Below are 69,666 nucleotides of genomic sequence, written 5' to 3' on the forward strand. Positions count from 1 at the left end.
GTAGGCCTGTTGAGGTGAACATTTAGGTAAAAGCAAAGTTTTTCAAAATGAAAAGGCAAGTACTTCGTGTAAATATGTTCCACCAAATAAACGATCATTTTCTCAAACAACCAATCAATTTAGAAATCCTCAGCCATCCAACTTCTATGATAGCAACTACTATGGTCATTATCAACAAAATTTTGTTGATCCATATTACACAAATGTGTTTTATAATCATGTTCCTTTCCAAGCATCACCTTTCCCACCACACCAACCACATTATTGTTCAGACGAGTTCTATGGCACTCCTAGGAGAAAGTGCTGTTTTGTGTGTGGTTACTCTTCTCACCTTGCAAGACATGCAAGCACTGGTTCAAGCAACAGCTTGATATTCAAAGGCGGCTTAGTCGGTCTCCAAAAGGAGCTTTTAGTAGCCCTAATTCAAGGACTGATCAAGCTGATAGTGAACCTAGTGAAACGGATGTAACATCCAAAGTAAATAAAGTAAAACACAAAAAGAAACCTTTTTGGAAATCCAAGAAGGATAAAATCAAAAAGGATCCTAAGACTGTAAAGTCTGAGGATTCACCAAAAACAAGAAAAGAAAAGTCCGAAATTCTTCATTAAGTGAGGATGCACCAAGAAATAAATGGTTTTCAGGAAATAAAATCAAGTTTGGTCGATTTTCGGCTGATCTTCCCGGGACAACAGTATCCCGGGAACCAATGTCTATTTAAATGCTTAGTGCATGCAGGGTCAATCAAGGAGGACTATCAATAGTATTAGGTTCTTAGATAGTGATTGCACCCAACATATGATGGGAGATGAACCCTTGTTATTTGATGCTAAACCATTCGATGGCGGATTTGAGTCTTTCATAAGCGACATGGGAGGACAAACGTCAAAGAAGGGAAGCCTTGTTCAAATGGCTCAACAACAACTTTTCGAGCGTTTCTCAAACTAACCTCGTTCAATTGCTTTTTTCAAGTGATGGATCCAGCATCAGCTGTTGGATCTCAGTTTGAATCTCTTCAACTTTGTTATACAATGTGATAATGCATGCTTAAGATAGTCCACCTGACAACAACTTTGCTGACCTTTTCACTAAAACCATCTATCATGCTCGTTTTGAATTTATGGTCGAATCGTTCGGCATGATCAATTTTGATTAAAACAACCTATCTATCTTTTTGTATATAAAATTGTAAATATTTTTAAAATATGTCACAATTTTAGAGGGAGAAAATGGAATTATTTATAACTCACCAAAAAGATTTTCAATTCATCTTAAGAAAAGCAAAAACAAATCATTTGATTTACCAAAAAAAAGTATATATATTACTTTTAAGAAAATCTAAAAGGAATTGTGTGACAACTGCCCAATCCGACCCGACCCAGGTACCCGTTTTCGAATCCGATTCTTTTTATGATTTAAAATTTGATTATTAATCTTTGTAAATTTAACATTTAATAAATCATATATATATATATTTTTATATTACTTACTAATAATAAATTCTTCCTTCTCTCCGCCGTCCCGCCCCTTTTCCTCTCTTGTCGCCGTCCCACCCTTTTTCTCTCTTGTCGCCGTCCCGCCCCCTTTGCTTAACCCTTAAGCCTCGAACCCTTTTTCTCTTAACTCTTTGCTTGTCCTTTGGTTCTTCCCGCCTAAGGATGTCTGCGTAGCTCCACGCGCCAGACTCCTTACAAGGAAGCCTGCGCGAAGACCATCTGTTCCTGCGATACGCGAGGCGAACTGTTCCCGCAGCGCGCTAAGAATGGCAGTTCTTCCCGCGGCGCGCGAAGGATTTTAGTTCTTCCCGCGGCGCGCTAAGAATTGTAGTTCTTCCCGCGACGCGCTAAGGATAGTAGTTCTTCCCGCGGCGCGCTAAGGATTATAGTTCTTCCCGCTGCGCGCAAAGAATTGTAGTTCTTCCCGCGACGCGCTAAGGATTGTAGTTCTTCCCGCGGCGCGCTAAGGATTGTTCTCTGTCTGCCTCCGCCCTCGCGCGCGCTCGAGTCTTCTCGCGCTAGACCTTAAGTCTTTTCTTCTGTTTATGTCAGCCTGTATGCTCTTGAAATATCTTATCTTTTGTGTGAGCACTGTAGGTCAGTTCCAACATCTGTCCGAAAAGCCACTTTCGGCGCAGCATGCGCACCAATCCTATTGGTTGACAGAAAAAGTGACTGACATAATCTTTTGAAATCTCCTTTTGCATGTCTTGAACAGTGCTTTATCTGACACCTCCCATGCTTTGACCTGTAATCTGTCAGCTTTTCCCCATCCCCTGCAGCTGCCGGCATATCTTTTGATATCTTTTGCTTTTGGTTCCTTGTGCTTTTTAATATCTTTTGCTTGATTTGATAAGATCTTTTCCCCTTTTCAAGGGATTGTGTTCCCTTGGGTTTTCCCTATAAATTAAGCTATTTCTTGTTTATTAACACTACACACACTACACTCCCCAAATATCTCTCCTTTGCTCTCTGCCCTAGTTCCTCAGCCGCCACTCCTCTCTTTGCCTTCGTCTTCTCTTCTGTTCTGCCCAGAATCTCGGTAATTATAAATATATATATTTTGTTTTAATTTGTTTGACTAACAAGAATCGATACTTACTGCATATATTCAAGACACAAAAACCAATCGTTAAACCAATAACCTCTTATTTATAGGTTAACTTGTGCTTGTTTAAAAGTTGGTTCTTGCATTATCTTTCATCGCACCGTTTACAAGTGAGTAATCTCGTACTTAATCCCCTTTTATTTTTAACGTTTTGGGATGTTCATGTGTTCGTACAACTTGAGTCTTAAACTTGTTTATGAAATTTATGTGCGCAAAACCCCATGTGTTATGGACGTTTACTTGGCTGTTTATTTGTATGTGTGAATCATTAACCGCTTTGTTCGGCCTATTCCGAAGTTTTCATGGATCCATTAGATGAACACGGGAGACCTATCGTTTACGGTTTTCTTGTTTTATTTACACATGCACGTATGATTATCGTTTTTGTGCTCGATTGGGAGCACGGATTGAACTATGAGCTATGATCTATTTAGGCTTGATCACAATCTGATTACACCCTATGTTAAACCCCAGTTATGCACATGTTGCGCGCAGTGTTTGTTATTATCTATTTATATCTATTAAACTTGATTTCTCACCGACACGCAAGTGTTGACGTTTTATTTTAACACATGTTCAGGTTTGCTGTAGCTGCTTTTGGGAATCTCAATGACACGTAGGATGTTTTCTTTTTCTTTGGACCTAGATTAAAATGTAACAAGACAAATTATGTTATTTGAATATTTTGAGTTATGATATGATTTATGTTACTTTACGATTTGTGTTCTGCGCGTGCGCAATGAAAATGTATTTATTAAATATTGACACCCAAATAGTGTCACGAGTAATGAAACAAATACGTGGCGCCCCGATGTATAATCCGCCATCGGTCAGGGTGTTACAAATTGTCCCGTTTAGAGGGAGCTCTTGCTTAGAGGGAGTCGGATAATTAATTTTTTTTTTCAAATTTTGAGAAATTGATCCGACCCTTGGAAAATGATAAGAAATTATCTCTAAAGATTCTAGCACATGAAAAGAGTAGATCAAAAGCCAACAAGATCATTGCTTGATGTGTAGATAGGCTTGACAAATGAGTAAGTGTCATAGTGATATAAACTTAAATATATACCTATGCTAGTGGTTACACGTTATGATGCGGTTGCATGATTCCGTTAAAGTCATATCCATGAAGGCCGAAATATAATTAAACATGTCATACCCAAGCCTCTCTTTACCCGATCACAGTTGTCTTATAAAATCCAGTGTCAATTTTTAATTTTTATTGAGTCAAGAAAAGCGTCAAGAAAAGAAAAGAAAAGGAAAACAAAATGCGTCAGAAAAGAAAAAGAAAAATCAAGAAAAAGAGTCAAGGAAAGTCAGTTATAGGAATTTTAACTTCTTCTTTATTTCTTCATTTATTTTGATTCAAGCCTTGGACTTTCTCCTGCGCGATAATATGGTATTATCCGACCTGAATGTTAAGGCCCTGAATCTTCTGCTTTGTTTTATTTATTTTCTTTTGTTCAAGCCTTGGACTTTCTCTGCGCGATAATATGGTATTACCCGACCTGATTGTTATGGCCTGAACTTCTGCTTTATTTTAATCTTTCTAGATCGAGTCAATTGTACAAAAAGTCAAGTGTATAAAGAAAAAGTGTCCAAAGTGTAATAATTGTACTGTGATCAAATAAGAAAGGTTTAAGTCAAGTTGAGGTGACATGTGAAAGCAAATTAAGCCCGAGGTATGGAGTCTGTAACATGTCAGATTAAATGGGGACCACACAAGCATTGTGCCTAACACATACCTTAACATATCAAATTGACACCCAAATACTTGTTAAGTTTAAAGTGGACAAATTATATCTACAATTGACTTTGGGTTCTTGGCATAATAATGTCAAAATAGAAGTGTGATCTAGAACGTTAACAGATAATGTGATTCCATGTTGTGATCTTTCTCACAAAAATATTAATATCGCTAGAAAATTTTGTAAATATTATTGATATATAATATTAATTTTATCTTTACTCCTATCTTTTATTTTTATTTTCTTCTGTTTTATTTTAGTTTCAACTTCAAAATATTATGTATATATATTTTAAGTACGAAAATGCCAAAAAGATTTTAAGTTTTTATTATGTTCGTACATATTTTATTAAACTTTGTTTTAGTCAAAATCATGTGTTTTGTTGTTAAGGTCGTTCATGCAAAATTTGTTGGAAACCTAGGACTTAAATAAACCACTTACAAGTTGAGGGACTGAAATTGGGAGGGCCTGTGAACGAATTCTTCCTTGACCCTTGAGGGGGTCTATGAACGAATCTTATTCGTTCTAAGTTTTGTGCAGTTATACATGGACAGGTGGATCAAGATCAAGTATGCTTGGAGTTGCATATGCTGAAATGCTTAAAAGAAAACGAGAACGTGAAAGTTGGTGGTTGAATCTAAAAATGAACTGATTGTATCTTAAGACAAGGAAAGAAACCAGTCGGCTCAAGAAAGTCAACAAGACAAAAATTTAAAAAAACTACAATGTTTCCGCCGTTATCCTCGTTAAAAAATGATTTCAATTTTTTTGTGGTAATAAATTATAATTCATTTGTCAAACAAACACATCAAGAATGGAATTGGATTTCAATTTCTTCCAATTCCTATATTCAATTGAAATGTTTAGATTCAAAATTCAATTTAAAATCCTATGCAAATTTTAATTTCACTTCCATTATGTAAAACGAACGCGCCCTTAAATAAAATTAGGGGGCATACAATTTCCTTTCCTTTCTCTTCATAAAAAAACTAAACTCATTTCTTTTTCTTTCCCTTAGTTCATTTTCTTCCTCTTCATAAGTGAAACTCAGGAACACATTAAACCTCTCACATTAGAGTCTACGTTTACTTCTCCACAAATTATAGAGATTTCAACGTTTTTTCTTTTCTTATATCTAAAATAGAAAGATTTTGCAATAGTAAGTCTATATATATAGAAATTCACTATTTACGTCTTCAAAATTTAAATATTGCACGTAAAGCATGAGAAAAAGAAATTAATTACAAAAGAAAATATAGAGTTAGAGAGTGAGACCTCGATAATTAAAACGTACAAAATTTAAGGAAAATATATATTTAAAAAAAGAAAATAAAGATGGAGATTCTAACATGAGAATGCTTTTAATAAGTTTTTTAGCAGCGAATTTCTTTTAAATCCATGTTTTTTTTGTAAGACTTGAACTTAAATCCTTGCTTTTTTTAAACCCAGATGTTATAAGCTGACTTTATCTTTTCCAATGGACCACCACTCTAAATGTGTTTAGCAAGTGATACATTTGTAAAAATGTTTTAAGAAACATACCCGGAAGTCAATAATATATTTTGAAAATACTTATTTCAAAAACAATTCTTAAACACTTATCTACAGTAGTTTTATCTAAAGCAAGAAACGTGGTACTCAAGTTATCATATGATAATTCTAGGGTACGATTATACTTTTACTTCAAACTTTGACTAGTTTGACGTTTAATACTTACATCTTTCAAAAGCTTTCGTGTTGCTCTTTCCAACTATAGTTGACTTGGTGTTAAGCTTCTTTCTTAAAAAATTCAATCCAATAAGGCAAAAAATATTGTTTATCATTTTGTTTTTATTCTTTTAACATGATAACTTCATTTTTGACTTACCGTTTTGTTAGTTTTTGGAACCTCTACAACCCAAAATGACTATGTGATACGAGTGCTTGAGAGTTGAGAGTAAGCAATCCGGTCATTGATTCATTGAGCTTCGGAGTGAGGCTCCCATATCACCATGATCGACATTCATCTCAATTAGACTAATGGAAGCTGATGTTTTAAACGAAAACGAAGTGGAGGAGTTTATGGTTATATCATTAAGAAAATAAATTAAATTTAAACTTACAACTTATATATGTGTTGGAAATGCAATATTATACTTTCTAAACTAACAAATAATTTTAAAATATTATACGCAGTTTTTCATGGTTTGTTCAAAGTTAGACCAGTCTTCATGACCAAGATTCCAGACAGGAGTAGATATTGCAAATGGCTAACCATGAACTCAATTATTGCAAAAAAATTGATACTCACTTAGTCATTGGTTTGTTTTAACCTAATACACATATTTCCCTGCGACCACTAGTTGCCAGTTGCAAACCAACATGAATAAGGAATCCAAAAGTCCATAGTATAGTAATCCGTCATCCAATATATTATGTTCAAAACATGATTAAAGCAAGTAAACCATTGAAAGTTAAAAACATAGATATATAAGAAATAACAGGATCAAACTAACAAAAATACACGACTAGACAACTACAATTCCATGGGCATCATCACATCTCCATATGAATCTACTCAATATGCATGATACTATCAGCATATTGAACTTCCAAAGATTATAGAACGTCTATGTTCTGATATCAATTGTTGGATAAAAAAAACAAAGAATGTCAAAGAACTAGGTGCCGTGATGGTTTTAATATTTGAACTCGAAAAGAACAAAATGTATTAAACTTCAACTTCAAACTTAATATTTCAAACTCAAATAAAACAAAAGTATTTGTAAGTAGCTCAAAACAAACCTAACTTGACTTGAACTAGGAGGCTAATAAAAATAAAAGATAAAGATAAAATAAACTTAAATTAAATGGATGAATCCGTTGAAGACTATTCCGGGAAAATAACTGAACATGCCGCCTCAGAATTTGATAGTCTTGGCTGCCCGCTCAATGGATGAAGATGAACTAGTAAAAAAGTTGCTCGATGGCGTTCCTGAACTATAGAATATATTTTATGAATATCTTCACCTATTATTTTGTTCCTGATTTTATCCCTTTCCTTGTTTAGTCGTCTAAGTTTTCTACATATTTGATTGTATTGTTTGGTAAATTATTATAAAAATAATATCAAGATCTACAATTCTCTCTACCCCATCGTTTTCTTGATGGCATCAGAGCAGTTTTCCTAAACCCTAGATCCAGCCTATGTTTGATCATAAAAAAAGAAAAATGGCAAAAGATGATGAAGTAAACCAAACAAAAACCCAAGAACTTTCCAACCCTATACCAGGCCTAACCAACATACAATACAAGTTATTCATGGAACACTTCTATGAAGCAGGGAACAAGGGAGCGGAACACATTGCTAACAGGGCAGGCAAAGGAGTGATGGAAGGTGAGTAGATCATTGACTCGGGTTGCACCGAACATATAACTCACCTACCCGATCTCCTCGAAAATAAGAAAACAACTCTTTTTGAATCCCCAGTTGTTATACGTAACGGTGAAGCCATATCAGTAAAGGGAAGACCTTCCAGGGGGAGTTAGAGTGAACGGGGTTCTTTGTGTTCCAAACTTTAAATGCAATCTCCTTTCTGTTAGCCGTATATGTCAAGATCTTCAATGTGCGGTAACCTTTTTTCCTGATTTTTGTGTCATGCGGGGGTTACGAACGAGGAACTTGATTGGGACGGGTAGATGCCAAAGGTGGGTTGTATCGAATGGGGATGATCAAAGAGAGAAAAGCTATGGTGACTATGGTTGACACCTGGCACAAAAGATTGGGTCACGCATTAAAAGGAAAGCTTTCTAGAGTTGATTTCTTTAAAAATAATATTGTTGAACTTAGTAATAAAGTTTGCGATTCTTGTGCAAAGGCAAAACATACTCGAACACCTTTTCCTATAAGTATGACTAAACCAATGCTACTTTTGAGTTAATTCACTGTGATATTTAGGGCGGTTATCGTATACCATCCTACACACGGGCAAACTTCTTCCTTACTATTGTTGATGACTTTAGTAGATCGGTATGGGTCTTTCTTATTAAACACAAGAGCGATGTAAGCAAATGCCTCATATATTTTCACAAAATGGTAGAAGTTCAATTTGGAAAATTAATCAAGAAAATTAGATGTGATAATGGTGGGGAGTTCACATCTAATACTATGCTCAAACTCTACAATAAAAATGGAATGTTACTAGAGACAACTTGCCCACATACCCCCCAACAAAATGGGGTTGTGGAAAGGAAACATCGACACTTGCTTGAAACGGCCCGTGCACTAAGATTTGAGGCCAATCTTCCAAAGAGATTTTAGGGAGAATGCATTCTTACCGCTACGTACATAATTAATCGTCTCCCTTCGAAAGTAATTAAAAATAAAACCCTTTATGAAATGGTGTGGAACCAAAAACCCGAGTACGATCATATGAAAGTTTTTGGTTGTCTCGCCTACTTCAAAAACACCAACACGAAGGGAGACAAATTTGAAGAAAGGGGGAAACCGGGTATATTTTTAGGCTACCCTCAAGGTAACAAAGGGTACAAAATCTATGACATTGAAAGTAAAAAAATTGTCGTTAATAGAAACGTTTTATTTTGTGAGCGAACTTTTCCTTTCAGGGATGTCAAAATCACTGACATTTGTAATGTAACACCCCAACCCGGAACGGGCTGACGTGTCACCTTTACAGATATTAAAACATAACTCATAAAAGCCTATGTCAAATTAAATTTAATCAAATAACCAAAAATGAATAGTCTTTTAAAATGTTGAACTTCATTAGTTTCTCTCATCACTAATTCCCCCGAATCCCGGATTACATGTGAACAAATAAGAAAAACACAACAAAGAAAACACGGCTGAGCCAAAAATTGCCCAGTAACGGAAAGAACAATAGTATAGGTAAGGACTGACGAAGGAAAAGTAAGTCTAAGAACTTTGATTCAAACTCGAAACCAACTTTTTACTTACCAAAATACTAAACATAAACTGACGCATAATCCGATGCTTGGTCGTAGCAAAATCAAACGCATACAGAAACATATCAGAATATATACACATATCAAACCACGTGACTACACATATCAAAAACTCAAAGTCACGTGAAACAGAAGCACCAACAAGCCTAAACAGAACAGACTGGTACACATCTAGCTAGTCCATGCACCTATGAGACGGTGAGCATGGCGTACACCCATTATTCCATCTCCACATAACAAACGCAAACTCAGAGCTAAGATCGATCTATACGCCTCTAGGGGCCAAGCTAGAGACGCCGTGAACTTTTATTACGCACTGTCACGATAAGTGCATGCCGTTGACGCCCATACGACATTTCAGACATGCTCGGCTGACAGAGTACAAAAGCTAATTTCATATAAATATGCAACAAAAATGCTACTAACGGAACATGCAATAACGAGTACAAAATATATAATCTATTGCATGCTACAAAAATAAATATAAAACATACCAAATAAGTAAACCGAACTCAAACTGAAAAATCCGCATTACAAAGTGACGAACACCGAATATAAAATGGAATATAATTTATACTACGAGTAAACGAAAACAGAAACCATACTACAATGTAACGATAAGAGTCAATACTAAAAGTGAACGAAAACAAAAACAGTACCACAAAGTAACGGAGTTTAAATAATACTAAAAGGAAACAAAAACAGAAACCGTACCTTAGATAAGTATGCAAAGAAAACCGTAAACAAAGTCCTGTAGGTTGTCTTAGCACCTCAGTAGCCGAATAAACAAAACAGTTGTCACGCCGGTAGTGTGGAACTGGAAACGAGTGACGTAGTGCGCAGCGATGGCAGTAAGCCGAGACGAAGCGGTGGCGGTCTTAGCAACCGGTGGTGGCTAGCTCCGAAAAAAAAACAACCGATAGCGGGCTAGCGGTGGCGGTGTGTGTTCGATAGTTGAACAGAATTGAACCAGAGGTGAGATAGCAACAGTTGTGATTAATTACAGTGGCGACAACAAACGGTGAGGAGGGTGGCGGAGGTCGCTGGTTTCCGGCGACGAGTTGCAGGGCGGCGGTGATGGTGAATATCATATGGATGCACGTTTGTGACAAAGATTATATAATTAAACGAATCTTGCACCTCAAGTTTCATTACAAGCGTTTGGGATTAGAATTAGATCATGAATTTCAAATCAAAGTTTATTTATTTATTTATTTATTTATTTCTTTTCCACAAAAATCGTGTAGAAGATGAAGATACAGGCTTTTCAAATTAAGTTTCATCATATGGCAATATTGACCTCTAAACTTTTAAATAAATTTCAGATTTTGCACTTTAAACCTCCATGTTTAGTATTTAATTTAGCATCCCTTCACTAATAATAACTATTATTATTATTATTATTATTATCATTATCATGGTGTTCAGCTAGTAGGCTAGTAATCATATCTAAAACGCTCGATTTCTTCCTCATTAATGTCCTATCGGTTTAACGAGATAACACTTCTACTAACCGACTCAATAATTCGACGTTTATTACTTTTATTATTTTAGTGTTTCAAAATTTTCATATGTTACATGTGAAGACGGAGGAGAACCTGTTAAATTCCAAGAGTGCTCTTGTCATGAAAAACATCATCCTATTCATACCATTGATACCACTCACAATGAAGAACAGACCGATATGGACCCAGCCAGACAACAAGCTCACAATGAAGTTAATGAAATTCATGTTGAATCTGAGTTCAATAAATCTGGTCCACATATTGAACCCAGTAATTTGGTGAGTCCAGAATCTTCAAATGAAGATGACATACAATCTGTTGGGCATAACAATGATGAAATTGGCTCACCTGTTGTACCAACTAATTCTATGGGTGAAAATGTTCAAAATGTTGAGCTTCAAGTCTAAACCGATATCAGAAGCAAGCGACACAAATCTCAACCAAAGTTCCTTAATGATTATATTGTGAAGCTCCCTCCTTCGGTCGATCACACACAACCCGTCTCTGATGAAGAAGCTTCGACGATACACCCTATCTCTAATTTTATTTCATATGAAAAATTTTCTGACAATCACAAAGCTTTTTTAACGGCCATTAATTTGAACAATGAGCCGAAATATTTCAAACAAGCTGCATAGGATGATCGTTGGAAGGAAGCCATGCAACAAGAAATAAGCGCACTTGAAAGAAACGGGACTTGGGTCCTAACCGATTTACCGAAAGGGAAACAGGCCATAGACTCCAAATGGGTCTATAAGATAAAATATAAACCCAATGGTGAAGTTGAACGTTACAAGGCCAGACTTGTTGCTAAGGGATTCCCACAATTGGAAGGGGTAGACTACCACGATACATTTGCACCCGTTGCAAAACTTGTCACCGTTCGAACTCTCCTAGCCATAGCAGTAAAGAAAAATTGGGTTATTCACCAACTCGATGTAAATAATGCATTCCTACATGGTGATTTGGATGAGGAAGTATGCATGAAAATTCCTCAAGGTTTCTCCAAAGAAAACGAATCTCGTGTGTGTCGTTTAAAAAGGTCGCTCTACGGTTTGAAACAAGCCTCGCGTAATTGGTACCAAAAGTTCACCACCTTCCTTTTAAACCTACAATTTCGACAATCCAAAACCGATCATTCTTTATTCATACATGTGAAAGGGGATTCGTATGTTGCCATTTTAATCTATGTGGATGATGTAATCATTGTTGGCAATAATTCTGCAAAGATCCAACAAACTAAAGCGCAACTTGATAAAGCTTTCAGCATCAAAGACCTTGGCTCATTGAAGTATTTTCTTGGTATTAAAGTAGCCAAGACTTCCGATGGCTTGGTTCTAAGTCAAAGGAAGTATATCTTGGATATTTTGACAGATAGTGGCATGCTAGGATGTTGACCGAGCTCGTTTCCCATTGAACATAATCTAAAATTGGACAAAGGAGAAGGTGAGGCTCAGGTTGATGCTAGCAAATATCATCGTTTGGTTGGTTAGCTCCTTTATCTTCAAGCTACTCGCCCTGATATTACATATGCTGTTAACGTGTTAAGCCAGTTTGTTGCTGACCCACGACATAATCACATGGAAGCCACGAATCGGGTGTTATGTTACCTGAAAGGGACACCGGGACAAGGTATTCTTCTCCCTCGTATCGGCGAACCGGTCTTAACCGCCTTTTGTGATTCCGATTGGCTCGGTTGCCCTTTCACTAGACGCTCCGGAACAAGATACTTGCTTATGTTAGGAGGTGCTCGTATTTCATGGAAAACAAAGAAGCAATCGGTTGTTTCCCGTTCTTCAGCAGAAGCCGAATACAGGGCCATGGCTTCTACGATTAGTGAAGTCTTATGGGTCATATGGTTGCTAACTGATTTGAGAGTCATCATCACCTCTCCAACGGCTTTGTTTTGTGATAATCAGGCAGCCCGCCACATCGCTAAAAATCCAATTTTCCATGAGAGAACATAGCATGTAGAGATGGACTGTTTTTTTGTTCAAGAGAGAGTAGAATCCAAAGATATCGTGCCTATGCACATTGATAGCAAAATGCAAGTTGCAGATTTGTTAACGAAGGGCCTCGGGGCGCATCAACTTCAATTCTTACTTGGCAAAATGGGCATTACGGATCTCCATGCTCCATCTTGAGGGGGAATATAGAATATATTTTATGAATATCTTCACCTATTATTTTATTCCTAATTTTATCCCTTTCCTTGTTTAGTCGTCTAAGTTTTCTACATATTTGATTGTATTGTTTGGTAAATTATTATAAAAATAATATCATGATCTACAATTCTCTCTACCCCATCGTTTTCTTGACCTACAATTCTCTCTACCCCATCGTTTTCTTGATGAACGGGTTATTGCTATACTAGAAACCATTGAACAATGGGTTGATCTTGATACGATAGTTTTTGAAGATTTTATAGCAAGGTTAAAGGCTTTTGAAGAGAGAATCAAAGCCAAGGAATCATCAGCCGAGATGGGAAAATTATTGCATGCCGAAAACGATAACCAAGGAAGACGGACACCGATCATGACAGGAAACAATATGCTCGGGTTCGTGGCTCCTCGGGTTATGACCAGCGGGGCTGTGCAAGAGGTCCTGGTCGAGGTTCGAGTAAAAGACGGTGTCGGTTCAATCAGAACTATGACAACCAAAGAGACGGTGACCAACCAAACACGAACAACCAAGACAGGGACGGAAATCAAGGTAATAATCAAAATTACCAAAACAATCAAAATCAGGTGACAAAAGTGGCGTTCGGTGGTATAATTGTAACATGTTAGGCACTTTGCGTGGGAATGTCCAAACCACCGACTCGAGAAGCGAATCTGAATCAAACTAAGGCTAAGCCATCAATTTTTAAGATGGCCTCGGTTGAAATTGATTAAGAACATGTTATGTTAAACGAGGAGAAGGCTCATCCAACCCGTTATGCAAACGACTCAGTAAGCGATTCGATTTGGTATTTAGATAATGGGGCGTCTAATCACATGACCGGATGTGAAGCCCGCTTCAGCTAAGTTGATGACCGAGTGAGCGGTTTGGTTAAATTTTGAGACGGGTTCAAAGTATATATTAAAGGAAGAGGCATTACTATTTTTTATTACAAGAACGGTGAATAGCAGGTTATGAATGATGTTTAGTACATACTCGACTTACGTAGCAACATATTGATTTGGATAGCCAATGAACACTTGTGGGCTATACTAGGAAGTATATCGCTTGCGAATGAGAGTTCCAAGAAGTCCCAATTGTGTTTACAAGATCGAGCTCAAATTGGAATCTCGGCATTTCTTTTAGCTTCCATGAAAGACCAAGGATGGCTATGGCAAGCTAGACTTGGTCTTATTAATTTTGAAACATTAGCTAATATGAAGTCTAAAAATATGACACGTGGAGATATTCAAGCTTTGCATGGTGAGCACGTTTGCAAAGCATGTACACTAGGCAAACATAGTAGAAACCCGTTTTCTAAAAACGTCATGTTTCGTGCCACGAGACCATCATAGCTGGTTCACAATTATTTAAATTAATGATCATTGCATCAAAATTGTTAATGATCATAGATCGATTCATGTCAAGAAATTACATTGGTGTGTAATTGCCTTTTAATATTTGAATTATTCAATAAATCTTGATAGAATTACAATGAGCAAAAACTAAAATGAGCAAACGTACTCTGCCATTATGAAAATCATTATCACCTTACCTTCAATGAAGTCTAAGTGAAACACACCTTTTCTCCGTAACTGAAGCTTCCGATCCATGAGCGAATTCGTTACCTACACCATTTCCCCTGACGGATCACCCTCGGCTTCCACCTTCACCGAGAGATCATTGTCGGATACATCCCTCCCTAAAAACCTTTTACTTTGTAATGTGAGGTATTTCAAAGGCTTCTTGATGACTGACTCATGCTTATCCCCTTTGTCGAAAATCGTTGATCCATACGTACGAAAGACCATTTCAATCAGGAGCGGAAACTGAAGCGCAGAGAAGAGAACAACCGGAAAACTAGATAGAATAATAAGAGGTATGGATACCCAAGATAATGTATCATGGAGCATAAGAAACATTGCAGCTGCAAATGATATCATCATGGTAACTATAGAGAAGAACAAGCATGCAATTCCAAAGATCAATTTGGTTGGCAAGGAAACAAGAAAATCCTCCTCTGCGTAACGCGCAGTCAGAATTCCTAAGAACATCAACACAGAAGTTGAGGATGTGAAGAGAGAAAGTCCATTCGATATCATAAATATCATGAACGCGTGTTTGTTAATTATGCCCGTGCTGTTTAACATTACAGGCAGGCCATTGGTATCATCATTGCCACCGGGTACAGTGAAGGCAGTTGTGAACATAACTGCAGCAATAAGAGTTCCTACTATCATGCTTGATCCTGCGGTGTTCTTCATCCACTTTTCGCCTTCTTTTGCGAGTTCTTTGTGTTCTTGAGTGAATAAAGCGCCAGGCTTTCTATGGTTTTCGTTCGCTTGATCTTTGTACTTGGGTTGTACCAAGCTTTCCACCTCCTAAAATGTACGTTCGGTTAAATGAATAAACGCAATTTAAACAATTAATAAACCAACCCCTGATACTATGTATTCAAGACTGATATATCAGTCCCTGATGCCTTAGTTACTAATAGTCGCTTTTTAGTGCTAGGTGATAAATTTTGTTGTACCTTATACCACTGCAGTTCCCTCTGCATTTGTAATGCGGGCCCTGAAACACGCTCAAGTTGAGCCGGAGGAGAGAGTTTGGCTGCGAGATGTAGGAAATTATTCTGAAATATATCGTGTCGACTTGCGACTATGCTTTTCTTCGTTCCCAATCTATAGAAAAGGTTGAATATTTTTTCTTGGCGAAGAATAATCGCATGTGAAAAGATTGTTCTTCCTCTTTTGTCTTTCCTCCATATGAAGTCCGGATTGTAGTTTAGTAGTTCCTCGACGAACTCAACGATGCCATACTTAATTGCATTATGCACAGCTTTGTCAATTTCCATTGTTTCAAGCTCTGAGTGCTTCATGACTTTTACTTCCTTAAAAATGCAGTGCAGGAGCTTACTTGCTTCATCATTTACCAGCTTTCTGTCATGCAAATTCTTGATATCGGGTACTGCAAGTAAAATGTTTATAAGCACACATATTTACATTGATCACTTTCTGTCGCGTATATTTTCATGAAGAGAAGCGTATTTGTGGGGGTGTAAAAGAGTCAGAGTTGCTCATGAGCTATTCAAGATTGGCTTGCTGAAAGGTTAAATCGAGTCAGGCTTAAACGAGCTCGAGCTCTAAAACAAGCCCGTTTAATAAACAATATCATGCTTCACTTATTGAATTCGAGTATACTCGTGAATCTAAACAAGCATGTATTATACACTTTTTTATTTAAAATAGAAATATAAAATTACGAGGTGGGAGTTGACTCTCTATCTCTTACGTTGTGTTCCAGAATCTCATTTAACGAGGGAAAAGAAATGATTAGAAATAGGCATGTAAACGAACCGAACGTTCGGTGAACTATTCATGAACTGTTCGGCGGGAAGTTCGTTTATGTTCATTTAATTATATGAACGAACATGAACACATGTTCCGTTCGTTCATTTATGTTCATGAATGTTCGTTTATGTCCGCTTATGTATTAATAGGAAATAATTAAATATTATCTGGATAGGTTAACTGCTTAAAGGTTTTATATTTGTTAATTTGTGTTCATTTAAGTGTTTTCATTTAAGTTTGTTTATATTTGTGTTCATTTACATTTGTTTATACATGTTTGTTTTATTTGTTCAGTTATGTTCGTTTAGATTTTAAACAAACGAACACAAATGTTCATTTTTAAATAAACGAACATTAAAATAAATATTTGTTCGATTAACTTTTCGTGTTCTTATAAAGTTAAATGAATGAACACGAGCATGCCCTTGTTCATGTTCATTCGATTCGTTTACAGGCTTTCATTATTCACGTTGATAATGAATACATTGGTCTTAATCTCTAGGCTATGCCGATTTTATTTGTATTCGTTTGTGTTCGTGAACACATTAATTTCCTTAATGAACGAACACGAAGATAAAATCTCGTTAGTGTTCGTGAACACATTATTTTCTTAACGAACGAACATGAACAAGGCCTTGTTCGTATTCGGTTGGTTCGTTTACAGCCCTAATTAGAAAGGATGTCACGAAAAATCGTGTTCCACAATTTTTTTAATGAAAAAATGAGAGCAATGAAAGGAAAATTTAGCTTATTTCCTTCATTCCATATCTTTCCAAACCGGAGAGATTTGTTTGTTTATTTATATATAAAACTATGATAAAAATGCTAAATAACATATATATTATATTATATGTAAAAATACTTATAAAAGTATATAAATTAGTTAATAAATGATAAACGAGCCAAGCTCGAGCTTGAAAAACTTAACTACTCACATGCCAAGTAGTTAAAAAGCTACTCACGAGCCAAGCGCTAACTCTCACTCTCACTCTCACTCTCGTAAGTTAAATGAGCCGAGCTCAAACGTTGACAATTAATTAGCTCAGGGCTCGGCTCAGCTCAGCACATTTATACCCTTATGTATTTGTGCAAAGTCCATTTTCCATACTATGTATTTGTGCAAAGTCCATTTTCCATACCGAGAAAGCGTAGCAATATCCAACCTAGCCAATGTCGTAAGCTAGCTGGCCGGTTGAAGAATTCTTCTTCATCAGATTGAGAAGCATTTGGTGTGGTGTCAATATCCCATGGAGAATGTATACGCACACCTATTTGGAATCATGTATACAAGCATCAAAGACACGTTAATTCGCACAACATCCATAAGTAATTAAAAAAAAAAAAAACTTTGGTAATCAACTAGGGCCATTATGGATGTCAAAATAAGTGTATGGGATGGAATGGTGATGAAAAACTTGATACTTATAAAGTATGTAAATATTGATAGAAAGAACTTGAAGATAACCAATATATTACATCTCTCTCTCTCTCTCTTAACTCTTATACATGTCTATTTTGAAGAGATTCTTTTTGTCTTCCGAGGAGATTTTTTGGTCTTCCGATGAGATTTTTTTCATCTTCCGACTAGATTTTTTTTTGTTTCCGCAGAATATTTTTATAACGCATGGCAGATTCTTGTTGGTTGAAAATATCGTCGATTGATGATTAAAAAGTGTGCGGGCCGACCCGACGAGGTTGAAGGTGGAAATTATTGAGAAAAGCTTGTTAAATGGATATTTGTTTAACTGGTAAATTATGGACATTTTGGTCATTCATTCTCCCTATATTTTGCTAGTTTTATTCTTTTTATTGAGAAAATGAAGGATAATCAAATTATTATTATTATTGTTATTGTTATTATTATTATTATGATGATGATGATGATGATTCTAGATTTTGATAAAATTCTGAGGATGTGATCCTTGTTGAGCAAAGAAATTACGGTGTAATCACTCACATTTATAGATCCAATGTTTCCAAAATGAAAATGTGCTTCCACTTGCAAATGCAGAAGGATTGTGTGCCAATTTATGAAGAGCATATTCACCATGGTGATCTGCCATGATGCCTAGCTTTGGAAAATGGTGGAGTAGCATGGAAGCAATATCTACAACATTTAAAGTACAACATTATTTTTACCAATTAGTGTGATTCTTGAAATAATATATTATATTACTAACTTTTCAGGTTGTACGAATAAAAGACGTGAACAAAACTAGGCCTCTAAGCGAGCCGAGCCAACCCATGTTAGGCTCGGGCTTTAAGTTAAACGAGCCAGCTTGGCTTGTTTATTTAAACGATTTTGAAATGTTGAACTCGAGATGGGCTTGTTAAGCAGTCGGCCCAGCTCACTTATTAAGCAAGTTTTTTTCAAGCAAGTTGCAAGCGGTTTAACCAGCCCTGGACAAAACATATTCAACTCACTAACCGTAGAATTCTGCGGTGATCAGATTATTCAGAAGCAGCACACCATCCGACCCGTCCAGCAGCTCTTTTGGAGTCTTAGAGTAGAGATAATGAACCATTCGCTTTCTCCCATACATCGATGCCACGATCACAGGAAGAGAGTTCTGATCACTGTTTCCTCTTTTGATAGTAACCAACTTGTGGTTCTTTTCCACCATGGCTTTAGCCAATGTTATGTCATCGGTTATCGCCGCAAGAGATAGAGGGGTAGCACCAAACTGGTTACTAATTTCTAATCCTTCTGGAAGCATTTCGTTGACTAATACTAATGCAATCTTCACTTTTCCTGAGAGGATTGCAATATGAAGAGGTGTATCTTTATGTGAAGATATAAAGGCTGTTGTGGCTTTGAGGTCTTTCTTAAGGATATCTTTCACTAGTTCAATCTCATATTCTTCTATAGCATTGTAGAGGCTTTCATATGGTAGGTGCTCTTGATCCCCTGTGAACATGACATGAATAGATTAATTATCAACCGAACCGAATCCACATCAATACATAAAACTTAAACAAAAACAACAAATTAGTACCGCACCAGTTGCATCCCGTTGATCATCGTGTTTAACCTCTGAATGTTGTGATGAGCTAGCTCCCATTTCGGCCAAATGATCCCATGCAAATTTAGCTGACACGTGCGTGTTCTTCTTGTACTTGGAGTAAGCCTGTGATCCGCAAGCGAGTTGAATAGCGTGCAACGCCTGAGCGTTCTTCCTTTTCCAATCCGGTGATTCCTCTTCCTCCTCAGATGCAGCTTCTCTAGATACCACTTCCCATAGGCCTTGGCCAACTAGATAACTTTTTAAACATATTTTCCAAAACTCATAGTTTTCTTCTGTGTATACTTCTGGTACAATCCCAATCATAGCCATACTATACTTTTCTCTGATTAAATTTTTATCATAAAAATAACAATCGTTTTAATAATTCAAACTATGACATGTTGGCAGATAGAAATTTATATCGGCAACTTAAACGATGGCACAACTTTAACTTTTGTTGTTAATGTGTGTCATACTCGTATGCATATCAAAGATTTACACTTAATTAATTCGCTCATAATCATCCATGTGAACGAAATTGAGTTGAAGCCAAGTGTAAATCCATTATTATTAATATGTGAGTGAGATTGCTAATGGTAACGAAACTGAAAGTTATAAGAGTCAGAATGGATTATTATTTATCATCGAAGTCATGTAGTTTGAATTATTAAAATCTAATATAAAGAAGCATGACATTGTCATGTATGGCTTTCATAAGTATATTAAGAACTATAATTAATATCATATAAAAGCTAACAATCAACAAAAATAGGAAGAACAAACTTACAATGTATTCTTAACGTCCGCTTTGATAATAGTTTTCAAGCAGGAATACAAAATTTATAAAATCAGTGTAAAGCATTCACGAAGACAAAAGAAAGTTTCTTTAACCTTTGTTCCAAGTCATTCTTATTATATATCATATTATAATAGGCTCTTGTTTATAAGCATGAAGATTCTTTAATTTTTTCTATAATTTCTTTATGTGATGGATAACACATGCATGTGGCACACGTTAATAGTATGAGCAAGAAGCAATAAAAGATACAATGCTTAATGAATGGTTTATTAGTACAACTTATTAATACCCAGTGGCGGATTTAAGTGTTGTTCAGGGGGTATAGACCCCACAGAGATTCGTCTCAACAGTAGAAAATTTTTTATATTTTTTAGCAGACCCCTTCTCAAATATCTACGAGGCACCTTATATGAGAAGGAAACCAATAAAAAGAGAAAAAAATAAAAAGAGACTGAGTGGTTTTGTTTTGCAAAGAAGCCATGAAAGCTCTGAAGAAATGGTTGGAGAAGATGACATTGCATTGGGAAATAAAAACACATGGTCATTTAAAGATTAAATACAAGGTTTAAATAACCTCTTTTTGTTCAACTAAAAGAACAAAATAGACCTTGTATTGATTTGAGATTTAAACAACTTAGTAATTTAACCTTCCATGTTAGATATAATGGTAATTCATAAGTAAATTACATTAAGGAGATAATATATAATGTTATTGGAATACTTGATCGTGTTCTTTATTTGCTAATTTCTTTTGTTCGGAAGTGTTTTTTCATCATATTTATGGTTTACAAGTGTTTTCTATTTTTCTTTGTTTATAAGTGTTTTTTTTTTCTTCATGTTTGTAGTTATTGTTGTGATGATAAAAAATTTATGCACGTTTAAGTTTGATAGGAAATGTCGTAAATCCATCATATCATTAGGTAATAGGTATTAATAATTTGGAATATCATTAAGTAAATAAATGAATTGTTTATACCCGAACCCTAATAACCAGACTTATTTTGACCTATGCATCTTAACTAACATAATTTTTCCCCTACTGACAAAAACTTCTGGATCCATCACTGTCAATACCTATAGTACTATCATCTACCGAGCAATAATTACAAGAAAAGGTATGTTGTTATTACTGTTATCATTATTTTTATAATTATGTGTTGTTTATTAATTATTATACATTATTTAAAAATATGTAAATTCATAGTATGGAAATTCAAATGAAAGTTGAAAGGAAAACACGGGAAGAGATGGAAGAAAAATTGCGACAAGAAATGCAACAAAAAATGGACGAAGCGATACAAAGAGGTGTAGCAGAGGCCATCAGAAACTGGCAACCTTCCGATCCTCAATAGTAGTTTTATATCTAGTATTTTAAACATTTCAATTTGTAGTGGATTGGTGGTCGTTTAAACTGGTTTTGTGGTTTGCTTATGAATGTTTATGACTATGACTTTGACTGTATTTTGCATTTTAAAATGGTAAAAGTTGTTTTGCATGTGAAATTGTGGTCATTTTTACATGTATTATGGGTTTTTATGTATTTTTGGCATAATAAATGGATCAAAATGCAATTTATGTGTGTCGGAATTCTGTCGAAAAACAAATTATGCGTGTATCAAACTTGCGTCAGAATAAATTTTATACTTGCATCAGATTTGTGTCGGAGAATAATTTAAAGTGGTGTCGGAATTGAGTCGAAAATCAATTTTTATACGCGTCAGAATTGCGTAGGAAAATTAAAAATTAATACAGTATTTATACATATACGGTAATTATAATTACTAAAAGGTATTAAAAATACAGTAATTATAATTAATAAAAGTTGTTAAAAAGTGTCGGAAAGGTTTCGGAATATTGCGACACAATTATGCGTCAAATGTGTCTTAATTTGTGTCGGAAACGTGTCATAAAGGAATTTCCGACGAGGGTTTTTCTGACACGCACTTCGCGTCATAACTGCGTCGGAATCGGTCGTTTCTCACGCTTTTCCGACGCAATTCGGCGTCACAACCCAATCAGTTTTCTAGTAGTGAGTTCTCCCCGTTGAGATCATTCTTGTTGTCCATACTTATCGAGCCAACACATAAGCAATACGGGCAAACGTACTTTTAAAGAAGAAAAAGTCACAAAAATGAAATTTTATACCATCTTTCACTCATTTTCGGGTAATATACTAATCTCCAAGCGTAAATCTTTGATAATTATATGAGTACCACTCTCATGCCATTTGTCATGAACACCATATTTTACGGTTGTACCAACTTCAAAATTATTAAATGATGCATCTCAGAAATGTTATAACTTACACCGTATCTAATAAAAACATGTGATATCTTAAAAGGACGACCTTACTTTTTCACGAGTCATGTTGCCAGATATATCAATCCAAAAAGTATTTGTAATTTCATAATTTTGAAGTTAATTATCTTTTTAGACATTTTTATTTAACTTTATACAAAAGATGTGAGACGCACACTTGATTGGCTTATAAAGTAGTTTAAAAATCATAAATAGAAGCTAATGCATTTAGGTATATTATCTTTTAGTAAAAGGAAGTTTTTACAGCCACAACACTTAAAAGAGAAGATTTGATAGCGAAGAAACTGCTATAAATCTTTAAGGTGTTGACTTGTAGTGATATATGATAACGGTTCTTTTAGCATGCACTACAAGAATATCAGTAACAAATCAGTTGTTTTGCAACCAATATTTGTTTGCAACCAAATTGTGACCGGCTTGTTACCGCATTTTTAATATCTAAAAGTAAAAACTCAACAAGAAAACGAAATTTAACATTTCATAATTTAAAAGCTTGAATTTCTTTATTAACTTTTAGCATCAAAACTCATGTTTTTGCATATTGTCAAGCACTAGAACCCTCGATCATGACCGGTTGTGGCAAAGGTGCACCGCCACAATAACCTTGAAGAATATCACCTTCCTCAAAAGTGAAACCAAGAGAAGTAAGCATCGAAGGCTAGCACCCGTAAGTTACTGTGCGAATGGCTCTACAACAATCGATCGACAAGTAACTCTCTCCATTGACAAAGAAAAGTATAATCTCATTCGTGCATGATTTCACCTCTAGCAATGCATCCCAACAATCCACTTGCCCGACACTATCTTTTTCGCCTTGAAGCCTATCAACAAGGCCTTCATCGTGATGCATTTTACGAGCCGTTGAACAGACTTGGAGAGTAACAAGGCTTGTTAGTAGAAGTAGTGTGGTGGGAAGAACCCTAATTGAAACCATGGTTGTAATATGTACGGTTTAGTGAATTACATGTGACACTATGTGCATGGTATGTATTATGTATATATAGAGCATCTAGTAAATGAATAATGCTTATTAATTTACATAAAACTGATGGATGATTTAATGAAAGAAACCCAAAAGATTTAAAGAAAGAGTAACTACTGATGGTGTTTAAACTAGCAATAGAACCTTCCCAAGTAAATGACTAAAATTAATTAGTTATCTAGAAATTAATGGCTGATTTAATGAAAGAAACCCAAAAGATTAAAAAGCTATTAGCTTATTCTGATATCCTTACAATTTTATTTTTCTTTACATATTTCCCTTCTAAAACATATATACATATTTATTTATTTCTTTAAAATTAACTTATTAAATTAATATTTTATACTTTGTTTACTGAATTAATATTTTACACTTTGTTTACTAAAATATTTTAGCCCTGCTTGCGGTGCGCACATATGATGTATATATGTGTGAACCCTCGGGTGGGCAAAAGTGAAATTGCACTAATTTTGACGTTATTTTACTAATCTCGTGAAAATAACGTTAAAAGTGACGGACGGTTAATCAGGCATCATGTAGTGGCGTTGATAGCTGAAAGATAAGGGTACATGCACCGATCAGCCGGTGTCCCGATGATTGAGTGTTATGTGCCTTATGTCCAAGGCTTGATGCAAAACTACTATCGAGCCGGGGGTTTCACCGGAAGCAGCCTTTCTATCCCTATGGGGTAGAGGTAAGGCTGCCTACATCTTACCCTCCTCAGACCCTACCATAGCTTTGCTATTGGTGAAATATACTGAGTACGATGATGATGATGATAATATTTACTAAAATATTTTTACCAGTATCGAACGCATTAACCAACTTCAAACGTGGCACGTGCCGCCATGCCGGTAACACGTCTGAAGATAGTTACGCGTTAGGTGTAAGTTATGCTTTCAGTGCTGCTTAACATGTCTGACAACAATATGCATGTTTTGCAGCAATTAGTTGGAATCCTTGATTTGTTAAATATTGGTAAAAGTAACTTCTTCATTTCATTATTTAATATCCGTTCATTAGTAATAGTAAATATAAATATATTTTGTTTAATAATACATGTATGCCATGAACATCAAATGTATGAACATATGAACACATATATGGTTGTATAATATGGCGTGACCATCATGTCATGAGTTTAGTAGGCATTCATGCACGGTAAAACCATCACGAATGATCAGTGACCGTCAAAACCATTGCTGTTTAAAACCCACATACTAATATAGAAACCCATTTTAACCACATGTCAAATGTTGGTAGAGACTCGAGTAAAATCAAATCAGAGAACCAGGTCTGACCCAACTTGTTTTGACAAGCTATGTAAAGCTGGTCGTTTTGTCCAGGCCAGTACACAACCCAACCTGACTAACTCATTTCGCTGTTCATAATAAAAAACCATAGTTTAAAAGTAAGGCAACTCAAAATGTGCCCTAACAGTACAAACTAGGAAATATAGGGTCAGTTTTTGCTACATATAGTCAAATATACAAATCAAACAGTTATTTGACTTTTTCGGCTAGACACAAATTCCCTATCTACTTCAACATAATCTATGTGCTGGTCACATCACTTGCTAGAACATTGAGTATTGCCTCTGTAATCATGCATGCCCTACATTTACAATTTGAATACATCACCTAAATATTATGTTAGAATACATTAACTTCTTGATTATTATTATTATTATTATTATTATTATTATTATTATTATTATTATATTATTATTAGGAAAGAGTAAAATAGATGATCATTCCCAAACCATAAGTAGAAAAATACCCGAACCCATTAAAAAGTGACAGTTTGGTTATTGTTCGGTTATAAAAATCTATGAACAGGAACTTCGGTTACGAATTCTCATTACCTGTATCGAAATCGTCATCAGCTTTTGACACCTTCAATCGAGTAACTTCCTTTTCAAACTGGCAGGTTGTGTTGTCTTTCAAACCAGAAGGATGATCATGATGACTCGTTTCTGCTGCTTCATTTGAAAATTCAGGTTGTTTGGGCTCGAATGGGCCTCCTACTTCTTCATCTTCAAAAAAATCTGAATAATCTTCAAAGCCTGTACCTCGTACAGAATGGCCTTGTGTTTCACCTACATACGGGTTATACTTATAACCTGTTTAGCAGCTCAAATGGATATCAAATCAAATAATAACAATAGGTGAGGAACAAACCATCAAAATCTTTTGACTGGCTATTATCCCACTGGTGATTAAACTGATGTGCTGCAGTTCTGCTTGACCCGATATCTTCATTACCCCTACTGTCAGAGAATGTGGAATTGACTGCATCGCTCTTATTGTCATTTATGTGACTTGTTTTGGAAGTGCCTGGTGTTGTAAACAATGATTTAAGAGACAAGTCTGCATTTTGGACAGAAAGGATAACCATCAGCTATTATTGTATATAGAGATGGCATTTTCAACCCATGATTTGTCTTGACTGGACAATATATAGTAAGGTTATTAATCAAATATTCTATAAAAGTAAATGGCCAACTGGTCAATTATGTTCGGGCTAAGACATGGGACTTTAAATTCATGCTGAAATATGATGCGTAGAGGTGACCCAAAACAAGTTTAGGGCTCACTTAGCAAAAACAAGCGAGCCTAGAAGTGTTTTGGGGCAACTCAATCCAAAGTGTTTTAACAAGAATTAAAAATCCCAAATCTTAGCACAAACCTATTTGACTAATTATCCAAATAGCATATTTTGCCAACTCCTTAACATATCTAAAGATAGACCATAAAATGATCTTGGTTGGCAAAATCAAGAGCTGCCTCCTGATACAAGTGGTTGCTCAAGTTGTAGATAATGATTTCACGACGAATATGCACTTGCAATAAAAAAAAATGGCAAGCTTTCATTGCTAAACAAACCACGATGTTGGTAAGCAAAGATTATTACAGGTAAATTAGAGCTGGCAATTTCAACTCATTTGCTAATGAATCAGTTCATTATGGTTATGCTTAAATGATTAAAAGGGCGTAAAACTAGAAGGATATATTAAAAAAAAAAGATAATAAAGATTAGATTATCATTCAAAAAATATGTATTATAGTTGTAATCATGTTTAATGCAATAACTATTTATTATTAGATGGACAAATACGTGTTGTAATCACATTTAATGTAATCACCTAAACTTTTCAATATGTTTTCTAAAACTACTTGGTGTAAACTGAACCCATTTTGCCAACTTAGGGGGTGTTTGGGATTCCTTATTTTACTTCCTTATAACTTTTCATTAAGTTAATAAGTTACAAAGGTGTAACTTATGAAACTTTTCCTCTCACAATATAAGCAATACCAAACACCTTATTATTTTTCAAAAAGTTAAATAAGTTATAAGTTGGTGAAAATAAGCAATCCCAAACACCCCCTTAAACTTAGATATATAATATGAGCATACAATTATCTTGGTTGGCAAGTTCGGCGGCATCATCCTGACTGTCTCGTGTGTTTTTGGTTCGAGTAGCACCTGGCGTTTCAAACATAGACTTTAAAGGTGAACCTGCACCAAAACACAAAAAATAACAATCAGCGTTCATTTGCGAAACTTAATATAACATTGGTAGCCAGAAGTGGCAGCTTCAACTTGTCTACTTATGAGTTGCTCAATTTGATTGTCTCAACTCAAAATGAGTAAAACAAAAATTTAACCAAAAGAGGGAGGGCTAAAAGTCTAGCCAAACCTCCTACTTCATGGTTTTAGGTTTTAACTAACCAGACCAGTTGAAATCTTCTGTCATATCTGCTGAATTTGCACTTTCTTTCAGAATATTATCTTGGTTGGAATTTGCATCATCAGCATTTCTAGAATCCTTCTCCAATTTCCTTACTGAATTGGTCAAACAGGCTGCAAGACCAGAACTATATTCTATTGAACTTGTTCTAGCAGAAGCTTGGAAATCTGAATCTTGAACATCTATTGATAGACACATAAACGGTTATGAACTGTTTATTATGTGTATGGCATAATTATGTAAAAAGTTATCAATCTTATCAAATTTACCTGTTTTGCCTTTACCCTCCGCATCAGCACCTCCGTTTGCTGAAACTGGTTCTTCAAGTTCATCCATCGTGAGATCATACTCCCTCCAATCCACAGAAGTACCAGCACTTCGAGGTTCATCTGGAGAAATGCCTACATCATTTAAGCATTCTAAATGTATGATATACAAAGATAAGAGATGCAAACTACCTTGCTTATTTCGTTCATCTTCCTTAATAGTCAGTATATCTGATTCAGTATCATTAACAAGAGCTGACAACAAGAAAAAAAAATGCATTTAATAAACAATAAGATTAAAACTGAAGGTTGACAAAAACAAAGAACATATGAGATAGTCTCATATTCTTCCTTCTTATATGCAATTGGAGAACCTTCTTGTGTACTCAGACTTTCATGAGCACCAACATCTCCGATAACTTGACTTGAGTTTGCGCCATCAATAGTAGCTGAGGATAACACAGAATGTTTCAAGTAACCAGACACATATACATAACAAAACCCTTTTAATAATTTAAATGGCCTTACGTTCTCCTTTTGTATATGAGATTGTGGAGGCTTCTTCTCTAGTTGGATCCTCATGAGCATTTATATGGGAACCATAGTCCATGAATTTTCCACTGTCCAAATCATTATAAGTTGTTGCTGCCTGTTCGTCATCTAACGTGAGGTCATTCCCTCTACTGGTCTCTACCTCTTCTTTTGTCTGTTCAATTCTCATATCAGACGAAATACCCTTGCTTTCATTTGGCTGAAAACCTTCATCAAATACAAACAAATTCTGCTTATTTCCATCATCACTTTCATCATCCATGTCATCTGCAAAATGAATAGCATACAGTTGGTCAAAAGCACATCTAAGAGAGCATAATTATGTAACGATTTCCAAATTCACACATACCTGTATCACTCAACATACAAGAGACAGCCTCTTTATTCTTGTCTACGACTGACTCATCCAGAGCATCAGCGCTTACAATTCTATCACCTTCTGGTGCGTCTTTACCCATTACTAAATCAGATTGTCTAACCGTATCACATGGAACATCTGGTTCTTGTTCACAAGATTTAACTAAGACTTCATCCGCCACAGGTACATTTGCATTCTGAGCTGGCACTGAATTATCATCCTCAACATCTACATCTATAGCAAGACTATCATTGCTTGCTACTTGATTGTGTTCAGATTCTCCATCCTGCACATCACTATTGTCATCTAAGACACACTCAATGTCAATATCAACGCTTTTATTGGCATTCGGCAGTTCTGAACCAGTTTCGAGTTCTTGAGGCACATTTATATCATCATCTTGAACATCACCCTTGCCTATCATAGGAGTACCAAGCATATCCACACAGGGCTTCCTGTCAGAAACAGCATTATCACACTCTCCACCGCCATTGCCTGAGAAAGGATTCTCCTGAACACCAACCCTATCCCCAGAATCAGGCTCAGACATCAAAGTTTTCTTAGCACTATCACTCTCATCTTGCTCATACCGTTCACCATCATCAACATCATCATGTTTAACAACAGAAGAAATTTGAATTGAGGGATCACAGTTATTGTCAACAGCCTCCTCCACTACAACTGTATTGCCAACAGAAACAAGTGGTACCTCAATCATCATCTCAGTTTGCATTCCCTTTAAAGTAGATCCTCCTGATTCTGTTGAATCCATCTCCTTTTCTCTGGCATCAGGTCTCCCTGAAAGGACTGATGTCTCCAAATTTACACCTTCGGTAAACAGTCCAGAATCCACATAAACCTCATTCTGATTTTGTACAGGCACTGTCTCATCAACATCTGTCACTGGAACAGGCATCATACTAATATGAGAAAGATTCTTGCCTGATGGGGATCCAGCAGCTTCGGTAAATATCCCAGATTTCACATGAACCTCCTCATTCTGATTCTGCAAAGGCACAGTCTCCGCAACATCTGTCATTGAGACAGGTGCCACCTTAATATGAGAAGGATTCTTTCCTAATGGAGTTCCAGCAGCTACGGTAAGCAGCCCAAAATCCACATAAACCTCCTCATTCTGATTCTGTACAGGCACAGTCTCAGCAGCATCTGCCATTGGGACAGGGGTCGTTTCGATATGAGAAAGGTTCTCTCCTAATGGAGTTCCAACATCAAGATTTTGTGATTCCAGAGGGTTTTGCTGCTTTTCACTGGACGAATTTTCAGTCGTTGATTTTTCATTACAAGCACCTGCATCTTCCATAACCTCCCCAGAGGCATTCTCCTCCACAGAAACTATATTCTCCTCCACAACTATGGTTGGCAACCTAGAAGACTCTGTAGCTGACAAATCACCCAATGTTTGACCAGTTCCTGCATCTTCCATAACCTCCACAGAAACTATATTCTCCTCCACAACTATGGTTGGCAACCTAGAAGACTCTGAAGCTGATAAATCACCTAATGTTTGACCTGTTACTTCCTTAGAAATTTCAGACCCAATTCCTAGGGTGTCACCATCTGAATTGGGCTGGGCCTCTGCAACATCAGGTGAGCTCATCTGAACATCATCTAAAGGCTGTTCAACTTCAGATTGAACCCCTACAGTGTCAACATCTGGATTGACCCCAGCTTCTGCAACTTCAGGTGCAGACATCTGAACCTCATCAAGAGGTTGTTTAACTTCAGCTATGGTGTCACCATCTGAATTGGGCTGGACCTCTGCAACTTCAGGTAAGCTCATCTGAACATCAGTTAAAGGTTCTTCAACTTCAGATTGAACCCCTACAGTGTCAACATCTGGATTGACCCCAACTTCAGGTGCAGACATCTGAACCTCATCAAGAGGTTGTTTAACTTCAGCCTGATCTCCTGTGGTGCCATCTGAAGTGAGGCCGCCTTCTGCAACTTCAGGTGAAGACATCTGAACCTGAGCATCAGGTTGTTTAACTTCAGACTGAACTTCTATAGTGCCAACACCTGTAGGGGGCCCGGCTTCTGTATCTTCAGGTGAAGCCACCTCAACATCAGCAAGAGGTTTTTTATGAGCTGACTGGCGTGTCTGCTTCTTTTTACCGACCTTCTCTGAAAACCTGCCTGCTGCATTTCCATCAAGTTTGACTCCCCTGCGAGTAATTCGCCCTGAAGCTGTATTGACAGCTGCATCATGTCTAAACTGTGCAACTTTTGGTGACAACAATTGAGCATCAGCAATAGGCTTTTCTTTAATGGTGCTACGCGTAAACCGCCTACCAGATTTATCAATGGCAGGAGTGACCTCAGGCTCGTTAACTTCATCAAATTTTAAATTCTTCATTTTTGCAACTGGGGTCCACTGTTTACCGGATTTAACAGTATGGTCCTCAGAATCAGTTTGTTTAGCTTCACTTAACTTGGCCTTCTTTTTAGAGCGACTATCACGAACAATTACACCACTTCTTATTCCAGAGCTCCTTCCTTTTGGCATAGGTTTCTTTAAACTACTCTCGGCCTGTTTTTTTGCAACAGATTTTCCTTCACTTTTACTTGCACTGTGTGTAGAACCTTTTGTAGATTTTTCAATAAACGGATCTTCAATAATGGGGGTTCCTTTTCGTTTCCTAGATTTAGGAGTCTCGGCAACAGATTTTCCTTCACTTCTACTAGCACTGTGTGTAGAACTTTTTAGAGATTTTTCAATAATCGGAACTTCAATAACGGGGGCTCTTCGTTGACTAGATTTAGGAGTCTCAGCAACGGATTTTCCTTCACTTCTACTAGCACTGTGTGTAGAATTTTTTGGAGATTTTTCAATAATCGGATCTTCAATAATGGGGGCTCTTCGTTTACTAGATTTAGGAGTCTCAGCAACAGATTTTCCTTCACTTCTACTAGCACTGCGTGTAGAACTTTTTGGAGATTCAATCATCCGATCTTCCTTAATAGGGGTTCCTCTTTGTTTCAGAGATCTAGGAGTCCCGGTAGTTACTTCTTTATCTTCATAACTGCCAGATAGACCTTTTGACTGATTCTTTCCAACAGTAGGTGACTCGACGGTCTTACTTGCTTTTTGGACGACCGATTTCCGCCTGTTGTTCGTTCTAGTTGGATGGTTCACAGCCTCTTCAATTTTTTCAGTCTGCAAAACAGACTTTCTTCTATTAACATTCTTCTTACCTTCATGCTTTAACGGTTCCACAGGCTGTTGAATCTCCACTTTGCTAGCTTTGTTTTTATTCCTTCCAGAAGTTTCCTTTGCCAGAGGAGCTTTGGACCGTGTAACTCTACTTTTATTAGCCGCTTCCTTTTTGTCACTTTCATCTTCAACCACAGTCTCCACCCCTCTGGTCCTAAACGGTTTCCTCTTTGGAGGTTCTTGTTTATCAACATGACTCGAGTTGGTACTCGAGTCAGTAGCTTTCATTTCTCTTCTAGTTCTTTTCTTCTCAATTTGAGTATTATTGGTAACTGTGTTTTCAATATCTTCCTTTATTGTTTGTCTTCTAGACCTTGTAGCTCTCACTGGAACGTCAGAGAGCACAACATTGTGTTCCTCTGTATTCACTTGCTTAACACTCTTTTTCTTGGGATTTGCATCACTAACTGTACCACCCTCCATCAAGGTTTGTGCCTTCCTTGTAACTCTAACACGAGCAACCACAGTTTCCTCAACTGTTTCAGTTTCTTCATTAACCTCTTGAACTACCCGTTTACCTTTACCTTGCTTGTTTTCTGCACGTTGAACACTACCATCTTTGGCCTTTGACCTTGTAACTTTACCAACATTTACTTCAGTTTCTTTATCTACAACAGTTTCCTTTTTAACATCTTTTGCCCCCCTTCTACCTTTCTTCTTTTCATTATTTGTAATGATAACTTCCTTTACTGATGATTGCACCCTGGACCTGGTAATCTTAACAGAAATTTGTCCACTATCATCATTTAACTCAGCAGCAGTGTTATTATCATCAACTGAATTACCACCTTTGGCCTTTGACCTTGTAACTTTACCAGCATTTACATCAGTTTCTTCATCTACAACAGTTTCCTTTTTAACATCTTTTGCCCCCCTTCTACCTTTCTTCTTTTCATTATTTGTACTAACAACTTCCTTTACTGGTGATTGCAACCTGGACCTAGTAACCTTAACAGGAATTTGTTCACTATCATCATTTAACTCAACAGTGGCGTTGTTATCAACTGAATCATCAACCTTCTTTGCCACAGATTTCCTCCGAGTTTTTGTTTGTGTAACCACTTCCTTCTGTTTTTCACCAGGTCGTAGCTCGTATTCAACCAAATCATTATTTGGACTAAACCTAACTTTCTTTGCTTGCCTTTTCAGTTCCGCAGGTTCTCCCTCGTCTGTAGTTTCAACCGAACTCTTCATACAAGTCCTCTGTCGTGTTTTTGGTTTCGGCTTTTCCTGGATTGAAATAATTGTGTGTAAAGAGAGAATGATTAGCCAACAGAAAAATCCCCATATTCACCAGAAAAAATCACTGCACACACTTTACAAGTTACATTGATAAATTGATATACAAACGTATAATCGTGCATGTAGAATAATATATAAAAATAACATATATATATATATATATGTGGATATGGGGGAAACTTAACATACAAATTAAATTAGTGTGCTTACTGTGAGAAGTAATTATATTTATAAGTAGTGTAATTATGTAATTTCGTCGTAGTGTAATACTATAATACACTGCTTGATTCTCACAGTTAGCACATTAATTTAATTTGTATTTGATCCAAACCCTATCTAGCTGTGTAGAAAATTGTACAAAAAAGATGACACACATTAAATCTTGCATAAAGAAATGTATCTTATGCTGTATCCAGTCATATTATGTTCAACATACTAATCCAATCTTTTATCCTCAATACACCAGCTACAACTTACAACACTCTATTTCTAACACTGATACTAACACTTCTCATACTATACAAATTAAACTGCACAGTTTGACTTGAAATGCCACAATTATAGTTCTCAAACATTCAAGCGTAAGTGTAATCAGTCTTCATCATAATAATAAGTAGAAAACATGGCGAATTACATTGAGAAGTGCAGAAAGGTTATCAGCCAAAACGGAATTGGCAGAATTGGCAGAAATATTATGCTCCTTGCACAGCGCTTGGAGCTCTTTCCTCTTCAAACGGTGATAATCCATCTCTGCAACACAAAATCCGTCAAATCAAGCGTAAACGAAGCTAAAATGAATTACAGCGAAGGAGTAGAGTACCTGAGTTAGAGATGAAGTGTTGGCTTGAATTAATTGAACAGTGAATCTGAAATAAGGATAAGAAGCAGATCTGTGGATTTGAAATTTGAATGAGTGAAATTAGGGTTCCCGCTCTCGCAAAAGGGGAAAAATTGATGGTTTTGAGTGAGATCTGTTTCTGGTTGTTTCAAGGAGAGAGTGGGGAGCGTGAGTTTACACTGTCGTATTGGTCGCCACGTGGAGTAAGTGGACGGTCAGGATCTGTTTGAGTGTCACTTTTTGCTTTTGTTTTTTCTATATCTTATCCACGTTACCAACACCCGACTCGCAAAGAAAGAAAGAAAGAAATACAAGGAAAATGAATTTTTTTTTATTTACTTTTGCTTTGTCACGGAAATCAACAGTTTTCTTTTTTGTTAAATATGAGACACAAATACTATAATGCGGCGCCAAAACTCATAAATATACTTATTAGTAGATAATAGATAATAACGATTATAAAAGAAATATATAAAAATTGTGGCACGTCACCATGAGAACTAGCACTTGTAAATACATAAATAAATATAAAACTAGGATTTGTTAATCGGGTTTTAAAGTGTAATTATTTGTAGGTAATTTTGATATGGTGTAAGATACAGAGTATATTCGCGTTTAGTATTCGGGATATTTTGAATCCATACAAATACACGAGATTCATAAATAAGGCAAAAATGTTTTATGTTATTACCATGGTTACTATTTGGTGTCTGCGGAAGACAAAGAATACCCTGGTGTTTGACGGAAAACTAGTGTTGGCAGAACTGGTGGAGAAGATAAAAGAGCTCATTTTTTTATCTGGTTCTAGCTTGTTGACTTGGGAGAAGTGAAGGGACTTTATATTGTGGTCTTTGTTGTTTCTTGTTTGGTTTTATAGTTGGTGAACCTTCTGTTCGGTATAGCTTCTTGCTATGTTTTTTTGTGGCTGTTTTATAATTTTTTTTCATGTCTTTCAAAAAAAAATAATTATTTGTTCTTTGTTATAAAAAGAGTTTAATTTATAAATAATTTAAGTATAAACTCTATAAGATACGTTTATAATGATATACTTGATATAAGGTGTTTTGTAGAGTATCCTAGAACTCCACCTATCTTGTACCACTACGTCATTTTACCCAAGAATGACATGGTTTGATTATGAGTCCTACTAGGGGTACCCCTCTACATACCCCGTATAGGCTTATACGGGGCTCTATACGCCCTACATAGGGCTACACAAGGGCTTATATAGCGCGGGTATAGCCCCCATATACGGGACATATAGGGGGTGTTTGGTGTCCCTAGAAAACCCTTGATTATTAAGCTAGACCGATTACTGGTCAGTTTCAGTTAATATTTTTATTTTATTTTTAATTTGGTTCAGTTTGATTACTAATTGTTCATAAATGTATTGTTTAAATGTATATAATAAGATATGCTGTATATCTAATTCAACAATTTAAAACAAAATTTATTCATACAAAACATTATCCAGCTCAAAGCCACTACAAAATTTCAAACCCATGTCTTTTTCATCACATAACTTTGTTGTGAAATTAACTCAAAATGAAAACCCTCACATAGTTATGATTTCAAACGAAAAAAGGAACTAACCTGAACACCTGCTTTTGATTCTAGCGCGCTTCTATCTCTAGCGAGCGATGAGATACAGTTATGGCAGCGTAGTTCGGATGTGGATGATGATAAAATAAAATATTGAGATTTGAGAGTGACAACTAAACTTTTAGGTTAAATTGCCAGTGGGTCGTATTTGGATAATAAAGCAAAGACCCAGTTAACCTAAAAGTTGGATTTTACCATACCATACTTGGACTTTTAGATTAAATTACTAATGGGCCATGCTTGAGATCTGCTAATCGGTTCGGTTATTTTCGGTTATAAAAAAATAGTTAACCAAACCGAAAAACCGGTTATCCAAAAAATAAAAAATTAGCGTCGGTTAATGCTTCGATTTGATTTTTCCGGTTAGTTCGGTTTCAGTTTGGTAATTTGGTTTTATGCTTTCCTGTTTTTACCCATGAACTAACGTGAACTACTCTATAAACTCATATTTAGTGACACCACTCATCTTTCAAGTATCTTGCATCCTATACCTTTTTTTTTTTAAATAATAAAACACAAATTATACTTTGTAAAGAAAATTAAAAATAAAAAAAATACATAATTCAAACTTTAAAAATTACAAGATCATTCATATTTGCTTGCACCAACTCACCTTCATCTATGACTTGCTCTTTTCAACATGGTCATTATTAACTAGATTTTGTTCTTGCGTATTAGACACAAAATCTTGATCATCATCCTCGTCACGATCATCACAAAAGCAGGAGGGGACGTTCGTCATTGCCTCGTGGTTGATAAGTTGTGCTTCTCATCACATACGGGTCAATGAAAGTAAGAAGTCTTCGTGTTATTGGACAACCGCATCGATGGAACAAATGCATTTGTGGACGTGGGTGTTGTGTAAACATTGCGGTTGATTTTGATTTTGAGTCAACCTCGAACCACTTCTCTCGAACTAGAACCACCTCTCCTCGCACCAACTCCTCGAGATATCTTGCTTCCATAAACATTTTTTTTTTCTGTGAATACATTGAGAATTTTAGGTTTTATGTGTTCCGTTATTCACTCAATGGAAACTCTGATTGGATATTGTTCAAAAAAAAGTCAGAATATGGTGCTTATGAGATGCTTATCAAAACATGTACCAATTACTAAAAATTCTTTTTTATTTGGTACACTTATTGACAGAAAATATAGGTATTTGGTGAATTAAATGGATAAAAAACAAGGTATATTCAAAGGGTTAATAAATATATGTTTATTAAAATTTCCAAAGGGTTTCTAGCCATTGTTCAAGGTCATAGTCAACAACACAACCCGATATATAGTACCCGGATCAACTACCCACCCGCCCTTCCCGATTTGGTGGCGGCGGTATAGCTGACCGCCATATGCCATACCTGATAGCGTGTCTGATGGTGCCCCTATCCCATAATGAATTTTATTTTTCATCATTTGAAACCAAAAACCTCTATGTATTGATTTGTAGGAGACCTTAACCACGTTATATCGAGCCAAACCACCTTTTTTCTAGCTGACATCTCAAAATTTCTTGCTTGCATCAATGTTTGATTTTTGTGAATCTATGAATTATTGCTTTTGTGTGCGTAGGATACCTGCTAAATTTTTTGATTTTTAGTGAACTGAAAGGATAAAAAAAACAAACGGTTAATTACCCGAGTAACATCCCATCCACCATAAGGCTACTCCCATTCACAACTAAACATAACCCAACATTTTATTAAAAAAAAACCAATTTCTCTCTCTTCCACCTACATAACCAAACCAATCCAAGCCAAACATAAATTTATACTCTCATTCATAACCCAACCAAACAATTTTTTTATTGATATAATATATATTGTAATTAGTTTTATTGTACTGAAAATAACTTTTGAAATAAAAAAACTATTTTAAATATAAAGCAGGTTCTTATAGATCTTTATTCATAGAACTTTTTTTAAGAATTTGGTATTTTTATTATATTTCTTTTGAATCAATAAGATTATATTTTTTATTTCATAAGTTTTAGAGTTAATGGCCATTTTCGTCCCTGTGGTTTGCTACTTTCGGCCACTTCAGTCCAAAATTTGTATTTTTGTCAATTTAGTTCTCATAGTTTTAAATATTAGCCATTTACATCCTATCCGTCTAACGTCATCCAGCTATGCCGTTAGTTTAAGGGTATTTTTGTCTTTCTCCTTTTTATTTTGAGTTATTGGTCATTTTCGTCTCTGTGGTTTGATACTTTTGCCAATTCAGTCCAAAATTTGAATGTCAATTTAAGTCAGTTTTTTTCTATAACCCTAGAGAGCATTATCCAAGCCCAAAACAAGTATGCATTTACTCTGTCGACAGCAGTAATCATACCCCCTCCTTTCGTATTTAGCTTATAGACGGTTCCTAAACTCTCCCCCATGGTGGAATTCAATGGTAAAGTGGTCAAAGCAATTTCGTGAAACCGAATTGTACGGAAAAAACTAAAAATCGTTTCTTTGATGAATGCATAATATTTAGGGTTTAGAGATTAACATATCATAACGAAAATCCGGGTCGTAATCAACTATTATACATTAATCAACAAAACAATTTTTAGTTTTTTGTGTATAATTCGATTTCAGGGAATTACCTTGACCACTTTACCATTGAATTCCATCATGGAGAAGATTTTAGGAAATGTCTAGAAACTAAATATAAAGGGGGGTATGATTACTGTTGTCAACAGAGTAAATGCATACCAGTATTTGAGGTTGCTCGATGGTTTTGGGCTTGAATTATGCTCTTTAGGGTTATAAACAAAAAACATAAAAAATAAAAAAAACTGAATTAAACTGAACATTAAATTAACAAATTTTCAAACTTTGGACTGAATTGGCAAAGATATCAAACCACATGGACTAAAATGACCATTAACTCAAAATTAAAAGGAGAAAGACAAAAATACCCTTAAACTAACGGCATAGCTGGATGCCGTTAGACGGATGGGACGTAATTGGCTAAAATTCAAAACTATGGGGACTAAATTGACAAAATTAAAAATTTTGGACTGAAGTGGCGAAAGTAGCAAACCACAGGGACGAAAATGGCCATTAACTCTAAGTTTTATTAAGAAACTATAATCACCATATGGATCATTGGATTTTACATGTGCAAAATAGTTTATATTTTGAATGACAATACTGTATTGTTGATGTGAGGCATGCTCCGACCGACTTGTAGTTGGTTCATTGATTGGGTTGCTTCATTTAAAAGAGTTTTGATTTTCTTTTAATTACTTTTCACTCGGCCTACCGGAAGTATAAGAATAGTCTAAAAGTTCAATATAACGTTCTCAGATTCGTCCATAACTAATACTCATGTGCCCTATCTTTAGCAATTCATTGAATGTTGGGTTGGTTTTAAGTAGTACTAATAAGACCATTTCCATCGCCAAACCCAATGCTACTTTGGGTTGCCACTTGTAAAGAAAAAACAATAGAAAACCACTTTTGCTTGGTAAATCTTCACGAACTGTTCTTCCTAGCAATCCAGTTTGCAATCTAATTTCCATGCCAAATGCCAACTAATCATTGGTGTGTGTGTATCTTTTTTTCTTTTTCCTTTTTTGTTTCAACAATTAGTTTAACACAAAAAAAACTTAATTATGTTTAATAACTTAAGTTATTTAATTTTCTAAAATAAACTAAAAACACAGTCTTATTTAAAAAAAAATTACGAACATTTCGATACAAATTTTATAAAAAACAAAGTTTCTTTAAAAATGATGTATTTTTTTATTATAATTTCCGGTATAATATTATTGGTTCATAGACTTATTATGCTAAAATTTTATTTTTATTTATATTTTAAAAAATTTTAAACCATATTTACATTTAATAAAAATTTTGTTGGGTTGAATCGGGTTGCGAATGAATTTATAAATTTATGTTTGGTTTGGTTTGGTTGTATAAGTAGAAAAAAGAAAAAGTATTTTTTTAATGTTAGATTGAGTTGGGATAGATTTTGAATGGGAATCATATTTACAATTTGTTTGTTTAAACTTAAAAGAGTCAACACTCAAACGACAAGCTTTGGTAATTGTTTCCACCGGAAACCAAAGCCTCCGATCAACTAACCAACCGTTTCATTCTGCATCTGAACTGAACCACTCAAATGGCAGAAGGATCAAAGGAATCAACGTCAAGCACTATTATCAGTCAACATGATTTAGTTTCCGAAGAAGACAGCCTCAAATCTGCCCCAAATTCTCCCAATTCATCCACTCGCAAGGTTTAATTTCTTCCTTAATCGTTCATATTCAGTCTATAATCACTTTTATTTCCAATTTTACCGAATTGATAGTTGTTATGTAATCTATGGGATCCGAATTAGACGCAGGGGTTATAATACACCGGAAACTTATAGGTTTCTTGAAATTGAACAATTAGGTCAATATACATAAACACTAATTATTCAGTTTTTTATGATATTGAAGCCCTAATAGTACTACATTTTTAAATAGGGCTGAATTTACACATAAAACCACTGTCACACTTGGATGCAGGCCTAAATCACAAATTCAGTATGAAAAACCATCGTATGTATCACATTTAAAGTAACATGTACATGCCGCGCTTTTGCGGTTCTTTGCTTAAAATTGGTTATGATTGAGCATTTTTCTCTATAATCATTAGTTTACTTGAATCGTTCATTATACATGTGTTGTATGAAGTGATTTTGTGTGTTTATGAATTATGACATGATGCTGACTTTATATTTGACCAGGCTTGTTATGCTGTTCTTCAGAGTTGGGTTTCAAAGAAATTCATGACCGGATGGTATACTATGACACTTTTAATGTATCATTGTTATTATTCGTGTTGTTACTATTATGTGTATCGTGTCTTCTAATTTGTGTTATTTGGTAATGTTTCAGTGTTGTTCTCTTTCCTGTGGCTGTTACATTCTTTGTGACATGGTGGATTGTACAATTTTTTGATGGTTTTTTCAGTCCTATCTATGAAAGACTTGGTGTTGAAATATTTGGTGAGTCATATACAACATGTCCTTCAGTTTATTGTTTTTCTAAGTAAGCACCGTGTGAAGTTTTATTGCCTATTTACGCTTCTTTTAACCTTGTTTAGGAGACTTTAGCTTCTACTTCACAAAAAGTATCTTTTGTTTTCACAATAAATGGCCTTTTTGGTCATTTGATCTTTAATAACCAAAATCTGCCACTGTCAATATGCTATGATTACAACTTCACTATTCAAACATGCCTTAAGTCCTTTACATGTGCTATCTTATCATTAATATACTTTTTACTTCAATTCAGTTTTCATACAATCGTGCAGGTCTTGGATTCCTGACGTCATTGATCTTTATATTCTTTGTGGGCATCTTTGCTTCATCATGGTTGGGTGCTACTGTCTTTTGGGTAGGAGAGTGGTTCATAAAGAGGATGCCTTTTGTGAAACATATATATTCAGCATCCAAACAAATCAGTGTTGCTATATCTCCAGGTAATTCATGTCACTTTAATTTCTATTTTACAGTCACTTAGTATTGAATATTGATAGAAGATGATATAAAGATCAGAAATGTTATCTTGTTCTTGTCTGTATTACCAACATGATTATCAATTTAGAGTGAAATATTAATTTATTGACTTGTTTTTGCTTATTGGTTAAAATGTTTGTTTTCAGTCGATATAAAAACCCTTTTCTTTTGTGACAGACCAGAACACCACTGCGTTTAAGGAGGTTGCAATCATCCGTCATCCTCGTTTGGGAGAATATGCTTTTGGCTTCATTACATCATCAGTTGTTCTTCAGGTAGTCATTAGTGGTTATATTGAAATTGCAGCAAGTTTTTCCATGTGAACTTTCAATATCTGTGTTTGTTACTTTCTTGGTTTAAATGTCTTAGTTTAAAAAGTGATTTTTAATATGTGTTGCACTTGCAGATGGAAAATGGAGACGAAGAGTTGTGTAGCGTTTATGTCCCTACAAACCATCTTTACATAGGAGATGTATTTTTGGTCAACTCTGAAGAGATCATAAGACCAAATTTGTCTATTCGGGAAGGAATCGGTACGCTCATCACTTCCTTTCCTTTAACTTAACATGTTTGATTCTTTGGATGGTCGATGCTTATAAGTAGAGGTGGAAATTGACTCACCAACTGATGAATATGTCAAATGGATTGTATTTTATTTAAACGGGTCAAATACAAAATTTAGCCATATGGGAAGGCTAAAAAGTTTGCATTAATGCATACAATCTCCTAAGACATTTTAATGATTCATATTATTAGTATTACAGTAATAACATTTTGTAACAATGTCACTTTTTAAAAAAAAGATTTAATGAAAAAAATATGAAAATGGACAAAAAAAAAGGGTGTGTTTGTCAACCCACAAAACCTGTTCATTTTGCAGCATTTAGGTTAATAGTATTTTTTCTGGTGAAAAGAATCTCTTTATATACTTACTTTTTCAATCTTTATTTCAGAGATTATTGTTTCAGTGGGCATGTCCATGCCACAGTCGATATCTCCCATAAAGAGGGTCCCACCTGCAAACGATAGGGCTCCACTAAACATACTGCTCTGAAAGCTTATGCGTTTTCTGCAGATCTTTTTGTATGAATGAAATGAAATGAAATATTTGTACTATTGTACTAACACGTGTTACAGCCTCAACATATCTAGTAGTGTACGCGACACATATCTTACGTTATCTGTTTTGTCTTTACATATCTACAAGTCTGAACCAGAAAGATGAGTTTGGCTTGTTTATATATGTAAAGGAAGTATATGTAGTAAAAGAATCTGACTGTGTTCAATACAAATGGACAAAATGATTTGAATAATAGTGTTCTACATATAAATACAATAAAGAGTAGAAGAAACTATCGTTTTTGTCTTCGTCTTTGAGCAGTTGGAGGCAACTTCTCAGAAGGGCCAGTGGGAAGTTTCTGTCCGGTTTCTTGTTCAATTTTGGCTTTTAGCTGTCTAAGAATTTTGATCCGACTCAGCTTTTCAGGTGATAACTTATCCCAGTAAATACCTGCAAAACATCGTGAAATGAGATTGCGAACTGAAGCAAGCAGGGTGGTTTAAGATTTATATGATTCGGATTATGGCTTGAAAAGTAGGGTTTAACAGATGAAGCAAGCATATGGCGTAGTCATTCAAAATTTGAATTAGAAACGATAATCGTGTAGTCATTCAAAATTTGAATTAGAAACGATAATCAAATGAAGTTGTGATGCTAACGCAATTCTAAGATTAAACCAGTTAACGATACCCATAAGCACTAACCTCATAAAGGTATATAACAGATAAAACAGATCAATAATAGCATATTGGTGGTTTCAAAAGTCTAGGGAAGATATTTGGTGCAGTCATCTTCTCCAAATTTCTGACACTAAGAATCTACAATTATCAATCTGTTTCATCCTGACCGGATTTAATTCCACTAACTGTCTTTCAAGATTAGTGATTATCGATTTTGCTAACAGTTGAATCTAAAAACTCTGCTAGCCTCATGACTACACTTGATTATTGTTTCTAATTCGAAATTTAGATGACTACACCTTATGCTTGTTTGTTATTTGCTTCATTACAACTAAAAGTTGTACCAATTATTCCTAGATTGTGATTTAAAATATAAAATTTATATAACTTTTCCAGAGCACTTAAAAGGATCTGAATGGAGAATGAGGGGGGTGTGTGTGGCGAAGTAGTCAAGTAGTTTTGATTAGGGGTGTGCAAGAAACCGAAATAGTCAGCCCATAACCGACATAACCAACTTAACTCAACCCAATAAAAAACCAGCCGCTTGGTTTAATTTTTTTTTTAAAAACAAATTTTCAGTACGGTTTTTCTATTGACCGAAAAAAGCCAGACTGAACTAAATGGAACCAAACGTAAAAAAAAACGAATTTTAAAAAATTTATAGCAATTTAAAAATAATGCAGTCCAATAATTTTAGATCCAAATGATTTATAACCAATTAATTATTAACTATTAATTAATAAATGGCAAAAGTTTTAGGCCCAAATTCATTTATTTTGGGCCAACTTTCTTTTTGGCCCAAAAGTTTTAAAACCAAATGATAAAACCGAACCGCAGAACCTGTTGTAAAAACTGAAAACATACAGCTTTCAAAAACCCAGAAACCGAATTTCATTTCTAGTTTTAGTTTGAGGCCAAAACCAACTCATGCGCGCCCCTAGCTTTGACATGCAGCTAGAATCTGTTGAACTTGGTGTCTTGGATGATATGGTACTTGTGTTGGTCAAAGATCGTCAACACACGCATCCTTAATAATTTTTCTAGGCTGTTCTTAGTAGTAGTCCCAGATCATTAAGTAGAATCTGCATTTTAGTTTTTAAAAACAAGAAACTAACCTTGAGGTTTGGGGATAGATGTGTTGGTGAAAATAACTTTAGTGGGAGTGCATATGATGTCAACAGGGACATCATGGACCAACAGCTTCTCAACAGGAATATCATCTACCAGTTGTTCATCATGCACTGATACATAAATTTTCTAAGATTTATAATTATCCTTAAATTTACCATAACACGCAACTAATTATTGAAATGTTATTACCAGACGTCACAACTGGAGTTGAGTCATCAATCGCTCCCATATAGTGCAACATTCCATATTCAAGTTCCGCAAATCCCTACATCATTGCTAAGTTCATCAACAGCCAATCTATCAAATTTATACAATTCAAATAATTAATAACATTTTTATCCTTCCCTAATATTAAACGTGTTAAAACTTTTGGGACGGGCATTATTCATATTTAATGGGGGTTGGTCATATACCTCGCCCTTGCCAAGACGAGCTCCGGTTTTTGGATCAACAGCAACCGAGCCGATAACAATAAGATCTACCTTAATCTTCTCATCTAATCCAATGGGCCGGCCGTATTTTGCCACCTCGACAGAAGTGCATGCTTCGTTCATGGTACTAGGATTCAATGTGTCTGATTCTAGTACAGAGAAAAACCCTGTCCTTAAACGCGGTTGTGGAGTAAGTAGCTTCTTTCCACCTTTATGAAATATAATGAAATTAAATGGTCATATAAAAGAGCCAAAAGCAGTGAATCATAAAGTCGAAACTTGCTTATACAAGATGCACAAATATTATCTAGGTAAGTCTTATTTTTATTTTATTCCATCTATTTATAACTATGACAACTTGTTACCAGAAAACTTACAAACTGTACCTGCTAATATATGGTTTTGAGTTGTCATTTCTGACATGACCGGAAACATGACAAAAAGATAATCAGGATTTGAGTTGCCATATCTAAGGGCGCAAAGGATTTGAGCCAATTCGTGAGCTACTCGAGATCAACTTGTTAAAAGCTCGAATTGAGTCAAGCTTAAACAAGCTTGCTTATTAGACGAGCCCGAGCTTCACTTATCAAGTTTGAGCAAGTTCGCAAGCCTAATATTTTTACAATTTTTATTTAATGTATTAAATATATGCTTATATAATTATACATAATATTATGATAAAAACAGTATACATAATGTTATACATAAAAATTATAGTTACAAGTCATATAAAAAAATTAAACATGTATACAAATTATTTGATAAATAAAAAAGCCCGAGCTTGAAAAACTTTAGAAAAAGAGCTCAAGAGGAAACAAGCTCGAGCTCTCGTAGGTCAAAACGAGCAGAGCCCGGCCTAGTTGAGGTCTGGCTCAGCTCGTTTGCAACCCCTAGACACATCTAACCGGTTTACGAACGTGCCTTGTTCGGGTTGACTTGTTAATTAAAAGAGTAATATTTGAATTAACATGTCTAACCTATTTGACTAAACAAGTCGACCCGCCAACCATATGGACACAACCCGCCAACCAAATTAACATGCTTAAAACTAACCATTAAGTGTGAAGAATCTGACTTGTTTCTGAGGTGTATCCGGATTAACCTTGACACAATCAGCCTTTGTAAACACCTCCAACCTACTCAACTGATTCATATTTCACCCCAAAACAATTAATAATAATAATAAAAATAATAATAATAATAATAAATCTGACTTACTTTATCAGCAGCAGCAGATGCTCCAACAAAATTAGGTATCCGGTGATGCACAGGTCTCGGAAACTGAGCAATGTTACGGGCCTCCATCAAATCCCAGATTCTCTTCCGGATCACCCATTTCCAAGCCTTCGGGTCATCATCTTCTTTCTCAGCTGCTGCTTCAATCGCCATGGCTTCTCGTGCTTTGGCGTCCAGACGAAGCCGCTCGGCCTCGTACGCTGATTCATCGAACGAAAGTTGTGGTCTTTTGTTGTTGTTGAGTTTGAATGGATTGTTGGTGTAGTATCGGAAGATAGAGATTGAATTATTGGGGGTTTTGATAGGTGGAGTTTGGAATGCATAGGCAGCAGCGTTCATGGCAGATTCAGCCTTTTGTTTTGTGTACGTGATGATAACAACACGATAACGTTAAATCAAACAAACAAAAAAAATACATAGTAAGATAGACGTTGCGACGGGGCCGTTAAAGGGCCAGGAAAACAGATGTGACAAATTTTAAAACGTGTCGTGACGTGTTAATCCGCAAAATTTATATGAAATGTAAAACATAAGATTCATAAACGTATAAAGTATACGAACTTTTTAAATTCAAACTAAACCATAAGGCTTGTATTGCATTTTACTATGAAAAAAAGTAAACTTAATACTTTTTTTATGGGAAGAAACTGCAACTTACTAAAATCTAAATAAAACAAAATGAAAACTATGTGATGTGATCATGCGAAATGGGATCCAAATCAAGTAGCATTTAATACCACTCAAATAAGCATAAGCATGGTACAAAATACAAATGTTAAAAGCATACAGTACAAATTACACAGAAACAAAGCAATTGAATAACTTCTTCCCGTAAACTAGAGTAAACTGTCAAAATCGTCCTAAATGTTTGGTTAATTATGCGACTTTTTAATCCAAAAGGATTTTTTGTGCGACTGGATCATCGAGGTTTTCCACGTTTTGCCAATTACAAATTGCTACCCGTTAAATTTTTAAAGTTAGCAATTTGGACGTAATTAGCAAGAAGTGAGAAACCTCGATGGTCTAGTTGCAAAAACAAAACCTTTTGGACTAAAGTCACATAATTGATCAAACCCGAGGGACCATATTGAGACTTTACTCCATAAACTATTTTTGATAGTCCAAATGCTTTAACCATTTAGAGTTAATTTTTTTTCCCTAAAAGGACGCACTTTTCTATTGTTAGTCGATAATGGTGAACTTAGGCTCAGGGCTATCCCCGAGAGCTTGATTGCTTTCTTGGGCCTTGCACGAGTTATAAAAATAAGCCTAGAAATCTAACTTAAAATTTAAATATATTATGCGGTGATGGATGGAGTCAGGATTATTTTTTTCAGTGAGTTCACTGTTTTTAAATGCTCCAATTCATAAGACCGAACATAAAAATTTGTGGGTCGGTTCAACAGTTCAGGTGGGGTAAGGTTCATAAATTCATCACATAAATAATCCACTTTTTGCCCTCTACCAATAAAAGTGTGTAAATAATCCCCTTTTTGCAATTAAATTCATGACTTTGGTCCATAAGCAAATTGGCTAGAAACTTAGGATAGACAAAACTTGCAGATGTTCCAACTCTTAAAACTGATATGTTCAAAATGTCTCAATAGTGTAGGCATTATAATTTTAATTTTGTGACAGTAGGTAGGGATGAGCAAATTGGGTACCGGCACCGAAATCGGTACCAAAGTTTTAAGTTTCGGTATCACTACATTACGGTACCGATATTTCCCGAATTTTACCTTAAATAATGGTACCGGTACCGAACCGAATTTTTTGGTACAGGTACCAAGAAGTTGTGATTTTTGGGATCAGGATTTTCGGTACCGGTACGGTTCCGATCTGATCTCATCCCGAACAGAAGGTCTCAACTGTCTTTACTGATATGTTCATGCATACCAAGTGACATAAGTTGGTCAATTTGCTCATGAAATTGCTCCATGGTGTAGGCATTGTAGTTTGTGACAGTAAATCTCAACTGTGTTTCACTTTACCAGCAAAACATTTTACACTTAAATTAAATTCCACAAGAACTACATAAATTACACTTTAGTTTTGTTCCATCTATCACGGTAAACAAGTAAATGAAAGTGACAAATCAAAACCAGAGTTTTAACATTTTTTTACAAAAAGGGGTAGAAGGGGTTAGAAACTGGGCAGAACATAGATTCGAATCCAACCAACTACCTGTCGTCCGCCGTCATACCTACTGGATCCTCCGGTCATGGGTGGAGTTGGAGATGAATTATTGGTTAAATAACTAATTGAATATTGATTTTTTTTGCTTGAAAATATAGAGGGAACGCGCTCGTGATACTCATAGCGGAAGTGAGATAGCACCCTTCCCTTCAAGTGTTATGGTTTTGCAGTAAGGGTTAGCCATGTTGGTTTGGCGCCCCATAACAAGTAGTCAATGTTTTTTGAACTCTCAACATGCAACTTCTCTAATCCTACTCCTCAACTTAAATCATTATCAGTCATAAGACTCGAATCCCTCAACCTCACGGGAAAGATATTGGTACCACCAGGCCACATTCCCTTTGGTGTTAACCAAATTAATTGATCTCCATTCTCCTACAACTACAAACCAAATCGCTGGTAATCAAAACCAACAAGTTGCAAAATCCAAAACCAAAACATCCATTACAACTTGATTTTACACCATAACCGTAACGACCCCAAACCATGTTGAACAATGCCAAAACATCAAGAGAGAAAAACCAAGGATTCATAAATATTCATATAAAACAACTTTACATATAAGATGAAAACATCCACACAAGTCCCATACTTCTGTGAGAGCATAAAATAGCACTCGGTTTCCATAATAATTAATGAGTCGTTGAATCATGATCTGCGTGCATGGACATTGAAGAATCAGAGTGATGCTCATTGTTTCTTGGTCCATGAGATATGTGGTAGTTCTGAAGACTGCGACGAACTGGGCTCGACAACGCATTTGAGAATATATAATTCCTAGGTCCTTGTTGATCAATACCTGCCATGCTAGTATTAGTCGAGTCGGACTGTAAACTTCTTGGGGCCATTGCCATTGTCATTGATGGTTCCTCCCCAGATGATTCCAGCTCAGCCTGTGTGGTCCAGCAAATATTATTTAAATTCATACTTTTTATTAATATAGCAAATATAGAATTACATAATAAATATGATAAAAACATATAAACATGTAAAAGAAATGACAAACAAACCTGTATGTAGGCTAGTATGTCATCTGATGTCACTCTCCGACCTTCTGCGTGTTGCTTGGAAATCCACTGATAAAGCATTTCCTACAGAATTCAAAATTTCAAATTACATCAGAAGACATATAACCTTAGTTTAGACATTATGTAGTATTAGGTTATTATATTAGAAATTGGCAATTACAACCATTAGGTTATTAGATTAGCAATTGGTAACACAAAATAAAAGGGCATTATATCAGCAATAGGCAAATTATTAACTAATAACTATAATTGTGGCATTATTATGACAGTTGATACTTTTTTACTTTTGTGTTGACGTTTTTAATTATTTTGAAGGCCAAATATTTTATATTATGTGGACAAATAATGACAACAATTGTTCCTTGATGATAGTCAGCAGTTTTTGCCCTTCATGAATCTCAATTTTGAATCCCTTATTCGGTGATCAAAATTCATATATACTGTCAAAAGCACAACTAGTAGCACCACGAAGAAATAAGTCAATAACCCTCGAATACCATAATGATCATGCTGACACATATCAAAATATGCTAATGCGAACCTTAGAAAGTTATGACAGAGAATCCACCCTATTAAGCTATTATAATCAGTAGTCACATAATAATGTTGGTTTATTATTACTCCGTGCATACCAGTCCTTGAGTATCTTGATATAACTAGCAACAAGTGAATACTAACAGTATAAGACTAGCAATTATAATTAATTCTCTATTGATGTTCTTGTCATATTTTTAACTCAAAAAATATTAGCTACTAAGGCAATATAGGACTGCAAACTTTTTAATTTACATTAGACTAGAATAGATACTCTTAACAATCATGACTCAATTCAGTATTATGAATGAGATAAGTGTATTATATATAATCCCTAACAAATAAATAAAAAATTAGGGTTTAATCATCAGATAAATTGGAATAGGAATAATAAATGATACCAGTCCATGGCGTTCACCGGAGAGGAAACAGAGTTTCTGTTGGGTCATGGCCTGGGAGAGAGAGTTAGCGGAAAATGGCGTACATGGCCACCGACTTCCGCTTCTTACCCATTAGGATTCGGATTGACGACGGAGGGAATAAATAGGCTTGCGTAATAATGAGGAGTTGCTCTTATTTATACCTCTACATTTATTAATCGGTTTATTTGAATTTTAAACCTTTTTGATTTATTATAAGTCTTTGGACTTTGTCACTAAGATACGAGACGGGTGTATTACCGCCGAGGAACATGTTTAAGAGAGAGCACTATTAATATAATCGACTACAATATTAAGATAACAAACGTAGCTAGTTAGTCACATAGAGTTCATGAATTTGGAACGAGTGACTCTCCACTAAAATCAGTTGAGAAACTTTGATGATAGATTGACATAAAGAACTGATTTTATCGTAGATTGACAGGAAGGTAGGTTGTCAGTTCGATGGTATAATGGCTTAGGAACGGTCTATAAATTGGGCTAGGTTAACAGATTTAATGGGCTGTTGATTGTTAAAGAAAAAGGTTTGGTCTAAAACCAATTCACCAGATTAAACTGGTATTTAATGATAAAATGGCGGTACGAAGAACAAGACGCCAACCCAAATAATCAGGCTATATCGTCCTGGGTTGTTACCCGAATTTGGTATTTAATCTTCTTACCTAGAGCCTTAGAACTCTCAAAGATGAACACCGTTAGCTCACCACAGGAGCAGGTCTCATGCGATCAACCTCCGGTGCAAGAATAAGCTAATATGTTCTTTGAATATGATAATCGAGAGAGAAAGGTACAAGTGTAAGAATGAAAGTGAGCATGAGAATGAGATACCTCAAGCTATAAGTCCTTTTATAGTGGGAAGTTTCTGTTCAAACTTACCTGTGAAGTTAACTTGGACGCTTAAACAGGCATGTATTATCTACTCTTTCTAAGTTGCAGGATTTGACTATTTTCTTTTTGGTGGAATGTATTGTCTCTTCTTTCTCGAGACATACACTATAGTTGTGTGTGTGGGTTGGTTACTCTCTTTTCATATAAAGAGAGTTGACAATTCTAATAAGCATTGTTCACCAATGACGGATCTATTAATTTTTTTAGAGGATTTACTGTTTTTAGATGCTCTAATTTCATATGATTGGTCATAAAAATATTTGAGTCGGCTCAAGTCAGGTAGGGGCGGCCTAACCATTTTATGGGCCTAAAGCAACCAAAAATCCAAGCCTTTTAAAAAAAATATTTTTTTAGTATAACACAAGCCAAATTAGCTAATAGTAGAATTTTATATGTATGTAATTTTAGTTATTATGGGTCCGATTAAAAATGGGATATTCAAGATAGAAGGGTGGTTAAAGCAAGAAAATGATGTGGTTGTATTTAAAATCCATAAATTTAAACCAGAAACCTTATCTACTTTTCAATTTTTATATCTTTTTGTAGCTACGTGTGTCTGGCAGAGTGGCAGGGATGAGGAAGGAATATATATATATATATATATATTAGCATTTAGCAGCGCATGCTAGCAAGTGAAGAGCTTTTAGTTTTGCACCACATATGTTCATACTTGGTATATGAATCTTCTAAAATGATTAAATGAACTTCTCTTTTTAATTTATCCTTCACCAAACCATAATAAAACGAAGTCCATGGGATCTTCAAATGAAAGAACGGACGTGGTGGCCATAGGATGCGCAGTAGGCATATGCGCTATCCTGTCATCCGGGTGCATGTTAGCCAGGTCAATATTATCAACTTTATATACGTGTCTTAGCGGCGGCGGTGGTGGCGGGCGTGAGGTGGGAAGAGCTCGCGGTGTAGATAGCCGGCGGCAAGTATACTTCCGATGAAATAAAGAAGGCGGTTGCTTGATTATTATGCATATTAGATTTAGCATTTTAAAGTTATGGATATATGATTATATTTATATAAAGTAAGAATAATGAAATGATCGAGTACATTCTTGTACGTGAAATGTAAATAGAATATTCAATTGCTTTTTAATCATTTTACGAGCATCACGTACGATGTAATGTTTTATCGTATTTTCTACCGCATTCAATTACGGAAGGAAGCTCGTTTGGTTTAGATGTACTTGTTACAACAAATGAAAGTAAAAGCCAATATAAAGATGAAAACAATTAAAAATGTCATCCCAAAACTCTCTAGTATGTGGTTTGCTACGATACTAACACTCAATGGAGCAACCAAAAGAAATATCCCCAGTAGGATGACACGCTTTTTACATCGATCGAAAACTATAAAAGGAAATTTACATCGGACATATTGTTGTGGTGCGTTAAACCGTAGGAAAAGAACATGTTTGAAGTATAAAAAAAACCTTAAAAATGTAACGTGTGGACCAACAGGGCAGATGTGCTTACAAACCTTGTAATTATATGTATATAGAATTATATTCGGCATTAAGCAATGATTTGAAACCACGTCTCGAAGGAACATATATATGTTGATTATAGAAGTATGATAGCTTGATGCTAAAAAAATGTTTTGAAAACACAATTGGATCAGTTGAATGGATGAATCGATTTATAGACCAGATGACGTAATATGTAAATTACAATTTAAGACATAAAAAGTTAATAAGATAGAAGAACTATCGTCCATATTTACATACTCGTCATTTTCGTTAAGAGTGCTACTGGTTGCAAGTTGTTATAGCCATCGGACGTGCAGTTTTGTAAACCCGTGTAACTCTTTTCAACCTCTCGCTAGGCCCTCCTGAAACCATTCAACTTTGACTTCTATATCTTCAACAACTTTTAAAATTGGTGCATTTGACTTCAAAAACCTCGCTCGAAATTTTGTTGTATATTGGGTTATCGACGAAGTAATCTTTCATTGAAATATTTAGTGATTTTTCACGATCACATGACACATTTAATTATTTTTTTTACGTTGTCGTGTCTTTAACTTTGACTTTATATGTGAGAAATTGAAGACTACTTGAGACGCCATCGGTAAATCCGAACTCATATGATGGAAGAATTATGCACCTATCCATTTTGTTGTGCAAATTTTGAAATGGAATTGAGATATATATTTTTTTGATGTAAGAAAAAACTGGAGATGAGTTTATTCATAAGTTAAAGTAATTAAACATTTTTATTTAATTAATTAATCAGCTATATGACTGTTGAAGAACGTTTACAATCTCAAATCAGTTCGATTTCACCAAACCGAAATACTATGGAGAATTATGATGGCCCCGACCATGTTGCAAATCAAACTAATCCTCCATGGAGGAAACGCCCTGAACACCCTTATTAAGTGTGACAACATGACCCTTTTTCAGTTGTATGTAGTCCATGGACGATTAATGGAAAGATTATTAAGATAAGATTAAAGGTGTAAACGAGACAAGTCACTATTGTTATGAGACCGGCTCAGTAAAAGTTTAAATCAATTCGAGCTTAGGGGGTGTTTGTGATTCCTTATTTAACCTCCTTATAACTTATATAAGTTATAAGTTACAAAGTTGTAATTTATGACTTATCCACTCACAATATTTAACTTTTCTAAACACTTTATGACTTAAATCATGCGTAGTGGAAGGAGCCCTTATGATAGTGTTGTGCGCCATGTGTTGCCACGCCACCATATGGGCTTTTTGGCTAAAAATGGGTGTAGTGGATGAAACTCATTCAAACCATTATCTCACTATTACTTTGTTATTATTATTTTTATATTTAAAAAAATAACAAATAAAACAACCAATCACCTTCTAGGCTTCTACCTTTTCTCCCCCACCGGCACTTTGTGGGAAGCGCGCCCTCCTCCAAAGCGCCCCAGGGGCGGTGTTCCCCGCGCTTTGGGGGCTTTTTGGGTGAGAAAAACGTCCCACTACGCACGGTCTTATAAAATCATAAGAATATAAGATAAGTAATCCCAAACACCCCCTTAAACAAGTTACAAGCTCAAATATAAGACTATCTTCAATGATAAGTGCGCCCTTAAATGCTGTGTCATTTAGCACGTAATATTATTACGAATTCTTAAAAACCTTAATTCCATCTCCAACCCTAAAAATATCCTTACCCTTTTTAATTTTCACATCACTTACCCTGAGTTACCCATTATACACAATATTTTTAATTTTTTTACATTGGGCCACCTTTTCATAAGGGTGAATGCCCTTGTGTAAAGACACTTCTCCTAAAGGCAATACCCTCCAATACCAAGAGCATCCAAAGGCCTTCAAGGATTTATCTTCTAACAGCCCTATCAGAAATAGTATTAACTATTAAGGGGGTGTTTGAGATTCCTTATCTTTGCCTGCCTACTTATGACTGATCCGTAAGTCATAAATCACACAACCTTTTAACTTATAAATTTTTCCGCTCACACTTAAACCAATCCCAAACACCTTTTTGACCGCTCGAGAGTGAGCACAAGTATAAGGGGGTGTTTGGGATTCCTTATTTGCACCTTCTTATACCTTATATAAGGAGTTTTCATAAGTTACTCAATCCTAACCTATGAAAAACACCTTTTTCTTCTTTAAATGGTTATTATCCCAACTAGGGATGGCAAAAAAACCCAAACCCGATGGGGAAAACCGAAACCCGCCCCGAACGGGGCGGGTTCGGGGACACTTAATCGGGGACGGGTCCGGGTTCGGGTTTTCCCCGTTTAAGTTAATCGGGTTCGGGGCGGGTATGGTATAGCCTGTACCCGCCCCGTATACCCGCCCCGTATACCCGTTTAAAACCCGTTTAATTAAATATAATTTTTATATTTATATATAATATATTATTTATTAAATATAATTTTTATATTCGGGTATGACTTATTATTTACATTAATTTAACTTTATTCATTAATTGTATTAACTTTATTTATATATTAGGTGTCACAACGGAGCTTGATTTGTATCTACAAGAGAAAGTTTGGATAAAAGAAACTGAGATTGACCTTTTAGCTTGGTGGAAAACAAATGGTGTCAAGTACCCAAGGTTGCAAAAGATTGCTCGAGATATATTGGCGATTCCAATATCTACCGTTGCTTCCGAGTCCGCTTTTAGTACAAGTGGTAGATTGGTAAGTCCACATCGTAGCCGTCTTCATCCAAAAACATTGGAAGCGTTAATGTGCGCCCAAAGTTGGTTGTTGAATGAAATCAAAGGTAAACAAACATTTTATTTTTTATTTTTAACTTAGCTACTATATAAACTTTTGACTTTTGTGATATGAATATAGCAACTTGTTCAGAAGAATCCGAGGCATATTGCCAAACTATTGAATATGATTGTGACGATGGTATTGAGGTAATACATATATATATGGTTTATCGTTTACATTTTAATATGGTTTAACATTGATTCTTATATAGTTTCCAATTAATATGTTAATGTTTGATTATCATAGCAATCCGGCGTGACAAGTGTTTGAATGGTTGAATGGGTGCGGTATGGACGTGTAAGAAGGATCAATCATGAAGTTAATTTCCGTTGTGATGGGAGAAATAAACATTTTTATGTATTAATAATGTCTTTTGTATGTGTAATGTGTTTGGATATTGAACTTTTTGTGTATTAATATTGTATTGTAATTTTGTATCATTTTCTTACAATCGGGTTTTAAACGGTGAACCCGACGGTTAAATGGGGATCCCCACGGGGAATTTAGCCCGTTTAAAAACCATTTATGCTAGACGGGTTCCCCGAATACCCGCGGTTTTCCCCGAATCCCCGATGGGGATTCCCCGTTTAGTCCCCGCGGGTTTTTAGACGGTTTTGGTAATGAGTTTTATAAACCGGGGCGGGTATGGGATTGTCATTCCCCGCCCCGAAACCGCCCCGTTGCCATCCCTAATCCCAACACTATTTTAACTTACAAAAGTTAATAAGTTATAAGACGGTAAAAATAAGGAAACCCAAAGAGCCCCTAAATAAATTTCCCCATAAACAAACACTTGCATCTCTCTCCTTCCAAATCAAAACCCAAGAGAATGAGGTACTGTTTCCTTCCTGCATTTCTTTCAATTGACAAGCTTGTGAATCAGCTAGCGTCTCTCCAACTAGGAATCGATTATTGTTGACTCACACTTGCAGTAGTTGGATCAGATGTCATTTTAGGGTTTTATTGTTGCACTAGCTCATTAGGCAACTCATGGTTTTGGTTTAGGGTTAAAAGCTCTTTACTTTTCAGAAAATTCAACAATTGGTCCCGTTTGACCATTTTGCAACTTTGGTCTCCACATTTTAAAAAGGCTTAGGATCCTCATACACCATTTTGGATCCTCACACACCATTTTTTGCCTATACGGCTCATATAGGGCTATACGGCCGTATAGCAACTGAGTCGTGTCCGTTTGTTTCGGACGTTGTTGGTCATTGTTTGTAGTGCCTTGTAGAGGCCTGTACGGGCCATATAGACAACTTTTTCCACACAAAATTTTGATGACCATATATTTATGTGATTTATGACTTTAACTATATTTATGAAGCCATCATCCGGATTTGCACCATATTTTTTTTTAGCAATTTTAGCTGCTCTTTTTTTGACCCTTTCATGTTTTGTTTCACTTATATAGAATTATGTTTTATACTGAATGGTTGAATAATATAATAGAATAAATTGTCTATTAAAATTTGCATACCATACTTGGCTAAGTAATTTGTAATTGTACCTCGAGAACCTTCGTTTAAGATTATATTATGTTACACCTTACAATAGTCCATACACAATAATCAATCAATGATTAAGCAAACAGCAAAACATTTGGCCAAAACAACATACTAATAAACATTTGGTCCACATACATAAAAATAAGTTTTCTATACGGTCGTATATCCCTATACGGCCCATATAGAGGTTTTATGGTGTACCAGGTGCTATTGAGCAATTAAATGCCTATACGGCTCGTATAGGTCTATACGGTCGTATAGGCTGCAAAAAGCTGTTTTTTTTGTCCCATCCGTACACTTGTCAGTCATGTGTAGCCTATACGGCCCGTATAGGCCCATACGAGCCGTATAGGCATGTCTAGTCAGCCTAGGGGTGGTGTATGAGGATCACATCCCAAAAAGGCTTAGGATCAAAAATTACATATGACTTGATAATTCCTTTCATTTTTGAAAACTGATTGAAGTCATTAAGTATGCTCTATTTGATAATTCCTTCCTTTGATTTTATGAGTGATCAGTCTTTACATTTTTATCTGTAGTCGACATCCTATTTTAAAGTGGGCCCAGAGGGATGATTTGGTTTATATAACAATTGATCTGCCGGATGCTAAGGACGTGAAGCTCAAACTCGAACCAGAGGGAAAGTTTTACTTCTCGGCTACAAGTGGAGCTGATAATATACCCTATGAAATAGATATCGACCTTTATGACAAGGTGGATGTGAATGTAAGTATCAATATGAGATGGCATAGTGATTGAAATTAAATTTCACTTTCATTTTTTGACCAAGTATAATGACCATAAGGGTTAAGGTAACTTATGCTGCTATTATTAGTATTAGAGTTGCTAAGCAGGTTGTGTCCAGGGATTGACGTGTCCAACCTGACATGAACCCGAAAATTGTGTCAGACATTAACACGACACAAATATCCACAGGTTGAAACGAACATGACTCGTTTAACTCGATTTTCTTTCTTTCTTTCTTTTTTTTTTTTCAAAGTTAACTTCCATCCATTTTAGGGACCAAACATGTTACGTCTGTGCAAACTATTGGACAAAAGATGTAATTTTCTAAATTGCGGACCAAAACCAAAATCATTGTATACCACAAGGACCATCTGTGTAATGAACTCTTAATACTTTAAATTTACATTTTAACAACCAAAGAAAATGCATATAAAATAGTTACATTAGTTATAAAATCTATGCAATTTCTCTTTTAAGTTTTGGCTTAAGCTATGTAGTCAATATCGGTGGTATCTCGGTTATCAGTCCTCATGTGAAACATCGGTCAAAATATCAGTCATTGTACCGGTACCGATAATATCGGTGATATTTGACCAATATTTCGCTGATATATCACAGATATTCCCGATATCAGTGTTTTAAGCCTTGATTTTCAACTTTTAGCGTTTAATGTTAGTGTTTTGAGTCTTAATCATTCCCTACTTGCTACAATTGTTAGTGTTTTGCAAGTTGCAAAAGGATAATTTGTTAATAGCACGAAAGTATACTGAATTGTGCTAAAGCGCTATATATATAAATTATGCATGATATTAAAGTCACCGATATCCAACCGCGATAACCAATATCTCAAATATCGGTCCTCGAACCAATATCCGATTTTTCCCGCATTAACTGCTTAGGGCTTAAGATGCCCATCCAATTTAATTTATGACATAAAACACATTCTAAAAAGATAAATAAATAAATAAATAAATAAATGGGTTAAACAGGTTAATTAGCTACCCGTTTAGCTAATTGGATTTGCAGGCTCGACCAAAAATAAACCTGAATCCGCCAGGTACACACGAACATGACCTGTTTAGCTAAATGGGTTCGGAAGTTCGATCAGAAATCAACCCAAACACGGCCCGTTTAGCTAAATGGATTTGCTGGTTTAACCAGAAATCAACCCGAACCCGCCAGGTTGACACGAACACACCCCGTTTAGCTAAATGGATTTGCAGATTCAACTAGAAGTTGAACCGGACCCGTTTACACTATATCCAAACCCACGAACCTGCTGGGTTGACACGAACACGACCCGATTAGCTAAATGGTTTGCAAGTTTGACCAGAAATTGACCCGAACCTGTTTATACTAAACCCAAATCCATGAACTTCGTGTCGTGTTTTTATGTAGTGTCAGAAATTCACACCCCAAATTAGTATAAGAAATAAGACTATATCGCCATGATGGGTATTAATACATATGAAAGTATGATATTCTGTTAGTTCGTAATTTACAAACGATGGGGCAGTTTCGTAATATAAAAAATTACAGGAAAGCAAGGCTAGTATCGGGTCGAGAAATATTATGTATATTGTAAAGAAGGAAGAGAGTAAATGGTGGGCCCGACTTATAAAGCAAGAGGGAAGAACACCAGTGTTCATCAAAGTTGACTGGAACAAGTGGGTTGATGAAGATGAACAAGATGAAAAAGGTTGATTACATTACGTGTTATTATTTTCTACCAATTAAAGTTTTAAATGTGAATGCAAATCTGAATTAGTTGGTTTTGGTTTTGGTTTCAGCAGCCGGAGCTGATATGGAGTTTGATGACGTTAATTTCTCGGTTTGTATTGAATTCTTTATATTTATATTTATATTTTTCTTAACTATTTGTAGTTAGATAACGTATGGTTTACTTGTTTTTATACAGAGTCTTAACCTTGGCGGTGGAGGAGAAGAAGATTATGAAGGTAAGCGGCTTGTAAATGGACCGAACATGCATGTTCGTGTTCGTTTGTTTAACTTTTAGTTGACAAACGATTGAACAAAAACAGTTAACTGAATAGGGTTTTTCTTGTTCGTGTTCGTTAATAAAATGACTCTGTTCATGTTCGTTCGTTAGTAGTATAGACGAATGGTTCATGAACATAAACGAACGAGTATAACTGAAGATAGATGAACGGGTATACATAATTGAGCAAACACCAATTAAAAGTAACCGTGGATATTAGTTTGTTGGGCCTAACAAACTATTAAAACTAGACTAAATTCTAATGGGCCTAACGATGTAAATGAAAACAAAAACAAATGTAAACTAATGGACATAAATGAACGTGCGTTGGACGTGAACGAACATAAACAAATGTTTGTGAACAAAAGTGAATGAATGAGATGTGCTCATGTTCGTTCATTTATTAAATAACAAACATAAACAAACTTCCCGTCAAATGATTCACGAATGGTTCACTAAACGTTCATGAAACATTTTACCCTTTTTAGTCCTACAGTCTGCATTGACTCATTTATGCTTGCAGCCTTTTACAAAAATAATAATAATATTGTTTTGTTCTGGTTTGTAGATGAAGATGAGAGTGATACTGAAGAAGAAACCGAAAGTGTCACGGAGGAACAAACTGTTAGTGGTGAACCGGGTGCCAGCAACGGTCATGTTGAGGTCAAATCTTAAAGTTGAGATGTGTAACGTGGCTTACTGGCTACCATTTTTAGCTTGTGTTTGACGCCTTGTATGACGGTTTGACCCTTTGATTTTTGAATATTGAGGACTGATATTTGTAGACATACAAAAGGGGGTACTCGATAGCGTAATGCGATTGTTTTGTGAGTCTGGTTTGGTTTTAGGTTTGGTATCTATTCTGATTGAAGATTTTAGTGGGTATTGATTCGGTTTTAGTTATTTTGTTTTGAAATGGAGACCCATTTGAAACTCGATAGGATGTATAGAAAAGCTTAGCTTCAATGAGGTTGATGTTGTTTGGATTGAACTATGTGAACAATACCTGAAAACAGGACGAAGTCATTAGTATATATGTAACATACATGAGGTGGATTAACATTAGTAAATATATGAACTAGTGATACAATTTTACAATGTGCGTTCACAACAAAAGTTAATCAATTGAAAAGTCTTTTTTTGTAAGCAATTTTTTTTTAAATTTCTTAGAACCCGAGCCCGAACATGAAGGTGTTTTTGTCTTTGTCACCGGGCCACAAAACCCAGGAGCAAATGATGTGTTTATGGTGCCATTTGTTTGATTTATTTTAGTGTTTTAAGAGTTGTTTTAGAAACAATATGCTTGTATTGAAGTTGATGAAAGTGTTAGATTCTATGGTTAAAATGTACTCAAGCGCTTATCAATGACATAAATTAGTTTTATTTCAACTTTTAGAACCAACTAAAAATCCGTAGTCGTTTCAAGCAATATTGGTAAAACTCAATAGCGTACCCACAACTGTCCAAGCCTAAATAACAAAGCATGACAGACTCTTTAAAATGATACGATACAACAGTCACCACACGTGTTGAAGATTGAACACCTCATGTTCAATTAGATTCTGCAAGATTTACCAATAGTAAGAAGTAACATATAATACCATCTAGTGTTGATGCTTTTTGTGTTATAACACATTTTAAATATATAGATTTGTAAACAAGGTCCAAAGGATTTCAAGTTAAGCTATGATACAATTCGATTTTGGGACATGAATATATATATAAACTTGTCTAAACTGAGATCCTTGAAATATGGCTTAAGTCTCAAAATGAAGCGTTTACATTGACTCGATAAATAATCATTGTACACAAAATGGGTTAACACATGCCTTGTGTAAAAAGTCAATATACACATAATTTGATGCGGATCACGAGTTAGAACCCGACCCAAATGATATCGCAACTGGCCCGTTTGGTGAGCTACTGGATGAACTGGAACCGGGACGCGGCCCGGTTGCGGGTTCTGGATAGGCGGCAAAAGAAGATCAAGATAATCATTATCTTTTGTTGGGTTTATTTCAATTTAGCATTTTGAATTTCAAACTTCTCGTTAACTTGGTTTTTATCTTTTATTTTGGTGATACTTATCTCTAGGATGAGCTTTAAATATCCTTGAGTTCTATCCTTTTGTTTGGTTGATTATTATTGAAGAAGAATTGCTTTGAGTTTATTGTTCTCTCGTGTGCTTTCGTTTATGATCTTAGCCGATTTGTATCATAATTACTTGGACGTTTTGGAACGAGTTCGAGTAAAATACACATAATTACTTGAACGCTTTGAAGTGATCAGTGGATAACGTTTCTAAGGTGTAGACATTTCAAGCACTGGCCTTATAAATGCATTCCCACAGACTTTATGAAAGCCAACATTTACCTTCTATGTAACTTCAAGGGTTCTAGTCCCATAGGGGACAAAGGTTTAGATTTTGAAGTATGACTAGAGGGAGTTTGAGTTATCACTCTAAAAAATGTGACTTCAATAGTACATTTATAACAAAACAATAATTGTCACATTTTGTTAAAAAGATAGTTACACTTTTCAAAAACATTCATGAAAATGCACTTTAGTAAAGCATTTATATAAAATATTTCACTAAATCAGTCGGTACCCATTTTTGTCTAAACCCATTCTTACCCGAACCAAAAGTACCATCTTTATAAAAGAACAGGTCCGTTTTGCTAGGTATAATTACACAAGTCTAACTAAACCATGAACTCGATAAAACTTAAGTTACAAGCATCAACATCTAAATGAATAAATGGTGCATTGAAACGCAACCAAGCAGAAACACAATGATTTAACTTCACAAGGTTATCATATCTTGTTTGGCTACAACAGATTTGTGTTGTTCGACTGCTGAAATAGTTAACTTGGCACGTCTCTCATCATATGATGCTGTAATAGTTTAATAATTATTATCTATAAATTAGCATACGTAGTAAATTTAAAATATGAAACAAACTGACCAAAGATGGGACTTACGTTCAGTAGGACGTGACATAAGAGGAACATGAGAAGAAACCTTTTTTTTGGTCTTATGACCCGCTACACTGTCATCTGCACACGTTTAATACTCTTTTTATCAGCAATTATAAAAAAGGTTCCACAAAAATTAATCCAACTAACTGAAAATTTTCTAAAGTACCATCTTCGGTGGTTGAAAGACTCAATAGAGCCACTTGGAAAATTGCAGCTTGAAGTTTGTATGCCCGGCATTCTTTTTCAAAATGGAATTGCAAAGCCCGCCTGGCATCTACGTGTTTTAATGTACACAAAGAAAACAATTTATAAGAAAAAAAATTTCTATTATTGGCAGATTCGTTGTTAGAGGTGTAAACGAGTCAGCTGACCCGTTATGATCGGCCATTTAAAAGTTGAAACGAGCCAAGCTTTTCATGAGCTGCTCAAGATCGGCCGGCTTAAAGCTCGAGCCCGAAACTGAACTTCCATTAATATACAAGATCGAGACCAAGCTTTAATAAACTCGCAAGCTTAAATGAGCATCTTATTGATATAAATATAATAATTGTATTTTATATATAAATTATGATAAATAACTAAATAATATATGTTTTGTTATATATAAACATATAAATAATAACTACATGTATAAGTATAGTAATTAATATTTGATAACACAAGCCGCGCTTGAGTTTGAAAAATTATTAACGAACCGAGCTCGAGCTTGAAAAATTATTTACAAACCAAGCTCGGGCTTGAAAAATTATTACGAACCAAGCTCGAGGAGATCTTCAAGTGAGCCGAGCTCAAGCTTTTGAAAATTAAACGAGCCGTACCTGAGCTGAGTCCGAACTTAAAAAACTATTAATGAACCAAGCTCGAGATTTATATATTGAGCTCAAACCGAGCCAAGCTCAAGCTCAATCTCTCGTGCATTTAATGAGCCGTACCTGAGCTCAAAGCTTGAAAATTATCAACACACCAAGCTCGAGCTTTAACCATAGAGCTCAAGCTGAGTTCAAGCACTATCTCTCGTAAATTAAACGAGTCAAGCCAGAACCCGGGTTCACGCTCGGCTCCGCTCAGCTTGTTTACACCCCAAGAATATAGTAACCGATCAAATACCTGAGGAGCATTTAAAACTGAGACCTTCAAATTCACATGATTGAAGAACTAGAGGAATCTCTGAAGCCATTTTGTACTGCGGTTTTCGACGCATTTTATCAACATCAAGCAAAACATCTATAACCTGCAAATTCAAAGGATAAACATTCATGTGTCATTTTACATATCTTTATTATCTAAATAAATAAAAGTTAAAGAGAAATAAAATCAATAAACAAGAAAATCAGTTAAACGGTTACACACATCGGGTGATTCAAGACCTTGGCCAACCAAAAACAACACAGCAACCAAGCACCGAACCTGGTGCCACAAAAACGCACTGCCTTTGATTTTCATAAACATGAGCTGGTCACTGTTAAGCGTACTTCAATATTAATATTAATAAAGACAAATAACAATATAACATATAACATAAGATGAATATCAATAAAGTTGGGCACGTGTTTCAAACCTTTCATTGCAAGGACAAATATCGAATGATGTTATCCGTCGTTTGTAATTATGCACGTTCACAGCATCCATCTTACAAAAGTTTCTGAAATCATGCTCACCAATAAGCCGTTTACATGAACTCTCCATTGCCTAATGTTTCAAAATTGCAGTAGCGTTAAAATATTTTCATAAGCCATGAAAATAAGTATGCTTAAGTACCATATTACCATTATGTTCAAATTCTCTCTCCAGAAGAAGTATCTATATTCCCTACTCAGACAACTAAACCTGCAAACAACACATAAATCAACCATTTACTTTTACTGTTTTACATATAATGTCTACTCCAGATTAACAATTCAATTGTTATTAATAGATAAAAACAAGTGATTAGAACTTATTTGCAACCCATAAAAGGAACAACAAAAAAAGATCACAAATGGAAATATATGAAAGCCAAAACAACAAACCTTGCACTAAAGTTGAATGGAACATAACACCAGCCTATTACCCGAATATCATCAGGAAGAACTCCATTTAGTATTTTTACATAATCCAGCTCTCCTGAAAAAAAAATCCAAAAAAAAGTGTTAAGAAATCACAGGATCAGGAATCATGAACAGAAACTAATACAAGGGAGTGTAAATTACCATCTGATCCTTCATCTACAAATTCCTCAGAGGTATCTCCTCCAGTTTCTTTATGTTTGGACCTCAATAGTAAAGCAACAACCTACATTATCATAACTAGAATTGTAAGAAGAAAGAATATGCTACTTAAGTGTGACAGTCACAACAAAATTTTAATGAAAGCATTGTCAGAAAAGAATATTAAAGCTCATGTACCCAATGTGTGACAAAACAAATAAATTCAAATACATAATTGGAGGTGCTACTGGTTATTGCAGCACACATCATTAGCAATACCGTGTATTTGCGTATGATATAATAATCTAAGAAAATGAAACTTACTGCTTTTCTCAACTTACTTGGCCCACCGAGGAAACACCCTTGTCTGTTCTACCACATCTTGAATACTGTAAATCCTTCCTGTCACCGAGTACAAGTCTTGTCTTTTGAAGGGCTTTGAAAAGTTCTGACTGCAACAAAGACAGATAATAGTTTTCATTCCGTTAAAGACTTTATAAAAAACATAAATCAAGTAGATAGAGTCAAAGATTCACAGACAAACCTCAACAGTTGGATCCATCTGAGCTTCTGATGCAAAACCATAGAATCTGTCATGTTGCACATTGTAAGTAGACTGCTAAATATAAAATTCTGTAGAAGCATCATTTGTGTACCTTAGCCCAAAATACATAATTTTCAGAGCCACGAGTCTCTGTGAATGATGATTCATGGAGTTAAAGTTATAACCTGTAGAAAAAGTGCATATATCATAATAAAGACAGTAAGGGATTACATTACTAACGTTACGGCTTAGCTAATGGTAAGACTGTTTCAACAAACAAATAGAAACAAAAGGTATAACATCAAAAGCTACTGGTCTGTATGATGCTTTTATCTACCCTTAAACCTTGTAACGGACCATCACATGCTTTGTAGTGTAAGTGATTCATAATGATTTACCGGAAGAAAAACATTAATGAATGCAACAACTAGTATAAAACAAATATAGACCTGCAAGTTTCTTCTTTGGCTTCCTTTTCCCATTCCCAACACAGTTTCCTAACTTCAACTTTTCCAAATTCATAGCCGGCATCTTTTTGTCTGAAATCTCAGTATCAAGATTTTCTTGCACCTTTACAAGGGTTGAAACAACTTTCATAATGTGATTCGATCAGATTAACAAGAATAAAAAAACAGAGCTTTCAAATAACAAGTATGCTATTAAGGCCACTCCATGTATAATGGACTTGTATATGTCATGCAACATAATTATAATTACTGAAGTACAGGTTAAAGACTGTAGTATTATTTCTTCCTAAAAGAGAAGAACAAGAACAATTATGATTATGAATTCCAAATTGAACTCCACTAAACATCTAATTATTTAACTCTAACTGAATCTTAAATCAGATATAAAAGTAAAAGAAGCGAAGGAACCTGGTGGCGGCAAGTGCAAGTAGAAACAATAGATGTTAATTTCGCATTCTCTAATTCCAATTCCTGTGAGTGAATGAATCACTGATACGGAAAACAGGTAAAAACATTGAAGAGGTGAAATGAATATTATACCTTTACTCTGTTTTCAAACGCAGATAACTTAGATCTCAACTCCATGATTACCTCGCTCTCATTATCCATGCCAGTTGCTTTTGCAGCCCAGGTGTTCGACCAAATGCCAGACTGCACTGCGGTTTTAAGTGCAGTCTTTGTTTACACTTTCCATCCCTTCGATTTTAAGTTATTAGCCTCGGCAATGGTTTTGGAGTCTAGAGTTCAAAGTTAACGATTAGGTGTACAACTTTCCTTTAATTTTGTGTTTGTTTTTTTATAAAAAATGACTATAATATCCTCATGATGGCTCAAAAAGTAAACAAATAAACCTTCTACAATCAAATACATCACTGCCCTCTTCATCCCCTTGTCGCCCTAACCGGTAACCTACCTCTAGTTACCAATGCACTGCCGTCGCATCCTCTGCAAACCATGTTTCTTCACGATTGACACAATTGTAGCATCGCGTTGACTTGCCGCTGTTTTGTTTTAAATTTGTTAATCTGATGAAATTATTTTTTAGGTTTAATTCCAGAACCGTGGCGAATCTAACCGATATTGACCGAATTCGAATCGACTTGCCACAACAACACCCATGTTTTATCTACCAAATAAACTTCCGTTTTAGATATGTAATCTTTTGTATCATAAGTTATACGATGACCATTACTATTCTGGGCGTTTAGTAATTTATTTTTCAGGTTTAGTGCTGGTATTCTAACGTACCTATAAGTTATACATTTGCCGATACTATTCTTGGCGTTTACTAATTTAATCTTTCAATTTAGTGTCGATATCATAACAAACCTAACTTGATTTAATGTCGGGACAGTAACAAATCTACACTAATTAATCTTTTACCTTGTTTGCGTTAACTTACATGGTCAAATACCACGCCGTTCCGCTGGGCAACCTATTCGCTTAGATTGATTCATCTTCCCCAAAGCATAAGATCGCGTGTGAGCCCTAGCTACCAGTAACCAACCGGCCAGCGGCTTCACATTTTGCAATTCAACCTTCACTCATATGGCTCGTGTTTTATCCAGATCTGCTCGTCAGGTACTAATCTAATCTATCCTTCATTTACACGTCGTTGATTATCGTCGATTAGCTTATATACTTGAACGATTCTTCCATTTTATCATATTAATTATGATTTTAATGTTGATTGGCGTATCCTCACTGCCTGTATACGTTCGATTGATTCATACGTATCGGAAGTTTTGTTTTGACTTTTTATTATTTTTAATCGTTCGTGTGAGAGGTTGAGTGAACGGATTTAGAATTTGTCAAAATGAATGTATAGAAACACAAGAGTGTACATAGGATATCCGATTTTTGGATGATGTTGCTTATTATTTTGGGGATTTTGTTTTCATTATGCTGATAAAGTGATCAGTATTTTTATCTATAAGTTTTTGTTTTCATATTTTTACTTTTGCCAGCTAATTGGCTTTGTATGCTTGCTTGCGGTTTAGATTTGACTTACCGTAGCGTTTCTTGAGAAAGAAGTGGTTAGCAGTGTATCATGGATTAAAGTAAATAACTATGTACATGTACTGTATGGTGTATACTCTTGTCAATATTTTTAAAGAACTTGTGGAAAATGCTTTTTTTTAGCACTAGTGAATAGTGATACTTTTAATAGCATGACTAATCAGCACATCCAAATCTCATGTGATTTTGTGGTGTGAAATTGCATTATTTCAGTTGTTTGACGAGACCTTTTTTCTGGTTAAAGCAGGAGATATTAATTTTGGATCAAATTGAATTTAAAAGTGTATATGAACTTTTAACTTTATAGTAAACAGTGAGTTGCAATGCAGAAACTTCACTCATCTTTGCTTGAAGAAAGCATTGCTACTTGCCGCACAACATCACATATGGATATGATGATACCATTTAAGATTCATTATTTGAATCATCTGCCTTTTATTCTATCAATATATTGCATTAGGAAGAGAAAGAAAAACAAATAAACTGTACTTCTTTTCTTCATTGTTTTTTTGTTTTGCATCATCTATTTATATTTTATGTGAAATATAACCTTTAAACTCAAGACTGCATATCTGTGTTATCAGGAATGTGTTTTCGTATGTACATATGGACTTTCATCATTATGCGTATAACATAATAACATATGGATCTGTCATTATGCAGCTATATAGCAGTCAATCTGTTCTACAGCCACATCAGCAAGCAGTCCCTGTCCGCTTCTATGCCAAAGAGGCTGCTCCTAAAGCTCTCAAGGGCGATGGTGAGTTGGCGTAAAATTAAACATTTCTTTTAGCAATTTATAAACACGACACTTTACAATATTCAGAATTCATATATACTCTAAAAGTGTGAGGTAATTCAGGTCACATGAAAAGTATAACTTATGCATTTAATGAAATCACTAATGGTTATGCTTTTAATGAAATCACTAATGGTTATACTTTTACATGCGTCTGTAGAAATGCTGAAAGGTATATTTCTTGAGGTGAAGAAGAAATTCGAGACCGCTATTGGGGTCCTCCGGAAAGAGAAAATTACAATTGACCCTGATGATCCAGCAGCAGTTGAACAGTATGCTAAAGTCATGAAGACTGTAAGGGAAAAGTAAGTTTAAGTTTTTAAAAGTAATGATATTTGGTTTTTCATATTATCTCCGAACACCATTTTTTATTATTTAAGACGCTGTTAAATGATTTCAAATTGCTGTTAAATTGTGCTTAATGTGTACAGGGCAGATCTGTTCTCAGAGTCTCAAAGGATTCAGTTCACCATCAAGCAACGAACTGCTGGAATTGAGGATGCTCGATCTTATCTTTTGGCTTTGAAGGATATCCGTCTCAAGTATTTTTTTTAGATATGCTTTTTAGAAGCTTGTAATCGAACCAAATGAACACAAACGGAGCATGTTTGTGTTTGTTTGTTTAACTTTAACTAAATAAAAATCGAAAGTGAACATTTAAACAAACAGGGTTTTCTTGTTCATTTTAGTTTGTTAATAAAACGAGCATGTACATGTTCGTTAATGTTTGTTTGTTAACAATATAAATGAATAGTTCACGAACATAAATGAACGAATATAGCTAAACAAAATTGTGCTAAAACTAGTTAAAATAAATGTGAAGAACGATGTGTTGACCATAAAAAGTTATTAAAACGATACAAAGTTGTAATGGACCAAAAACATTTAGATGAATATATTAACGAACGTGAACGAACGAACTTAAACACACATAAACTAACGAACATAAATGAACGAACACAAAGAAATTTAAATGAGCAAACGAGACATGCATTCATTTCGTTCGTTCAACTAAATGAACCAATTTTTTTTTGTTTTTTGTTTTTTTTTGTTAATGTTCGTTTATCTAATAAATAAACGAACATAAATGAATCTCCCACCAAACGGTTCACGAAAAGTTCACTGAATGTTAAGTTCGTTTACATGTATAGTTCTTTTAATAACTAATACCAAAATGATGTAATCTTAATATAACGTATGCTTGTATTGTTTGAAAGTGATATGATTTTGAGTGGCTGTAATTATTATTTGAAATATAATATTATTTGTAGGAGAGGGCTTACAGACGAACTAGGTGCTGAGGCTATGATGATGGATGCATTAGAGAAAGTTGAAAAGGAAATTAAGAAGCCACTTATGAGGAATGACAAAAAGGGGATGGCTCTGCTTAATGAAGAATTTAACAAGATAAACCAAAAGTTAGCTTTTAGTGTTTATATAAAAAATATTTTCATTAATCGAGTTGAGTTTATAAACAGTAAAATTCATGGTGTTTGTTTATTTATGATTTTTTAGGCTCGGTATACGCAAGGAAGACTTGCCTAAATATGAAGAACAATTGGAGAAAAAGATTGCTAAAGCACAACTTGAAGAGTTGAAGAAAGATGCTCTTGAAGCCATGGAAACTCAAAAGAAAAGGTGTGTTTTTTTACTCTTGTGAAAATTGCAATATTTAATATTATATAATCACTTTCAAAACGGTTGTAGGGAGGAGTTTAATGATGAGGAAATGCCGGACGTGAAGAGTCTGGATATTAGAAACATGCTTTGAAGG

At 35.3% G+C, this 69,666-nt stretch overlaps 9 protein-coding genes across 10 annotated transcripts in view; 3 read left to right on the forward strand and 6 right to left on the reverse strand.

Annotated features, from left to right (window-relative positions):
• Positions 1–14,604: 14,604 nt before the first annotated feature.
• LOC143610390 (uncharacterized) lies at positions 14,605–15,946 on the reverse strand. The gene is made up of 2 exons (XM_077084884.1): positions 15,514–15,946; positions 14,605–15,361 (listed from the first exon to the last, which is right to left on the reverse strand). Exons 1-2 carry the CDS (start codon positions 15,859–15,861, stop codon positions 14,609–14,611), a joined length of 1,101 nt encoding a protein of 366 aa, XP_076940999.1. The 5' UTR covers positions 15,862–15,946; the 3' UTR covers positions 14,605–14,608.
• A 1,494-nt stretch (positions 15,947–17,440) lies between these two features.
• On the reverse strand, positions 17,441–19,668 carry LOC143610398 (uncharacterized). Its single transcript, XM_077084892.1, has 4 exons — positions 19,335–19,668; positions 18,762–19,241; positions 18,291–18,440; positions 17,441–17,601 (listed from the first exon to the last, which is right to left on the reverse strand). The coding sequence occupies exons 1-4, from the start codon at positions 19,666–19,668 to the stop codon at positions 17,441–17,443; spliced, it is 1,125 nt and encodes a 374-aa protein (XP_076941007.1).
• Positions 19,669–25,285: 5,617 nt separating this feature from the next.
• On the reverse strand, positions 25,286–36,638 carry LOC143610399 (uncharacterized). The gene is made up of 12 exons (XM_077084893.1): positions 36,572–36,638; positions 33,474–33,589; positions 29,825–32,827; positions 28,357–29,704; positions 27,984–28,274; positions 27,800–27,904; positions 27,648–27,710; positions 27,459–27,578; positions 27,171–27,371; positions 26,856–26,957; positions 25,619–25,807; positions 25,286–25,536 (listed from the first exon to the last, which is right to left on the reverse strand). The coding sequence occupies exons 1-12, from the start codon at positions 36,636–36,638 to the stop codon at positions 25,286–25,288; spliced, it is 5,856 nt and encodes a 1,951-aa protein (XP_076941008.1).
• A 2,754-nt stretch (positions 36,639–39,392) lies between these two features.
• LOC143610402 (protein LIKE COV 2-like) lies at positions 39,393–41,990 on the forward strand. Its single transcript, XM_077084896.1, has 7 exons — positions 39,393–39,509; positions 40,005–40,057; positions 40,156–40,265; positions 40,574–40,741; positions 40,956–41,053; positions 41,185–41,311; positions 41,732–41,990. The coding sequence occupies exons 1-7, from the start codon at positions 39,393–39,395 to the stop codon at positions 41,830–41,832; spliced, it is 774 nt and encodes a 257-aa protein (XP_076941011.1). The 3' UTR covers positions 41,833–41,990.
• A 109-nt stretch (positions 41,991–42,099) lies between these two features.
• Positions 42,100–45,655, reverse strand: LOC143610400 (5-formyltetrahydrofolate cyclo-ligase-like protein COG0212). Its single transcript, XM_077084894.1, has 6 exons — positions 45,299–45,655; positions 45,134–45,224; positions 44,063–44,289; positions 43,839–43,914; positions 43,634–43,759; positions 42,100–42,288 (listed from the first exon to the last, which is right to left on the reverse strand). Exons 1-6 carry the CDS (start codon positions 45,653–45,655, stop codon positions 42,131–42,133), a joined length of 1,035 nt encoding a protein of 344 aa, XP_076941009.1. The 3' UTR covers positions 42,100–42,130.
• Positions 45,656–48,144: 2,489 nt separating this feature from the next.
• LOC143610401 (uncharacterized) lies at positions 48,145–49,523 on the reverse strand. Its single transcript, XM_077084895.1, has 3 exons — positions 49,476–49,523; positions 48,523–48,603; positions 48,145–48,405 (listed from the first exon to the last, which is right to left on the reverse strand). Exons 1-3 carry the CDS (start codon positions 49,521–49,523, stop codon positions 48,145–48,147), a joined length of 390 nt encoding a protein of 129 aa, XP_076941010.1.
• A 7,087-nt stretch (positions 49,524–56,610) lies between these two features.
• LOC143610387 (co-chaperone protein p23-1-like) lies at positions 56,611–59,821 on the forward strand. 2 transcript variants are annotated; one of them, XM_077084880.1, is made up of 5 exons: positions 56,611–56,878; positions 58,439–58,598; positions 58,690–58,730; positions 58,818–58,857; positions 59,467–59,821. In XM_077084880.1, the coding sequence occupies exons 2-5, from the start codon at positions 58,472–58,474 to the stop codon at positions 59,571–59,573; spliced, it is 315 nt and encodes a 104-aa protein (XP_076940995.1). In that variant the 5' UTR covers positions 56,611–56,878; positions 58,439–58,471; the 3' UTR covers positions 59,574–59,821. The 2 variants fall into 2 exon arrangements, with proteins under 2 accessions (XP_076940995.1, XP_076940996.1); XM_077084881.1 differs by having other exon boundaries at positions 58,693–58,730.
• A 1,791-nt stretch (positions 59,822–61,612) lies between these two features.
• LOC143610386 (uncharacterized) lies at positions 61,613–65,684 on the reverse strand. Its single transcript, XM_077084879.1, has 15 exons — positions 65,615–65,684; positions 65,483–65,545; positions 65,057–65,177; positions 64,720–64,792; positions 64,608–64,653; positions 64,405–64,515; positions 64,067–64,148; positions 63,887–63,980; positions 63,644–63,704; positions 63,436–63,566; positions 63,228–63,336; positions 62,985–63,108; positions 62,044–62,151; positions 61,881–61,955; positions 61,613–61,793 (listed from the first exon to the last, which is right to left on the reverse strand). Exons 1-15 carry the CDS (start codon positions 65,681–65,683, stop codon positions 61,702–61,704), a joined length of 1,359 nt encoding a protein of 452 aa, XP_076940994.1. The 5' UTR covers position 65,684; the 3' UTR covers positions 61,613–61,701.
• Positions 65,685–66,584: 900 nt separating this feature from the next.
• LOC143610385 (putative ATP synthase 24 kDa subunit, mitochondrial) overlaps positions 66,585–69,666 on the forward strand; it is a 3,122-nt gene continuing 40 nt past the window's right edge. The window contains exons 1-7 of the mRNA XM_077084878.1: positions 66,585–66,655; positions 67,757–67,853; positions 68,053–68,197; positions 68,324–68,434; positions 69,164–69,310; positions 69,408–69,530; positions 69,600–69,666. The exon at positions 69,600–69,666 is cut by the window's right edge and continues 40 nt beyond it. Of these exons, the coding sequence (XP_076940993.1) occupies positions 66,623–66,655; positions 67,757–67,853; positions 68,053–68,197; positions 68,324–68,434; positions 69,164–69,310; positions 69,408–69,530; positions 69,600–69,663 (720 nt within the window). The 5' untranslated portion in view covers positions 66,585–66,622 and the 3' untranslated portion in view covers positions 69,664–69,666. The remainder of the gene's footprint in view (positions 66,656–67,756; positions 67,854–68,052; positions 68,198–68,323; positions 68,435–69,163; positions 69,311–69,407; positions 69,531–69,599) is intronic.

The sequence above is a fragment of the Bidens hawaiensis genome, unplaced genomic scaffold, assembly GCF_021521415.1.
Source record: "Bidens hawaiensis isolate Kalapana, Puna unplaced genomic scaffold, B.hawaiensis_p1.1 tig00026063_1, whole genome shotgun sequence".
NCBI lineage: Eukaryota > Viridiplantae > Streptophyta > Magnoliopsida > Asterales > Asteraceae > Bidens > Bidens hawaiensis.

Excerpts from the sequence above, each read along its gene's own strand:
- LOC143610400 (XM_077084894.1), bottom strand. The coding sequence starts at position 45,655 with ATGAACGCTGCTGCCTATGCATTCCAAACTCCACCTATCAAAACCCCC. Across the intron at positions 45,225-45,298 it reads CATCTGCTGCTGCTGATAAA|TTGAGTAGGTTGGAGGTGTT; the intron begins GTAAGTCAGATT and ends AATATGAATCAG. Across the intron at positions 44,290-45,133 it reads CAGATTCTTCACACTTAATG|GTGGAAAGAAGCTACTTACT; the intron begins GTTAGTTTTAAG and ends TATTTCATAAAG.
- LOC143610398 (XM_077084892.1), bottom strand. The coding sequence starts at position 19,668 with ATGGCTATGATTGGGATTGTACCAGAAGTATACACAGAAGAAAACTAT. Across the intron at positions 19,242-19,334 it reads TGATCAACGGGATGCAACTG|GGGATCAAGAGCACCTACCA; the intron begins GTGCGGTACTAA and ends TCATGTTCACAG. Across the intron at positions 17,602-18,290 it reads GAAACATTGGATCTATAAAT|GTGTGCGTATACATTCTCCA; the intron begins GTGAGTGATTAC and ends GATTCCAAATAG.
- LOC143610386 (XM_077084879.1), bottom strand. The coding sequence starts at position 65,683 with ATGGATAATGAGAGCGAGGTAATCATGGAGTTGAGATCTAAGTTATCT. Across the intron at positions 65,546-65,614 it reads CGTTTGAAAACAGAGTAAAG|GAATTGGAATTAGAGAATGC; the intron begins GTATAATATTCA and ends ATTCACTCACAG. Across the intron at positions 63,109-63,227 it reads AAGGTCTTGAATCACCCGAT|GTTATAGATGTTTTGCTTGA; the intron begins GTGTGTAACCGT and ends TTGAATTTGCAG.
- LOC143610399 (XM_077084893.1), bottom strand. The coding sequence starts at position 36,638 with ATGGCATATGGCGGTCAGCTATACCGCCGCCACCAAATCGGGAAGGGC. Across the intron at positions 27,579-27,647 it reads AGATGAACGAAATAAGCAAG|ATGAACCTCGAAGTGCTGGT; the intron begins GTAGTTTGCATC and ends GCATTTCTCCAG. Across the intron at positions 25,537-25,618 it reads CCAGTCAAAAGATTTTGATG|GTGAAACACAAGGCCATTCT; the intron begins GTTTGTTCCTCA and ends ACCCGTATGTAG.
- LOC143610387 (XM_077084880.1), top strand. The coding sequence starts at position 58,472 with ATGTATATTGTAAAGAAGGAAGAGAGTAAATGGTGGGCCCGACTTATA. Across the intron at positions 58,731-58,817 it reads TTGATGACGTTAATTTCTCG|AGTCTTAACCTTGGCGGTGG; the intron begins GTTTGTATTGAA and ends GTTTTTATACAG. Across the intron at positions 58,858-59,466 it reads AGGAGAAGAAGATTATGAAG|ATGAAGATGAGAGTGATACT; the intron begins GTAAGCGGCTTG and ends TCTGGTTTGTAG.
- LOC143610390 (XM_077084884.1), bottom strand. The coding sequence starts at position 15,861 with ATGAAGCACTCAGAGCTTGAAACAATGGAAATTGACAAAGCTGTGCAT. Across the intron at positions 15,362-15,513 it reads GGGAACTGCAGTGGTATAAG|GAGGTGGAAAGCTTGGTACA; the intron begins GTACAACAAAAT and ends CGTACATTTTAG.
- LOC143610402 (XM_077084896.1), top strand. The coding sequence starts at position 39,393 with ATGGCAGAAGGATCAAAGGAATCAACGTCAAGCACTATTATCAGTCAA. Across the intron at positions 40,058-40,155 it reads AAGAAATTCATGACCGGATG|TGTTGTTCTCTTTCCTGTGG; the intron begins GTATACTATGAC and ends GTAATGTTTCAG. Across the intron at positions 41,312-41,731 it reads GTCTATTCGGGAAGGAATCG|AGATTATTGTTTCAGTGGGC; the intron begins GTACGCTCATCA and ends TCTTTATTTCAG.
- LOC143610401 (XM_077084895.1), bottom strand. The coding sequence starts at position 49,523 with ATGACCCAACAGAAACTCTGTTTCCTCTCCGGTGAACGCCATGGACTG. Across the intron at positions 48,604-49,475 it reads CCGGTGAACGCCATGGACTG|GAAATGCTTTATCAGTGGAT; the intron begins GTATCATTTATT and ends TGAATTCTGTAG. Across the intron at positions 48,406-48,522 it reads ACATACTAGCCTACATACAG|GCTGAGCTGGAATCATCTGG; the intron begins GTTTGTTTGTCA and ends TGGACCACACAG.